The sequence below is a fragment of the Lithobates pipiens genome, unplaced genomic scaffold (assembly GCF_037356315.1).
Source record: "Lithobates pipiens isolate NorthernLeopardFrog02 unplaced genomic scaffold, aLitPip1_a1.2 Scaffold_25, whole genome shotgun sequence".
NCBI classification, from domain to species: domain Eukaryota; kingdom Metazoa; phylum Chordata; class Amphibia; order Anura; family Ranidae; genus Lithobates; species Lithobates pipiens.
The window spans coordinates 167,326,172-167,398,260 of record NW_027507787.1 but is presented as its reverse complement, the minus strand read 5'-3'; the positions used below and the strand labels follow the sequence as shown (position 1 = coordinate 167,398,260).

General features: G+C 42.1%; 1 gene segment (V, D, J or C); it reads right to left on the bottom strand.

The window, feature by feature from the left end:
• Window positions 1-18,541: 18,541 nt before the first annotated feature.
• On the bottom strand, window positions 18,542-70,601 carry LOC143930638 (T-cell receptor beta-1 chain C region-like). The segment is given in 5 exon segments: window positions 18,542-18,821; window positions 21,402-21,508; window positions 23,588-23,605; window positions 25,322-25,651; window positions 70,565-70,601. Coding segments are annotated over 5 exon segments (498 nt in total).
• Window positions 70,602-72,089: the final 1,488 nt, after the last annotated feature.

The window sequence follows — 72,089 nt, the reverse complement described above, 5'->3', positions numbered from 1 at the left end:
CATTTAAAAAAAAAAATGTATTTAACCAAATTTAGGTTTTAAAGATATACAATACGGTAAATAGGGCATTAAGGCCCCCTCACATGGCGGTTCTTAGATAGATCTAAGTCTGGAAAGCCTTAGATCGTTCATATTTCTTTATTTTTTTATCTCAGGCTTTTCAGCCTTAGATAGATCTAAGCCTGGAAAGCCTTAGATTGTTCATATTTCTTTATTTTTTATCTCAGACTGGAGGAGAGATCTGGGGTCTTATAGACCCCACATATATCCATAAAGAGGACCTGTCACGTACTATTACTATTACAAGGGATGTTTACATGTAATAGGAATAAAAGTGATCAAATTTTTTTTTAAAGGCAAAGTGTAAAAATAAATAAATGTAAATAAAATAAACAAAAAAAAACATTTTTTTAAAGCTCCCCCCGTCCCCATGTGCTCACATACTTAGGTCGCATCCGTCTATGTAAATGACAGTCAAACCACACATGTGAGGTATCACCACGATCCTTAGAGCAAGACCAATAATTCTAGCCCAAGAGCTCCTCTGTAACTTTAATCAGCGTCGCCTATGGAGATTTTTAAGTACCGAAGTTTGATGCCATTCTACGAGTGTGCGCAATTTTAAAGTGTGACATGTGAGGTATCTATTTACTCTGCATAACATCATCTGTCCCATTATACAAAAAAATTGGGCTAATTTGACTTTTTTTTGTTCATGAAAGTGTTTTTTTTTTCCAAAAAAATGCAATGACCACCATTTTATTCCCTAGAGTAGCTGCTAATATATATATATATATATATATATATATATATATATATATATATATATATATATATAGTTTGGGGGGGTCTAAATATTTTTCTAGCAAATAATTATGATTTTTACATGTAGGAGAGGAGTGCTGGAATTCGCCCAGTATGGAAGCGGTTAAATTCTCAATTTTGAATTTAAAAACTTACTGTATCTCCAGCTAATGTTTATTTTTTGGATCAGAAAGGTTTAAATCAGTAGTTGTCAAATTTATTGATAAAGAGGGTCTCAAGTGCTGCCTCCAACAGCAGGACTGCAGATAATTTTCATCTACTATAATGCTACCAAAAGAAATCAGAGACTGCAGCCATGCAACCAGAGCTAATCCAATGACCGGCATGTAGCAGCAGATGATCGTAGACTATGAACGTTTTAGCAGGAGCTCATCTGTGACTGAGAGCATGCTGCAGGAGTTGACTGAAGACTGTGGACAAGTTGCAGGAGGTGAGCGTTATCAGCCTGTCATATGTGCTTTTGATGGACGCAACCAACATTTGCATAGGTACAGTCCACCATTGACAACATCGGGAAGACCAATGCTGGGGCAGGAGCATGTAGATAGAAAGTGTGTGAAAGAGGCTGAAGGAGATCAGTAACATTGAGATGCAAAAAAAGGATGAAAAGAGGATCATATTTTAGGGAGAAAAAAATGTGGGTGGTTGAGGAACACTGTGGGGGCTGAGGGTTCCCAGGGGTCCTGAGAGCACAATGGTTGGTTGAAGAGCATTGTGGGGGGCTGAGGGCTGTCAGGGGTCCTGGGAGGACTGTGGGTGGTTGAAGAGCACTGTGGGGGCTGAGGGTTCCCAGGGGTCCTAGGAACACTGTGAGGGGTTGAGGAGAGCTGTAGGGGCTGAAGGTTCCCAGGGGTCCTGGGAGCACTGTGGGTGGTTGAGGAGCACTGTGGGGGCTAAGGGCTCTCAGGGGGTCTTGGGAGCAATGTGGGAGGTTAAGGGGCATGGTGTACCACAATAGGAGGCTGGGTGGCGCTGTGGGGGCTGAGTACTCTCATGGGTCCTGTGGGCATTGTGGGAGGTTGAGGAGCGCAGTGGACCACTATGGGAGCTGGGAGGCACTGTGGAAATTTAGGGGATCTGCAAGTAGCCAAAGACCTGGGAGGAACGAGGACATGGTCTGGCAGGAGGATTTGCATTTAGACTTGCAGGAAGATACATAGCAAAAAAAATAAAATAATTAATGTGCGGTTTTAGGGCAGTTTCCTTCTTTTTTTTTTTTTAAACACAACAACTGGTTACAACGGCGTCAATTTTAGACTTAAAAGAGGAATTACAACAGTTGATTAGCAGTGATGCTCTGCAAGGCCGTGACAGTCTGCAGGCTTGGTATCTGCAGAGCTCAGCCATGCACACACCTGCACCTTCCGCTCTCTGGCTGGAGCAGTTGTCACCCTATGTGGGTTATGTGGGCGAACATGCTGAGCGTGAGATTTCCGTGCCAGTTATTCTCGATCAGGCTGTGGCTAAAATGAGGTCACGATTTAAAATAAACAACGTTCCCCATTTCCTGTAAGACTGCCGACAGATACCTCAGCCGCCTACTCTCACCAAGCTGTGGAATTGAGTGTTGTCACTAAAGAGCGAATTGATATAAGCTGAATTGTAATATGCAAAAAGTTCCTGCTCTCTAAAGTTGGCTATAATAAAACGTAAAAACATATTTTAATTGCATACATATACATATAAAATATGTTTTCACATTTTATTATACCCAGCTTTAGTAGCGAGCAAGACATTTCTGCATAATATAAATCAGCTTATGTCAATTATTTGGAAATAAAAGTAGCATCAGATGTAAAAATCCTAAAGATGCAAGGTTCTTGATATGTTTTCCCAACTAATAGGATAAATTAAACGAGATGGCTTGAGTTTGACATCTCTCCTATGCCTTTAGTGAATCAACCCCGATTTTGATTAGAAGGCCCTATGCAAACTAGGCATTTATCCTGTGTATATCCAATCCCAGCTTTTTAGTGTGCCCGTAAGGCTTATCAAGGTCTACAGCAGGCTGAAAAAATGCTGTGACTTGATGGGGTTGAATGCTGTACCTGCGTTCCAGGCATATGCCCTTAAACGCATGCTACTCTGTACAGCGTTCAGCCTTGCTGCTGTACCTGTGCTTCCCAGATGCCTTAAAGGCCAAGATTGAACTCACATGGGCTAAACGCCTAGTGTGCAAGGGGCTGAAGGAGCTCCAAATGGACATTCTTGGAGTCCAAATGTGTTTTATTAAACTTTGCTCTGAGTCCTATAAACATTCTGACAAGCGTTAAAGCCCTGATGAAGTTTTTCTTTTTTAGACCCCCAAAGCGCGTTAGTTGCCTACTGTCGTCTCCTGTTGTCAATTGATTTATTAAAACACTTTTAGACTCTAAGAATATTTGTTGGTAGCTCCTTATGATTCAAAAACACAAACCTCTTACTTTGGGTGACCTCTGTCTCTGGGGGGAAAAGCCCTCAAATGCAAACCATCTGGTTTTATTAAGGACTTATAGGGGTTGATTTACTAAAGGCAAATAGAATGCGCACTTTGCAAAATGCAGTGGTCTCTATGAGTGCAATTACTCCAGAGCTTAGTAAATGAGGTAAAGCTTCACTTTGCAAAGAATACCCAGAAAGATCACTTCGCCAGGGAAGGCAAGGACATAAACAGGCAGGAGGCTGGCCAGGACTTGAGACAAGACAGAAGGACATGCGAGTGGAGCTGAATGGGCATGTGCCCGAAACTGAAGACATAGTCCTTCTGCTCCGACCAGTGCATGATCATCAGAAAGGGGCACAGATAATGGAAAAAATAACACCCCCTAAACTAGTAGGAGCAGCAGAGCGGGGGGGGGGGGGGTGAATTTCAGATTTTTATATTTATTATTCTGCATTGGCTGTCTTTGAAATTGCCACAGCCCCTGTTCAAATCCAATCCGGGGACAGACTTGGTCCGGGGACAGACTTGGTCCAGGGACAGTGTCCTCAATTCAGAGTGGGATCTCTGGTCACCCTACATTAGATAGGATCATTATTTGGGTATCCAGGCAGCCATGAATACAATAGCCGGCAGTGGAAATCCCGCCATCCACATTGCTTAGCAAGGATAGTAGCGAGGATTAGTAGGGAATGCACAGTGCAGCGTACAGAATGATGTAAGGTGGAATAGGGAATTCACAGTGCAGAGTACAAAATGAGGCTGTATGGAACAGAGTACAGAATTAAACAGTGTGTAGTAGAGAACATGCGGCACAGAGTATAGAATGATGTGGTGTGGAACAGGGAATGTGCAGGGCAGTACAGAGTATAGAGTAAGGCTATATGGAATAGGGAACAAGCAGCACAGAGTACAGAATGAGCTGGTGTAGAAAAGGGAACGGGCAGCACAGAGTACAGAATGAACTGGTGTAGAAAAGGGAACGGGCAGCACAGAGTACAGAATGAGCTGGTGTAGAAAAGGGAACGAGCAGCACAGAGTACAGAATGAGCTGGTGTAGAAAAGGGAATGGGCAGCACACAGTACAGAATGAGCTGGTGTAGAATAGGGAATGGGCAGCACAGAGTACAGAATTAACTGGTGTAGAATAGGGAACGGGCAGCACAGAGTAAAGAATGAACTGGTGTAGAAAAGGGAACGGGCAGCACAGAGTACAGAATGAGCTGGTGTAGAAAAGGGAACGGGCAGCACAGAGTACAGAATGAGCTGGTGTAGAAAAGGGAACGGGCAGCACAGAGTACAGAATGAGCTGGTGTAGAATAGGGAATGGACAGCACAGAGTACAGAATTAACTGGTGTAGAATAGGGAACGGGCAGCACAGAGTACAGAATGAACTGGTGTAGAAAAGGGAACGGGCAGCACAGAGTACAGAATGAACTGGTGTAGAAAAGGGAACGGGCAGCACAGAGTACAGAATGAGCTGGTGTGGAATAGGGAACATGCAGCACAGAGTACAGAATGAGGTGCTGTGAAATAGGGAACGGGCAGCACAGAGTACAGAATAAGCTAGTGTGGAATAGGGAACTCACAGCACAGAGTACAAAATGCAGTAGGAAACAGGAAATGTGCAGCACAGAGTGAGATGGTGTGAAATAGGTAATGCACAGTGCAGAGTAGAAATAAGGAGGTGTGGAATAAGGAACATACAGCACAGAATACAAAATGAGATGTGGAATAGGGAATGTACAGAGCAGAGTACCGAATGAGGTAGTGTGGAATAGGGAACACACAACACAGCGTAAAGAGTGAGATATTGCGTATTTTGTGTCAAACTTACGATTGAGTTATCTGCTCTCTTCCTCCAGCTTCCATCTACTTTGCCACACGCAGAGTCAAGGAGAAATTACATGTCTTTAACCTCCCTGGCGGTACGATTATTTCGGATTTTAGGTGCTAAAAGCGGTACCATTATTTTGCATGAAAATTTAGCGTTTTATATTGTAGTCCTGTAATTCTTAGGAATAACTCTCTTAAATCTGTCCAAACCAGAGTCTAGCAGACATCCCGGGTATGATAAAGTTTGAAAAATGAAATCATAAATTATAATATAATGAATAACTATAAATAATTGTACCAAATAATAATATAACAATAATAAAATTATTCAATAATGTAAGCAAATCAAAAACACTGAAATTTGCTCAGTTGCAGAATTGTCACTGTCATTACTTTTCAGTATTTGATGACGGATCTCCCCACAAATCGCTATCGCTCAATTCTGCGAGTGATTCCAATTTATTATCGCTGTTTTCTAGTGGTCTAAAATCATTTTTGATGTAAAGGGACAGTTTTGGTTGCTATGGACAATCTCCAGTTTCCAGGCAGAAAGAACAGTTTTTATAATATAAAACTGCATGCAGGACACTGGGCAGAACACTAGGGACAAAGGGGATGTGAAATAATTACATACAGCAATGTAATCTGTAAGATGACATTATACTGTATGTATACTGTGTGTTTCACTTTTTGAATTTGGCGCCGATCTCCGTCCCCGTGCGTCGCAACGCTCGCAGGGAACGGAGATCGGGTCTGTGATAGATCGGGGAGACAACGGGGAGTACAGCGGGGAGACAACGCTGGATCCGAGGGAGAAGGTAAGTAAACCTCCTCCTGGATCCAGCGATGCAGTCCCGAGTCTGGCTCGGGGATACCGCTTTTGGTATAAAAATTCCACCCCGAGCCAGACTCGGGAATACCGTCAGGGGGGTTAACCTGGAAGGATGTACTCAGTCTGCAGGTCTTTCTATCCAAAAACTGTCAGCATCAATAGCACACGTACATTAAAAAAATTGCGTCAGTCATGGCCCATCTCGCTGCTGTTCACTGTCCCCCTCAGCACCCCCCACTGTTATTACACAGCACCAATGTACTGCGCCAATGTACTAGGTATGTAGCAGAATCTCTAACCTCTTCCAGTCTACTGAGAACCTTTGAGGCCACAGATCACTGACATCCTTCAATATGTAGTGGGTTGTGAGGCATAGTGGGTGCAAAGGAGGTAAAAGTCATTGGGCGCTAGACAGGGGCGGACTGACCATTTGGCCACTCGGGCACTGCCCGAGGGCCCCGGGCCACTGGGGGCCCCATCAGGATTGCCAGCCTCAGTAAAACCAGGGACAGTATGTAAAAATCTGTGTTTTTTTTTTATATCTGTCTCTGAAATGTCCCTTACCGACATCCTTTTGGTCTAAAAATCCAAAGATTATAGCTGTCCCACCTCTCCAGTACCTTCTCAGCCAATAGAAACATGTCTGTGTATACTGTGTGATTGTATACTGTGTTTGTGTGTTTGTGTATACTGTGTGGCCCCATAATCTCTGATTGCCTGGGGGTCCCATAATCTCCTATTGCCCGGGGGCCCCATGAGTTGTCAGTCTGCCCCTGGCGCCAGGCACTTCTTGGATGCAAACAAGGTTTTATTAGTTGCAGTTTCAATAGGCAGACTCTGGGGCTTCAATAGGAGGACAGCCATACTGGGAAAGGCCCCAACAAGGTGCAGGTTTGCTGTGCCCTATGGCTGCAGTACTTAACAATTCCTAATTCAAACGTAACCGTTCTTTCAGCTTTACTACAACTTCTACTTGTAGTTCTTCAGCCCCTTGAGCTCCTAGTCTCTCACTAGGCTCTCTGAGTCTGCTTTCCTGCTGGGTCCCTAGCTTGGCACTTCGGATATCTTCAAGCTTTACTCCTGCTGACCGGCTCGGTCCTTAGCTTGACACACAAGGCTGCTCAGCAAGCATCACCTACGCTGATTGGGTCCCTGACTTGATCACCGCCTGACGTTTGCCAGTTCCTCACCATGCCCGTTCGGTGAGAATGCTGCTCCAGTACTTGCTTCAGTTACTCACTGTGGTCCCTGGTAAAGGTGGTTGGTCCCTTAGTGGCGACAGCTTCCCTTCTACCTCCAACCACGTCAGGTTCTCTGGCCGGCAGAATCATCACTTTTGGTTGAACTGCAAGCCGCCGTCCCAACCCTGCACTACTCTCTTACTTCTGGATAGGCCCTCACACAGCCCGGCAGCCAGATGCTAGGCCTAGCTAATCCCTGGCCTAGTGGCTTGGGGCAGACGACACATGTCCATCCAGACGGCAGTCCGGGTGGCACAGAACACAGATTACCTGACTCCACCCAAATATATAAGCTCTCCCAGCAAGCCGAGGGATTCAAGAAAACCCCTGCCCATTGGATGAGATGCCCCATATAGTCATAACCTGACCTTGAGTTGTCCTTCCCATATCTAGTACCACCAAGTGCCCGGCCACCTAGTGGTAGAAGAGAAAAGTATAATGCCAAACTTAGGGAGAAATCAATGAATCTCTAACAATTTAACTACGTTTGTTAACCCTGACAAGTGGACACTATATAATGGAGGGGGGAAGGGGTCAGCGGGCAGTATATAATGGATGGGGGGTCAGTGGGCAGTATATAATGGATGGGGGGGTCAGTGGGCAGTATATAATGGCAAGGTAGAGCAATACATAATGGTAGGAAATCAGAGAGAAGGCAGAACAATCAGTCATTTCCCTCTGGGCAGCTCTCTCTGTCCATCCTCTTTCCCCATCTTCAGATGATGGATCAGCCCCTAGGGTGAGAAGGCGGCCAAGCACAACCACCAACAGCTGCCCTGGGAGAAGTCGCTGAGCAGCACTGGGTGGCGGCCTGTAGGGGACAATATTTCCCAGCCCTGCGCTGCATAATACAGTATCGGAGCCCAGTGCCAGAAAAAGTGATTTCCACTGGATGACTTCATACAAATCTGTGGACAGCTCCACGGAATCCAGGATCCTTGTGATGTATCTTATACTACATTATTTACACCTAATGCAGTGAGGTTTCCAGCAGCTTATTTGTTTCTGCTCCTCAATATCATTATACAGCTTCCCAGGCAGCCCTGCCCTCCAGTGAGCCACCAGGAGAAGGGGTCTGGTGAAAGGCAGGGACTGAAAAGAACACACGTCTTTAAGGGTGATTCCATTCAACAAGTCTCCCATCCCTTTGTGCGTAGCCAGTAATCTCCCTTTATATTAAGTAATATTCATATTTATTTCTGTATTACTCATAACTTACTGTTTCGCTCTTTGTGGGCTGGCAATGCTAGATTACTGTTTTTGAATGCTATTTCCTGCTGGTTGTCTGCCTCCACATCTTCCATTTCCAGTCCTGGTGACACATGCATGTAAGTAGACGCCTCTGCAACTAGGCACCAATGTAAGGGACACAAAGGTAAGGGGTCACAAATGTAAAGGGACACCAAGGTAAAAGGACACAAATGTAAGGGGATACCAAGGTAAGGGGACGCCAAAGTAAGGGGACACCAATGTAAAGGGACACCAAGGTAATGGGACACCAGTGTAAGGGGACACCAATCTAAAGGGACATTAAGGTAAGGGGACACCAATGTATGGGCACACCAATGTTAAGGGACACCAATGTAAATGGACGTTAAGGTAAGGGGACACCAATGTATGGGGACACCAATGTAAAGGGACACAAAGGTAAGGGGACACCAATGTAAGGGGACACCAAGGTAAGGGGACACCAATGTAAGGGAAATTTGAGGAGATGAGAATGTGGGGGCAGTTGCTGATGCTGACCACTACACATGACCACCTATAGTGGTTAATGGACTATCCGGTACTCATACAAGAATCCAATGGTTTATGATAAAAAATCTAATTTTACTACAAATCAGAAAAGAGAATCAACATACAAAAATTATTAGAAAATACACGACAATTAACTAACTACTAACGGGTTCCCCCCGTAGAGCTTCTGTTGAAATGGAGTATACATGGTTTCCTCTACCGGTTTCGGTGTAAACCGCTTCTTCAGGAGGAATGGTCTAGAGAACAAGTAATATATTTAGACAGAGCATAATGTAAGGGACACCAAGGTAAGGGGACACCAATTTAAAGGGACACCAAGGTAAAGGGACACCAATGTCAGGGGACACAAAGGTAAGGCGATACCAATGTAAAGGGACACCAATGTAAGGGAACATCAAAGTAAGGGACTCCAAGGTAAGGGGACACCAATGTAAAGGGGCATCAAAGTAAGGGACACCAAGGTAAGGGGACACCAAGATAAGGGGACACCAAGGTAAGGGGACACCAGTGTAAGAGCACACCAAGGTAAGGGACACCAACATAAGGGGACATCAGTTGTAAGGGACACCAAGGTAAGGGGAAACCAAGGTAAGGGACACCAAGGTAAGGGGACACCAATTCAAAGGGACACCAAGATAAGGGGACACCAAGGTAAGGGGACACCAAGGTAAGAGGCACCAATGTAAGGGACACCAATGAAAAGGGACATCAAAATAAGTGACACCAAGGTAAGGGGACACCAAAGTAAGGGGGGGGTTTCTCCTCTGACCAGAATTAACTTCTTAACACCGACGATCTATTTCAGCCCCGGAAGAATTTACCCCCTTCCTGACCAGAGCACTTTTTGTGATTCGGCACTGTGTCACTTTAAATAACAATTGCATGGTCGCCGTTGCACCCAAACAAAATTGACGTCCTTTTTTTCCCACAAATAGAGCTTTCTTTTGGTGGTATTTGATCGCCTCTGCGGTTTTTATTTTTTGCGCTAAAAAAAGAGAGACAATTTTGAAAAAAAAAAACCATAATATTTTGTACTTTTTGCTATAATAAATATCCCCATTTTAAAAAAAAAGCCAATTGTTGGGGGAGGGGACTGACTAGAGGAAGTGACGGATCGTGGTTCCTAGCTAATAGGAAGGAACACACAATCTGTCACTCCTCTCAGAACAGAACATCGAAGTGTGTGTTTACATACACTCATCCCTGTTCTGTGTCTCCTGCTCATGATCGCTCGTGGCCGGTGGTCATCGTGACCGTCGGCCTCAAGCATTGCCCCCCCCTGCTGTGCAGTGGGCGCGTTCTTGCTATCTCGACCCCGCAAGCTGATGTATAGCTACAACGGTTCACACAGGGGAGCCAACCTGCCACAGTAAAACTGCGGTAGCTGGTCGAGAACCGGTTAAGAGGTTTCTGATATCAGCAGGTGGGGCGGGGTTTCTGATAATGTGAATGGCTTTCACAACGGTCACATGATCAGAAAGCTCCCGATCGCAAGTAGAAATCGCGAGCCTTCTGTTAGCCGCCAGTAATTGTGCACCTATTGGCACAGCTCTGTTTCCATTCTGGTACGCATATATGAATACGCAGAATACTTTAACTGACAATTGCACGGTCGTGCAACGCTGTACCCAAATAAAACTGTCCTTTTTTCTTTTTGGTGGTAAATGACCAACAATTTTGAAAAAAAGCAATAGTTTTTACTTTCTGCTATAAAACACATCTAATAAAAAAAATAAAAAAAAATGTCTTTATCAATTTAGGCCAATATGTATTCTACTACATGTTTTTGGTAAAAAAAAAATCCCAATTTTAATTTATTTTTACTAGTAAAGCTGGCGATCAGTGACTTATAGCGGGACTGCGATATTGTGGCAGACAAGTCGGACACCAAGTCCTTGTACACACGGTCAGACATTCCGACAACAAAATCCGTCGGATTTTGTCCGACGGACTTTGCCTGAAACTTGTGTTGCATAAACACGGTCGGACAAAGTTGTCGGAAAATCCGATTGTATGTAACGTTACGACGTTATTTCATTTCAACGGGACTAGGTTCAGGCTAGTAGCCAATAGCTTTGGTCTAGGAATTTGATCTGAGCATGCGTGGCACTTTGTCCGATCGGAATTCTCTACACACAATCGGACAAAGTCTGATCGGATCATGTTGTCGGAAAGTTTTATAGCCCAGCTCTAAAACTTTGTCCGTCGGATATTCCGACGGAAACAGTCCGATGAAGCCCACACACAGTCGGATTATCCGACAACACGGTCCGATCAGACATTTCCATCGGAATGTCTGACCGTGTGTACAAGGGCTAACAGACTTTTGACACTTTTTTGGGAACCAGTGACACTAATACAATGACCAGTGCTAAAAATATGCACTGTCACTGTACTAATGACACTGCCTGGGAAGGAGGTTAACATCAGGGGAAATCAAAAGGTCAAATGCACGGCCAACATGTGTTACTGTGGGTGCTGTATTTACTAAGCAATGTTCTTTACAGGGAGAAAAAAAAGCACATTGCTGCTGTCAGTTTGGTTACCTACACAGGGCTTTCTTCGGTGATGTCTGGTGCTGATCGTTGGGTGTCGGCGACCAATCAGCAGCCGCCCTGTCGCAGTATAACTGTGGTGGGCAGCCGTTAAGCGGTTAATATTTAGCCTAGGTTCACACTATAGCAATGTGGGAACCAGCATGATTTGAGCTGCGGTTCCCGCATCCCATAGGACTCGCAGGCGGATCACACTGGCCTCTGCGAACTGCTGTGGGTGTCAATACATTGTTAATGACACCCCCAGAATGGTTCACAGATCGCAGTGAGAACTATGGATTCAGACAGGAATCAGAATGCATGCGTGAGAAAATAATTGCAATCCCATTACAGTGCTGGAAAAAAAAAGTCCCTGCAACTTTTTTATGTGAGTCCAGTGCAAGTTCAGCCATACAACTGTATGGCTGAACTCACATTGCACAGACATCGAATGTGATCAGCATCGCAGTGCGGGTGTGAATAACATGCAATGTCTGTGTGTAATATTTTTAGGTAATATGTGCAATGGCATTACAGCCAATAGAGATGACATTTTTTTGTTTTGTTTTTTATATTTTAATGTTGCACTTCTGTTTATCAAAAAGCAATATTTTTGTCTGTTTATGAAATTGGTTTTATTTATAAAGACGTCTTAAGCCCCTTTCACATGGACGATCCGTTCAGGTCCGCCTGTCAGTTTTTTAGGCAGACCTAGAGGTCTATGGAGGAACGGATGCCAGCGGTGACATTTCCGCTGACATCCGACCCACTCCGATCTGAAAAAGTGTGACAGAGGAAAAAACAATTTTTCCATCAGTCTCCGGATCGGATCGGTGACGATGGACTCTACGGTCTATCTTCATCTGATCCCCCATAGGGGAGAGAGGCGCTCTGACAGGTCTGTCTCTGCACAGTGTGCAGAGACAGACCTATCATCTTCCTGCTCAGCGGGGATCGACGGAGCGACCACCCGCTGAGCAGAGTGGGCTCCGTACACGGACACATCTGTGTGAAGGAGCCCTAAATCACAGTGGCTAAATCTGTGTCTGTAGTGCATGATCATACCTTAATACCATAAATAACAATCTGTTATTAGATTTTTACTCCAGGAGTATATAATGAGTTTGGAAATTCTAGGGAAGTGCCTAAAAATGCATTATAATTTAGACTGGGTTCACACTGGTGCGATCAGACATCACATGTGATTCACACCATATTGCTGTGCACATCACATGTGATATTAAAAGGAAACTAAGCCGCGCTGTGGTAATTAGTCTAATAGGTTGCTGCCGTCCCTTTAATTCCCAGCCCCCTTAGGAGACTATGGACTCCAACTGTTATATAAATAAATTTAGGGACCCTGGCGCTACCTCCAAAAGATGTTTTTATAGGTAAAAGCTATACCCTTACTACATAGGATGATCTAAAATATATTAGCTATAGTCAGGGGCGTAACTATAGGGGGTGTAGCAGTCGCGACTGCAACTGGGCCCTGTGATGCATTGGGCCCATGCAGCCCCCTCTACATATGGCCGGCAGCTAGGAGTACCAGTGCACCATGCACACGGGTGGCTGGAGGTGGAGGGTGACTAGCAGAGCTCCACGCTTGACTATCGCACTGGCTGCTCTTTAGTTGTGCATTCCCCGCATGACCTGTGTCCTCGGCCAGCTCCTCAGAGTACCCCTCTCCTGCTCCATGCATTGCCGCTCAGTCCGATGTCTGTTCTCCCCAGCCAGGGACCCCTTCTCACGTGGGGCAGTAACTTCATCTGCCCTGGAGAAAAGGACCTCATCTGTTCTGGGGACAGGGACCCCATCCTGCCTAGGGACAGTCCTCCTATGGGGCACCTAAAAATGTAAAAAAATAAAATAAAATAAAAAAAAACTACTGATACCAGTGGTGGAACTACAGAGCTCAGAAAGATCATACCTGTGACCACGCCCTGGAGTTCCAGCGCCGGACTTGGAGGGAAGGGCCCTAGCTGGGGTTCAGGGGGGCCCTTCATGGTTTATTGCATCTGGGCCCTGAAGGTTCTAGTTACGCCACTGGCTATAGTAGTCTTATATCCAATAAATAAGAAAAAAAAAAGAGAGAAAAGAGTGCCTAATGTAAACGGCAAAAAGAAAACAAGAGGAGAGAGCCGCAGCCTATATAGTCTAGGCCACTGTAAGGATACTCTATGCTTAAACTATGTAGTACCGAACACTGGGTATGTTATCAGCACCCCCCTGCTTTCTGTATATACCAGCTAATTACAGAAGCATGCCATATAGAGAGAGTCAGAGTTGATAAGTATATCACATCATCAAACCATAATCAATCATAAGCAAACAGTGAAAAATGGGTGAAGAAAATAGAAATAAAAGCACAAAAGTAATAAGTTGATGGTTGGCTGATGGCTTTCTGTCACTATATGAAATTTTTACAGTCCTTATTTTGTAAGTACGATAAGCCAATATCCAAAGGTCTCCACCTCAATATCGTAGATGTCCTTATCACATCACCTAGATATTATACAGTCCACACCATATGTGAAAAAATTATTATAAGCCACAAAGGGATAAATAATATGCAAAAGTATAAAAAATTTGCAAAAAAGCATGTGCAAAAAATGTGTAACCGTGCAAAAAAGGCAAAAATGTGCAAACAAATTGCAGAAAATCCCAAAAATATATGTATAATATTTGGCTAAAATATTAAAGTGCTATAGTATAAGTGAACACAAAAGTGCCAAATAAACCGACACACACATTTATTTATGCTGTAATGTGCAAATAGACTGTAAATATCGTATAAAGTCCTTGGAAGAAAAAGTTCTTTAGCAAAGAAATTTCTATGAACAGAAGATCTTCATGCAGGTAGACCATAAGGTGACGTTAGTGCTCATACAAACAAGCCGATGACTTCACCTGCAGACATTTTGTTTATATGTAACTAACCTAAGTAAATAGTCGTGGACCACAACATTGATATTTAAATAGAGGCGACAGAATAGATAGGTATATCATGTCCCCCTGAGGTCATATCTACTATCACTTCTGCTGAATGCTGCCACTGGGGAGGTAAAGGAGCATGCTTGAAAGTTCTGCCCACAACTATATTTATTAAGCCGAACATCAGCCTGTTCTGGAAAGGTAAGCAAATTGGAGGTGGAACCCTTAAAAAAACATGGTGCCACAGCACCCTGAATTTTGGTGCATGTGAACAGTCATTGCGCGGTAAGGATATGCAGTAACCTCTAGGAACCAACCAGTGAGCAGTAATAATGTGCAGTAACCTCTAGCAACCAATTAGTGAGTGATATAGATGCCCAGTAACCTTTAACAATCAATAAGTGAGCAGTATTGATGTACGGTAATCTCTAGCAACCAATCAACAAGCTGAAGTCATGTGCTGTAGCCTCTAGAAAATAGACAGTGAGCCATAATGTGTTCGCTAACCTCTAGCAGCCAGTCAGTGAGCGGTAATGATACACTGTAAACTCTGGCAACCAATCTCAATCGCTAGCCTGATCTGATTCAGTAAACTGATTTTGAGTCTAGCTGCTATTTATTGCATGAATCAGAGTATGTGGAGAGCGAAATTGCATGGAAGAGGGGCCCAAGAAAATGTTTGCTCAGGGTCCAATCAATAATAAAGACAGCCCTGGTGTCATTAACTTTATATTGACACTCCCAGCGGTTCACAGATGTCATTGTGAACCAGTGTGCGATTCAGGTGCGATGCGGAAACAGGGTTTCCTCCATCGCACCAGTGTGAACCGGGAATTAACCACCTCCAGACCGCCCTATAGCAGATTTACTGGATGGGGCCTACTGTGTAGGATCACGTACAGTTGCAAAAGTGTTCAATAAAACATGGTAACATTTAGTTCTTTGTGTGTTATTAGTTTAAGCAGACTGTGATTGTCTATTGTTTTGACTTAGATGAAGATTAGATCACATTTTATGACCAATTTGTGCAGAAATCCATATCATTCCAAAAGGGTTCACATACTTTTTTTGCAACTGGTGTACACATGATAGGGTACTCTTACCGGCTGAGATGGGCACACGTACCATATGGCAGTGGGTAAGAAAATAATAATTATAATAATAATAAGATAATACTTGTAATTCTCCTGTTGTTGTTAATAAGCAGGTCACAATCCCAGGACCATGAAAGTCTGCATAGAACCATTGAAGCAGCAGCCAAAGATGTCCCAGATGGAGCCACGTGGGAATGGACAGGCATGGATCAAGAATGGCAGGATGGAGAATGAAAGGGAAAAAGAGCAAAAAGCTCCATATGGTGCAAGTCAGCCAATAACCATTTATTGGGCTTAAAAAAGTATCACAACGATTTGCAAGATACAAGTTAAAGATATCCAAAATACAATGGAATAAACAAAAAGCAATGTGGGAGTCACAAATGTGCAATTCCGACACGTTTCAACACAAGGGGTCTTCAACTGGGACATCACATTAAAACAAATAAATATAAATGTATACCATAGTTTGTAGACCCTATAACGTTCAGGTAAACCAATCAGTACACGCTTGTTGAGATTTTTTTTTTTATACCAAAGACATGTAGCAGAATACATATTGACCTAAATTTTTTATGAAGAAATTAGATTTTCAACATTTTTTTATTGGATATGTTTTATAGCAGAAAATAAAAAAAAATATAGATTTTTTTTCTAAATTGTCTTCCTTTTTTTGTTTGTAGCGCAAAAACTAAAAAATGGCGAGGTGATCAAATACCACCAAAAGGAATTTTTTGTTGGGAAAAAAAATACATACATGTTATTTCTGTACAGCATTGCATGTCTGCGCAATTCTCAGTTAAAGCAAAGCAGTGCCGTATCGCAAAAAATGGTCTGGTCGGGGGGGAGTCTGTATATGCAGTAAAGCTTGCTTGTTATCAGTGGCGGAACTACCGCCATAGCGACCCATGCGGGCGCTATGGGGCCCGCAGCCGATCTAGGGCCCAGTGAGTGTCGTTGCCAAGCGGGTGCGAGCCGCACCGGGTGACACCCGCCAGCGGGGTGACACACACCAGGTAGCGACAGCCGCACCACTAGCACCTCTGCCTTCTGTGCTCGAGCGCAGGCTGAGGCGGGACTCAGCGGCGCGGACCTAAGCCACCTCCCCTCCTCTCTGTTTACATCCACAGAGAAGGAGGAGCCTGCGCTCGAGCCTCGAGGAACACACACAACGCTGTATGGGGAGACTGTCAGCGCTGTTGTAAGGTATGTAAGGGAGGGTAGGGGGGTCTGCACTACTGAGGGGGAGCCTGCACTACTGGGGGGGGGTCTGCACTACTGAGGGGGGGGGGGGCTGCACTACTGATGGGGGGCCTGCACTACTGAGGGGGAGCCTGCACTACTGAGGGGGAGCCTGCACTACTGAGGGAGGGTCTGCACTACTGAGGGGGGGGGGTCTGCACTACTGAGGGGGGGGGGGGCTGCACTACTGAGGGGGGGGCTGCACTACTGATGGGGGGCCTGCACTACTGAGGGGGAGCCTGCACTACTGAGGGAGGGTCTGCACTACTGAGGGGGGGGGTCTGCACTACTGAGGGAGGGTCTACACTACTGAGGGGGGTCTGCACTGAGGGGGTCCTGCACTGAGGGGGGTCTGCACTGCACTACTGAGGGGGGTCTGCTCTGCACTACTGAGGGGTCTGCACTACTGAGGGGGGTCTACACTACTGAGGGGGGGGCCTGCACTACTGAGGGGGGGCTGCACTACTGAGGGGGGGCCTGCACTACTGAGGGGGGGCCTGCACTACTGAGGGAGGGTCTGCACTGAGGGGGTCCTGCACTGAGGGGGGTCTGCTCTGCACTACTGAGGTGGAGCCTGCACTACTGAGGGGGGGGCCTGCACTACTGAGGGGGAGCCTGAACTACTGAGGGGGGTCTGCTCTGCACTACTAAGGGGTCTGCACTACTGAGGGGGGCCTGCACTACTGAGGGGGAGCCTGCACTACTGAGGGGGGGGGGTCTGCACTACTGAGGGGGAGTCTGCACTACTGAGGTGGAGTCTGCACTACTGAGGGAGGGCCTGTACTGCTGGGTGATCTACACTACTGAGGGGGAGTCTGTACTGAGGGGGTCCTGCACTGAGGGGATTGTCTGCAAAGCTGGGGGGGTCCTGCACTGAGGGGGGTCTATAATGGTGGTGTGGGTACTAAGGGGGATGTCTGCATTGCTTGGGGGGTCTGCACTGAGGTGGGGGGTGTCTGTACTGATGGGGGTCTGCACTTGGGTGGGGGGTCTGCACTTGGGTGGGGGGTCTGCACTTGGGTGGGGGGTCTGTACTGCTGGGGGGGTCTGTACTGCTGGGGGGGGCTGCACTGAGGTGGGGGGTGTCTGTACTGATGGGGGGTCTGCACTAAGTGGGGTGTATGTACTAAGGGGGTGTCTGCACTGCTGAGGGGTCGGTACTACTGAGGGGGTCTGCACTGAGAAAGGTGGGTCTGCACTGCTGGGGGTGTCCTGCACTGAGGGTGGTGTCTGCACTGAGGGGGGCCTGTACTGATGGGGATATGCATGTGTGTCCTTCAGGGGCTGCATACGGTATACTGCATACTTTGTTGGTTGAAATTAATATAAGCTTTTGCCTGGGTACTGTGCTACATGAGTGTGGTAATCTGTTGTTCACTGGCATTCGTTCATTTTTTTTTTTTTGTGGGGGGGGGGGCCCATACAACATTTTGCTATGGGGCCCTGTGATTTCTAGTTACGCCCCTGCTTGTTATACTCTCATTGTGGAACCTAAGGGGTTAAGCACTGTCCAGACAGAGGGTCAGGGGTCATGCAGCCTCATAGGACAGTGAGAGGAGAATGAATACTCCTCCTACAAGCTTTAACCAGACACTGATAGAAGTCACAAGACTGCTATATACTGCTGACAAGAAAAGGTATTTAGCAATTTATATTTACTAAAATAATTGCATTTCCACATTGTGTGTACTGTGGGAGACCAGATATAGTGAATGCAGGGTCCTGGGTTTAGTAACACTTTAAGGGTTCCTCTGGGGTCCAAAAGTTAAGAAAGGCAGCTCTAACCTCTTGGCACGTACAATAGATATTTAAAACCAATAGACAATTATTATGCAGAAGACTCTTATTTATTGACAAGTAAATATTGCACACCAATAAATAGCACAGACGACAAGAAGAATTGCACAGCTGTTTAGCCCCAGGGGTTTTCAATGTTGGATCTGCCATTGTGTCTTCTAGGTCATAGGCATCTTTCTGGATCTGCTGACCTCCACTCCCTTGCAAGGCTGAACGTATATACTTTGCATGTGAAGCGTGCATTGTGCATTGAAGCTGCATCAAAATTGTATCCTCAGGGTGATCCTCTAGCAAGATCCTGAGAGAACCTAGAGTAGGAAGCATAAACACAAGTCAATATACCATCTCTGTTGCACAAAAAAATAAATAAAAAAAATTTAACTCAACATTTCTGAAGTTCCAGTCTGGGGTTTGAGCAGAACCATCCTACAATGATGTTACAAGCATCCCCATCCCTTTGTTTTTCTTGTAGCTACGTTGTGGGGAATCCCCTTCATGCAGGTGATTGGCCCAGTACTGACAGTTTCCTTACTGGTTCAGACCAAACCCAAGTTCATCCCTAGTCACCAGTTGGTTATGCAAAGCTGGATAACTCTTAAAGTGATAATAAAGTCTTGCTTTTTAGATTTTTTTAAATAATAAACATGTCATATTTACCTGCTCTGTGCAGTGGTTTTGCACAGGGCAGCTCAGATCCTCCTCTTCAGTGCTCTTGGCCACTCCCTCCTGCTGAGTGCCCTCACATAAAGCAGCTTGCTGTAGGGGCACCCAAGCCAAGCAGCTGCTCTGTGTGTCTATTCAGACAGGGAGCCATGCCTCAGCCCCGCCCCTACTCCCTCCTCATTGGCTTACTGACTCTGATTGACAGCAGCATGAGCCAATGGCGCCCTGCTGCTGTCTCAGCCAATGAAGAGGGAGAGTCCTGGACAGCCAAGACTCTCGTGCAACATCACTGGTTTGAGATGGGGCTCAGGTAAATATTAGACCCCTTTCACAATGGGGCACTTTGCAGGCGCTACAGCGCTAAAAATAGCGTCTGCAAAGCGCCATGAAAGAGCTGCTCCTGTCTCTCCAATGTGAAACCCCCGAGGGCTTTCACACTGGAGCGGTGCGATGGCAGGACGCTAAAAAAAGTCCTGCTAGCAGCATCTTTGGAGCGGTGATGGAGTGGTTTGTATACCGCTCCTCCACCACTCCTGCCCATTGAAATCACTGGGCAGCGTGGCTATACCGCCGGCAAAGCGCCGCTGCAGCAGGGTGGTTTTAACCCTTTCTCAGCTGGTTTTAACCCTTTCTCTGACCCACCGTCAAGATAAAAAACCTTCTGACTTTAGAACCACTTTAAGTTGTACAACTAGGCGGGGGAAAAAAAAGTTTATCATATATCAGTAAGGTGAAAAAAAAAAAACCTTAATAAAATAAAATCACTTTCAGGGTGTCTGGGTGCGTTTTTTTTAAATGCCTTAACCGCTTAAAAACGCACGTTCATGCTATAGGTGCATGGATTAGTGTTAGTGTCAGAGTTAGAGTTTTTTGAAAGTGCGAACTTAGCCTAACTTACTTCCTGTTCTAGGATGACAACACTCCGCAACAAGTGAGTGTTGTTACCTAGGGCAGGCCTAAAAAAAAGAAAATGAACGCAGTCACCACATTATGGACTTGTATGCTACAATATATATTTACACTTTAAAACGGAACTTCACCCTAAAGGGGAAGTTCCATTTCATGCCCCCTCCCTTCTACTTTTTCCACTTGTTGGGAGAAATGGGAAATCAGAGGAGTTCCTGGCTGCACTGTGTGAAGTCTAGTTTTGGCAAGTACCCACTCCCACTTTGGCCGTAGCAATCAACCAGCAGTTCTCCCTCCCCCTGAAACCTTCTGGGACATGTCACAGGTCCCAGAAGGCTGCGAGACCATTCACAAAGCGCAGCGTGGCTCATGCATACACAGTGGGTAGCAATCTGTTAAGCCGCAAGGAGTCACAGCTGGCTGCCCACAGTAAACATGCTGATGCCGAGGTCCCGAAGACCGGCAAAAAAGTGGTTCGGGTGAACATGGCCCTTGATCCCTGGACAGGTAAGTGTACTTTTATTAAAAGTCAGCAGTTACAGTATTTATACAGAATTTTTTTTTTATTTTTTCCTAAAATAATGAAGAACTGTTTTAAAGAACATCTGTAGGCCCCTTTTACATGGAGCGGATCTGTCCAAGTGGAATCCACCTGCTTGGCTGGGGATCTCTCTGCTGATCCCCGATGTGCAGGCGGATGACATGTCTGTGTCTGCTCCTATATGCAGAGCGGACATGGACACAGCCCGCTGTTCTCTATGGGGTGGTTGGATGGAAAGGGACTGCATGCTCATTTCCATCTGATTGTGATCCAATCCGCTGGATGTATGTATCGCCATACGTCTGATTTCAGCGGATTCACCGGTGGGTGTCAGCAGATACATGTCCGCTGACATCCGCCTCCCCATCAAGAACAATGGGTGGTCTGATCAGGTCCACCTGAAAAACTGACAGGTGGACCCAATCAGTCTGCTTGTGCGAAAGGGGCCATACTAAGAAAAATAGTACAGCTATAACACAACTCTTTCAACAGATCAAAAGGGAACAAATAAGAGAAGAGTTTTCATACACTGTAAGGAGAACTGCGTACAGTGAGACATGATGCCAAACATACTGAAAATTAGATTTTCGGCTGTACATGCACTTTCATTTCCATGGCTTCTTCTAGAGAACAGGCAGCGGTAACATAGAATTGTTATTATCTCATGAGATGGTTTTATTTTGACTCATCGGCAAGACAAATCATTCTCCTTTCCAGACAATGGTGATTCACAAGTCCCGCACACTTATCAGAACCCCGTCATCTCCCCAACACTCACCTTCCTCCTCCAGATGATAGCCAGGACGATCAGAGCATACAGACCACTCTTGAACAGAACCATGATATAGGAAATCTTCCCCTGGTTTATGTACATGGCGTAAGTCTCTGGAAAGAAAAGAAAACATTGGAAGGCTTTTCTTTAACCCCGGTTGTGATTTAAAGTAAAAAAAAAAGTGTATTACCATTACCAATTGGGTCCTATACCTCTAAGCCCACCTGCCATATTAATACGTCCACCTTTTTCATACATGTGCATATTACTATGGCACCTCTAGGGAGATTACAAGTTGTTGTTATTGGTAATGACTTTCTATGAAACCCATTGGCATTTGCACATAACTCATCTCCAACCTAATCTCCTAGTTCTGCCTTGAGAGCAGGCAATGGGGGCACATAGTAAGACCTCCAGATTATAGTAATGCTTTTATCATTTGGAGAACCAAGTTAGGGGTCTACCTGTCAACATCACTATGTTAATATTCTGTGTCCCTGATAGGGACTCTATTCTCTATTTGACATCTGGTAGACAGTCCCATTGCTGTCAATTGGCATGGACACATCTGCTGCTCCCAATGTGTCTGCTTTAGGCCTGCCCCCTTTCTGCCTACCATGCCTTTTTATTGGTCCATTAATTTCGATGACCATCCTCAAAGACCAATAGAGCTGCTGGCTTTCCGAGGGGCCAACTTTGTGTTTGGGGGGTTCAAGAAGAAATTTTGAGGTACATACAGTATGGCAATAACATCATTTTTGACCTTTTCTGTTAAATTCCACTTTAATAACTTGCATATTATATAACAGATCCAGCACCTTGGGTATTTGCATTTTATTTCTAAGTTTATCTTGAATAGGGTAGGGGCAGTTTTTTTTTCACATCAACATATTTTTTTGCTGGATATCCCAAGGTGCTGGATCTGTTATATAATATGCAAGTTATTAAAGTGGAATTTAACAGAAAAGGTCAAAAATGATGTTATTGGCAGTTTGCTGAAAGATGTTGCCGCGATTTTACCACAATTTTCATGTGCTTATGGCATGTTTTTTATAGGTCACGTGACTCAAAAGCCTCATTAAAAACGTAACACGGGTGCGTTATTGATGCGTTATTGCTACGCTATTGCTGCGTTTTCAATAATTTTAACGGGAAGGTGCGTTTTTGTTTTTTTAACTGACTAAATGTAGCAAGCAGGATTTTTAACACCACAGTGAAGCGCAAGGAACGTGTGAAGACATACACAGAATTTAAAGGGATACTTTCTTCTTGAGCTTTTCTTGCGCTAAAGGTCCCAATAATGACTGACAATAAATTCATATTCATTTACATTTGTGATATTAATTAAAAAGTTGAATATAATACAATTATATTTCAAAATAAATAGATTTTTTTTAAATCTGTCATTTTTGGGTTTGGGCCAAGTGCATTCTGCATTTTCGGTTTCAGCACCAAAATTTATATTCTGTGCACCTCTAGAATTTAACTCTAAACACCTTTCCCCCACAAGCCAAACTTAGCTTTTTTTTCTGAACTGGTTCTTTCTTTAAATATTGTTTATTGAACCTGCCACCACCTTGGCCCATGACATATACCTTGTCCTGGATCCTCCTGGGATACTTGCCTCACATCTCCCAGGAGGCTGCATGATTGGGCTCACTGGCTGGGCTGGGAGGCAGGTGTGTTAGAGGGCAGCCTGAGTAGCTGGGTACCTGCACCCTGAAGAGGCAACCAGCTGTAGAGGCCCAAGATGGTGGTGGGGGACCCAGTGTGTGTCACGCGAAAAGCAGATTGCTGTGGGGCAACGCTGGAGTCACTGTAATTGTGAGTATGTGTTTTGAAAAGAAAGCAGCAGTAGAGATAACAGGGGATCAAAAAGCAACACGGAGGAGGGAGTACTACTTGACTCTGGGCCAAATATACATTGAGCTTTGGATGGTGTGGGGAAAGGTTAGATTGGCTAGGTTAGATTGGCTAGGTTAGGTGGTTATCTGTATCCCTAATGGGGAGATTTTCCCTGATGACCAACCTGGGATAGGAACCAGAGATAGGAAATCTTCCAATGAGGACAAAGACAGTAATGAAATACAGATGGGATGACAATTTATCAAACTAAATATTGGACTTCAGTCCAACTTACAAAAGAATTCATTTTTTGTACTCTAGAAGAAATTCAATAAAAAATCACATACCTTTAGAAACACCACAATCTGCAACGAAAAGAACAGAGAGTAAATTACTATCAGCAATGTATAGGTAACCTAAAGCAGTATTAACCAAATCATATTTTATGCATCAGTGTTATATTTGAATTATGATCACATTTTTACACATCTAGGGGAGACTTTTGAAGGCTGGTATGCTCATCTCCCTTTCAATCTACTCTCTCCTTCTATCAGCATATTCCTAAAAGAACATATAGCGCAACTTGACTTTGTACTGCTTCTTCCTTCCCTGAGTCTGAGCTGTGTTGTACAGGGACTGCAAGATGCTGACACCAAGTCAAATTAGGGTACTTACATTTAAAAATTGATTCTTGCTATAACAGATGCATATAAATTAATATTTTTCAAATGCAAGTGCTAGGTACCTGAGACTTACCAGGGCTCCCACTCTGCAGAGCGCTGCTCAGTCACCTAATTTGCACTTCGAATGCTCAGAAATGTCCCCTCTTTGCACTTCCTGGAAGGCATCCCCAGGATGGATCCATCTGCCTAGCCTCTACTGCATTGATTGCTTATGTCCATACATCCCCTCCTTTGACTTCTCCCCCCAATTGGCAGTGGCACTCTCTTTGAGCATTGCAAGCCTGGGGTTCTGAGCTTGTAATGCTACCTGGCTCCCTACTCTGTCTTGCCTCATTGTCCCTGCCCATTAAGCCTTGTCACTGGACTCCTCTTTTTGACCCCTACCTGGTAATAGGACTACTCTCTTGGATTGCCTTGACCACATACTATTTTCTGCATTAGTCTTACCTGCCACCTGCCCTGACCACGGAACCATTTCTGGACCACAGTTTTCTCTGCCTGCCTTGACCTCAGCACTCAGGATAATGTTTTTAATTATTGCCTGCTTAGACCACCACAAACCTCTGGACGTTCACATGGATGCTGCCCTGCACCTCTACAACCTATACCTGATCTGCCTCAAGACTACAGATATCCTTTTCTGTTATCTTTGCTAAGTTCCCATGGCACCAGTCCAGAAACTATAGAAGTGTGTACTAAAACCTGGGTGCAACCAAGTAGTGGTAGGCCTTGTTGCCTTAACGGAACAGAGGCTGCTATTAGTAGAAGAAACGCTTACCAGTTCCTGATTGTGGTGAGCATGACAGAAAGCAATATCAGTACCTGAATTTGACTTGGTATCAGTTTTTCCCTGCATGGAGCCCTGACCTTAACCATACTGAACATCTTTTGAAAGATTGAACATCAATTGCAAGCCAGTTATTCTTGTTCAGCGTTAGTACCTGATTATTTTGGCTAACTGGGGACAAACTCCCACAGACACCTTCAAAAATGTAATGAAAAGTCTTCCCAGAATAGTGAAGGCTGTTATAACCTTAGAGGAAAGGGGGCAACTCCATATCAATGGCCATGGTTTTGGAATGGGATGACCAACAAGCTGATATAGGCGTGATGGTAAGGCATTCATTCACAGTCTTATGGAAAGTCTTCCCAGAAGAGATGAGGCTGTTATACCCTTAAAAGAATGGGGGCAACTCCATGGTAATGGCCATGATTTTGCAATGGAATGACCAACAAGCCCACATAGGTGTGAGGGTCAGGCATTCACAAACCTTTTAGCCATGTATTGTAGCTGCTCAAAGGCATGGAGCCTTCACTATTACACTTTTGTTTTGTTTTTGGCCAAGCATACATTTTATGATTGCTAAAATCATTTGTTTCTGTGCCAGTTTTACATACCTGATTCTCCCCTAATCTCTTGAGAGTCATCACTGCTGTTTCCAATAAAGCCTGCCTCACATTTGAAGGTGTTTTCTGTGTTGAAATATTCAGATCTTGTCAGAGTGAGGCGTTTGCTGGTGTAAAAAGTGTTGCTAATGTTGTTGAAGCTCGCCACATTTTTGTACAGGTCATTTCTTGTTTTGTCATTAACAGACCAACGTAACCATACATGTTCTGGGTAGAAACCACTTGCCACACAGACCAGTGAAATGAGGTCGTGATCTTTGAGCTCTTGTTTGTTTGGAGGAAAGATTTTGACTTTGGGGGGAAGCTGTTCCGTATTATTTCCTTTGAAGAAAAGCAGAAAATATAGGAATTCACTATGGCTATCTTGTAAGAGCAGAGATAGAACATACAGATATGTTAAACTGTATACATTGCCATTACTTTTGAATGGAGTGTGAAAGGATTAGAGCTTATATTGCTGTCTGGTTCCTCGCTAGTGAGAATCTCCCTCTCTATTAGTCCTAGTGACCATTGTTACAGAAATTAATGGGAGATCCAACATTTTATAGTTGTCACTGGATTAGAAGGTGAGGGAAATCATCCAATGGGGATGCCTTTTCTGGGTACAAAAGTCTAAGAAGTGATTTTCCCTAACTTAGGAGAGAGCCCCTGTCACTGCTTATTGTGTCTCTAGGGCAGAATCCAAAGGAAATCCCAAATGTTGCAGTTGTGACAACTGTCCAAGAGGGGATCTCCCCTCACTTTTCAACATTTACTCTCTCTTCCTGCTGTTTCTCCAAGTCAGGAAATGAGGGGAAACCCAACATTTTACAGTTGTCACTGGGGGGGCACCTATTCTGGTCACAACTGTTCCAAGAGGGGTTTTTCCCTCTCTCTTCACCATTTTTTTACTCTCCTCCTGTTGTATCCCCAAAACAGGAAATCAGGAGAAATCCAACATGTTACACTTGTCTCCAGAACAAGAGGTGAGGTGACACAATGTCTGTTATTTCTTCTCACTTTTTACATTTTATCCTGTTATATTTTCCAAGACAGGAAACTGAGCTAAGCCACATTTCTTTCCTCCTGTTGTACCTCCACAACAGGAAATGGGAGGAATCCACATTTTCACAGTTTTCACCAGAACAAGAGGTGAGGGGTCACCTGCTCCAGTAACAACAGTCTAAAGCCCCATACACACTATCAGATTTTCTGCTGATTTTTGTCTTCAGATTTCCCAAAACCATATAATATGAGGTCAAACCTTAGGAGTTTCAATTTGTAAGCAATCAGGCAGGCCCTTACACTGCATGGTTTTGGTAAATCTGAAGACAAAAAACAGCAGAAAATCTGATAGTGTGTATGGGGCTTTAGAGGACATTTCCCTTCACTTTTCAGAATTTTCTCTCCCTTCCTGACGTATGTCCAAGACAGGAAATGAGGAGAAATCCAAAATTCTACAGCTATCGCCAGTACAAGAGGGAAGGGAACACATGTTTTGCTCACAACTGTCTATGAGAGGACTTCCCCCCAATATTCACAATTTTTATCCATATTTTGGCAGTATATCCAAGACAGGAAATGGGGGGGAAATCCACATTTTTACAGTTGTCACCAGAACAATAGGTGAGGGGACAAGTTTTCTGGTCACGACTGTCCCAAGAGGAGATTTGTACACCCTTTTTGCCATTTCCTGTTGCATCTCCAAGACAGTAAACAAGAGGAAATCTACATTTTTACAATTGGTGCATGTTTTACAATAGGTACAGGGAACCTGTTCCGGTCACAACTGTCTAGGATAGGATTTCCCCTCACTTTTCACAATTTTTTTTCTCTTAAGCCCCGTACACACGAGAGGACTTATGTCCGACAGACCTCCAAAGGAGTTCCGCCGGAGTTCCGACGGAGTTCTGGCGGAGTTCTGGCGGACTTTTCGACCGAACGGACTTGGACACACACCATCACACCAAACTCCGACGGAGTCGAACGTGATGACGTACGACTGGATTCGAATAAGGAAGTTCATAGCCAGTAGCCAATAGCTGCCCTAGCGTCGGTTTTAGTCCGTCGGAGTAGCATACACACGAGCGGATTTTTCGAAGGGGACCGGGTCCGGCGGAGTTCCGTCGGGAAAATTTGAAGCATGCTTCATTTCTAAAGTCCGTCAGACTTTTGCGAAGCTAAAGTCCGTTGCAGCCCACACACGATCGGATAGTCTGACGGACTCGGTCTGACGGACTTTGGATGTTGAAAAGTCCGCTCGTGTGTACGGGGCTTTACTGGTGTATTTTCAAGCCAGAAAATAAGGGGAAATCCATTTTTTTTTTACAATTGCCACCAGAACAAAAGTTGAGAGGATACCTGTTCTGGTCATGACTATGTAAAAGTGGATTTCCCTTCACTCTTCACCTTTTTTCTCTCTTTTCAAGATGGAAAACAAGTGGAAGTCCAGATTTTAAACCACCAGAACAAGAGGTGCAGGGACCTGATCCAGTAATAACTGTCTAAGAGGAGATTTCCACTCACTTTTTAACATTTTCTCTCACTTCCTGCTGTGTCTCCAACAAAGAAAACAATGAAAAATCTGAAAGAGGGGATTGCACCTCATTTTAAAGCAATTTACTCTAACGTCCTGCTATGTGGGGAAATCTCTGTAATGGGCCAGAGAGCTAAAATCAACAGAAAGTAGTTACAGAGACAATTTTTTTTGGGGATAAAGGTTTTACATAAATGAATAAATAAACGTCAGTGGTTTATCTTAACCCTTTAAGTGCCAGTTTTGCTGGACAGCTTAGATGGTTAAAAATTATTTCTGGCCAGATTTCCAGTTGAAAATAAAGGGAAAAAAGGCTAAAATAAACTAACACAGCCACCACATTTAAGGTTAGGTAAGCTGCAATTTATAAAATTTTTGCTTTTGGGTTTAGATACACTTTGGGGGATATACTAAAACTGGTGCAAACAGAATCTGGTGCAGCTGTACATTGTAACCAATTAACTTCTAACTTCAGCTTGTTCAATTAGCCCGGGTTCACACTGCCGCAACGTCTGCATGACTTTGAAGCCCAATCCCAAAGCGACTTTGGCATGACTTGCATGTGACTTCTTTAACAGAAGTCAATGCAAGTCATTCCAAAGTTGGACCAAAAGTAGTGCAGGTACATTTATTTAAGCTGGAGTGACTTGAGTCGCACAGATTAGAACAGTTCCATTGCACTGAATGGGGTGCAACTGCTGATGTGACATGTGCTCCAAACTTGGAGCGCTTATCGCATCAGTGTGAACTTGGCCTTAAAGTGGTTCTAAAGGCTGAATGTTTTTTACCTTCATGAAATCTATTCATGAAGGTAAAAAACCTTCAGTATGCAGCACCCCCTTAGCCCCCCTTAATACCTACCTGAGCCTGATCAAGCATTGTGCACGAGAGCCTTGGCTCTTCTGGGTCTCTCTCTCCTCATTGGCTGAGACATAGCAGTGGGAGCCATTGGCTCCTGCTGCTATCAATCACATTCCTTGAGGAGGGAGCTGGGGGTGGGGCTGAACTGCACCCTGTATGTCTTATGAACATACAAGGCTGGCTTGGGAGCGAGCACACATAAGTGCCCCCAGAGCAAGCAGCTTGCTCTGGGGGAGCTTGGCAGGGGAGAGGGCCAGGAGTGCCAGCAGGGAACCTGAGAGGAGGAGGGTTGGGGCTGCTCTGTGCAAAACCATTGTACAGAGCAAGTAAGTATGACATGTTTGTTATTTTAATTAAAAAAAGAATACACAAAATAGAGCATTACAATCACTTTAAGCTTTGACAATAAAATCTGGAAGCTGATTGGATTCTATGCAGAGCTGCACCAGATTCTGTGTGCACCAGTTTTAGTAAATCCCCCTTTAAGTTATTAGAGATGCAAGCTTATGGGCGTGCTTGATCCCTTCTTTGGGCCTCATACCAGTGGTGGTCAACTATCTTGGTATGAGGAGCCTCAAGTGCAGCCCTCTACATCACCAAAAGAGCCACAATCAAAATTCAGTGAGTATTCAATGTCAGAGACAGCAGACACACAACAGAATATATTCAAACGGGCATGATAGAGAAGATTGTCATAGACTTTGGACATAATACAGAAGATGGTCAGAGAGTGCAGACACAATACAGAAGATGGTCAGAGAGTGCAGACATAATACAGAAGATGGTCAGAGGCTGCAGACATAATAAAGGAGGTGGTCAGAAACTATGGACATAATACAACAGGTGGTAGAGACTGTGGACATAATATGAGAGATGGTAGAGACCGCAGACATAATACAGGAGGTAGTCAGAGACTGTTGACATAATACAAGAGATAGTCAGAGAATGTAGCAGATGGTCAAGGACTGTGGACATATTACAGGGGATGCTCAGAGACTTTGGCCATAATACAGGAGATGGTAAGAGACTGCAATCATGGGATGAGATGGTTAGAGACTGCGGACATGATGCAGGAGACTTTCAGAGAGTTTGAACACGCTATAGAACTTGTTGGTGACTGGGGACATGCTTCTGGGGACAGTCATAGACAGGAATAAATTACTTGAGACTGTTAGGAATCATTGTTATAATAGGGCAATAGGGAAAAACAGATAAGTATCCGCAGGCCAAAAAGCAAAAATGTAATACATCATAGCTTACCAGTTAGCCAATAAATGTTATCAATTAAACTTCAAACCTGCTGCATTAATTAAAGACTTGCAGTACTCTACTACTACTCTACTATTTTGAAGCTACATTTACAGAAAACAGCCTTCTGAATATCATGTACAGGTTACTCATAACAGTGTTTTTTTAATGACAAACCTTTCATTTTTCTAAACATAAGGCTTATGCTACATCTGAATAAGATCAATATATAAATAAATGTATAAATATCAAATACAGAAAATGTTAACAAAATAACACATATTACATAGTTTTAAAATCATAATTATATTAATAACATTATTAGTAATATTCAAATTATATAGCACCATCATATATAATAACAGAATGTAACCTTTATTTTTTATTTTACTCACCAAGCACTGAAAGCACAATGCCACCCCCAAATTCTAATTTATTCCCAGAGCTCACAGCTTAGAGCTCAGCATATAAAAACTCTTAAAAAAGATGATGTTTTTCCAAAAATGAAGCGTACAACAGAGTGAAATCTTCAGACTTACCCAGCACATGGAGAACAGTGCCACTTCCAAAAATGACAGCGGAGCTAGCCACAGTGAGGGGCCATTGGTGGTAAACCTCAGAACGGCATTATGGCGGGAGAAAGGATTTTTATAAAACTTTTGGGCCTGTAGATGATAGAGGACCACAAGTCCTCACATGCCCTGCTAGACTGAATGGATGGGTTTGCTGAGACTTGCAGTTTCTTGGCAAATGCAGGAATGGAATTTTACAAAGTTTGCTGAAACCATGCCTTAACAGCTTAGGGTCAACCGTGAGCATACTCTGTGCTCCTCCATTAACTCCTTAGCATTGGTGTACCTATAGTGGCCTCTGTCTTGCAACATTCAAACCTTAAACATATCAATATTGTTAACTGACAGATGGGTCGATTTTTGTAAAGGCCCTGCTATTTTTTATAATACAGTGCTCCCCCAGTCCTCACCATAATACACAAAGCTACAAAAACAGCTTCACCCAGACATGCTAAAAAGTGCCTAGCTTTTCATAAACCAAGCTACCCTGAAAGCTGTAATGGAGTTTCTCTGCTAAACATTTGAAATCTGTATAACTATGCATATATATATATAATAAAACAATCCTGGGTAAGTGGAGGTTTAAGATATTAGAAGGCATAAAAATAATATTTAAAAAATCTATTTTACTCTACAGCCTGTCCAGGTTTATGGGTAAATCCACTAAACACGGTCACTCAATGACATCTCATGAGAGTCCATGAGATGCTATTGAGTAACTATGTTTTGGTGGATTCACATGAGATACTATTGGGTGACCATGTTTATGTGGATTCACATTAAATGCCATGAAGAGACCATGTTTAGGCAGATTCACATGAGATGCCATTGGGTGAATATGTTTAGGTGGATTCACATTAGATGCCTTTGGGTGACCATGCTTAGGTGGATTCGCATGAGATACATTGGGTGACCATGAGTTGTCTTCTGATTTATCAGTTATACCCAACTGCTCTGCCAGTTATGAAGTGATTATATTCTATTTTTTTTTTAACTATTCTATTCTGCAATAGAAATAACAGCAGGAGGAGTGAGACTCCGATGGAGTGGCCTGAATCAAGAGCTTTTACTAAGAGAATTTGCAAGTTAGTTGGTATTAGGGCCCGCTACCATTGATGCAAAAGTGCAATATCAGTTTTAGAAGGCTAAAAGCTTTACAAAAGAAAAACAACACTTTTCTTGTCTTTTGTAAGTCTGGTAAGATTTCTGAGACCATCAAGGCATGACTTCATCTCTAACCCATGCACTGGGGTGTATTTATAAAGCAGTCAAACATTCACTAGTGGTGAATGAATCACTGTCATTTAAAACACATACACTAGTAAAATTCACCTGCAGTGAATGTTTGGTGAATGCCAGATTCACGATCTAATAAATATGCAACTAGATGAACCATGTGTAAAAATCACACAGCATGCACAAAGCATTAGACACATTTATATAATGACTTAGGACAAAGCACTAAGCCTACATGCTAAATAAAATAACCTCTAACAGTCACATGTTCGCTTCCAGGTTCGCTTGTCCATTAAATCTTTTTTTAAAGAGTTTTCTACACTTTGGATATGATCTGTCCGCTGGCCTATTATTGAATCTGTTCACAAGAAAAGAGCACTTGGATGAGAGTTTCACCAATAATATAAAACATTATGGGGGAGATTTACAAAAAATTACGCATTCACAATCTGGTGTAGCTGTGTATGGTAGCCAATCAGCTTTTAATTTCAGATTGTTCAATTAAATTATTTTGGTTTCAGACATTATTCACAATTATCCCAAGCATCCAGGCAGAGAGTGTTACCCTGAGTTCTTGCCTTTTTACTATAGAATCCAAGATTTTAACAGAAGGTGCCACCACTTGGCAATGACAACCTGAATTTAAAAACCTAAAATTGATTTTTACATTTAAAAAAAAAATCTGCTCTAATCTGAAAAATGTAAATCTGTTTTAATCTGCTCTCCATATGTGTTATCCAATTTTATATACAATACATTTGCTTTAGAGCCATGGTATATCAATAATTTATTAAATTGCTTTAAATAAGCTCAGTCCGGCTTATAACCCCTTAAAGGGATTATAGAAATTGGCAACAGTATTATCACTTACCGAGAACAGTCAGGATGGTGCCAATTCCAAAATACTGTCTTTCGTTAGTCACAGCTGCAAATGGCCATACTAAATCCAGATGGCACTAATTTCTTTAAGATTTCCTTGGCTTGCTCCCAAAGGAAAAAAAAATCTCTTGAGATCTCTGAATAAAATACTCACTGGTTTCCTTTGTAAGCTAGTATACAGTTTGTTAGTTATATAACAGCTAAGTTATCTGTAACGTATCTATTATCTAACTGCAGTCATTTGAGATCATTTCAGATCTGCCTAAGCCCCACCATGACTCATTTGTTATAACTATCAATAAACCTATTAAACTAAGATGAGATCTCTACAAACTTCGGGATTGCCCATGTCCTCTAGACCTCTATACAGCCCAAGCCATCAAGGTAGACACGATTACTGTGGCAAGAAGCTTAATCTATTATGGTCAAAGAAAATCTAAATCCATTGGAAGTCCTACAAAGACCAAGGTGGACATCACTAACTTATTAATGTATAGTAAAGAGGCATGATATTTTTTTGAACTTACCAAGGACTGAGATAATTGTACCACCTCCAAAATCTTGTTTATTGGCAGCATTCACAGTTGTACATTGGTGTATAAAAACTTCCCATTTCACATGATTACCCAAAACACAGACAATGGTGCCACTTACCCAGGATAGAGAGTAATGTCCCCCCTCCAAACTCTAGCTTAGCTCCGGTATTCACAGCTATAAATTGGCGTATAAAAACCTAACCTAATGGTCATGTCACACTAGCAGCACTGTAGCAGTAATATGTAGCAGTTATGGACATCTTTTGCTTGTTTTCTCTTAGATATAGTTACTGCTTTAGCTGGCCACAATGCTTCTCAATGAAACTTCAAGTTGCTGGTGTGTCATGGTCATCTGCATTTGATAACATGAGTAGTTATTGAATCTGAGCCGTAAAATCACTTGTGAAGAGGACATACACAAAACAAAGATATTGTGGCCACTTACCAAGGACAGAAAGGATTGTTCCCCCTCCAAATTCTTGCTTTGCAGCATTACTCACAGCTACACATTGGTGTTATATAACCTCAATCCTTACTACACTTACCCAGAACGTTGACAATGGTGCCACCACCAAAGTACTGTGTGGAGGATCCAGTACACAGTGGGATAGCACCAGCCAAAAACTTCCCAAAATGTGACCTTATATATCATTTTTTGTATAAATTCCTAACTAATACAGTACAACATAGATTAGAAGAGTTTATCATTGTATAATGGTAACTAATTATCCATATAATGAACTATCCAGTATTTGGAAAAGATAAAGATAGTGGTTAGTGAAGAATTTGTTCACAGGCAGTTGATCAAAGCCAGGACGTTGCCCACTTGCTCATAAGCACATCCTTAGCTGTATTGGTTCCAAATTGGATAGCTAAAACTTCAAGTCACTGTATTCTCAACAAATCTTTAGACTTTTTATAATTTTCTTTAAATTTGTGTTAAGATCCTGTTGAATAAGCACCTGCTTGATAAGACCCAAGGATGATGTGATTGTTCTTTTTGACATTGAAGACTTGAAAGCATTATTATAAAAAGCTGTGGGCCATCTTGACCTTCTTTAGCCTCACAACATTAGACTATACGTCACCACTGGGGTTATTGTAAAGGGCTTACATTCGTTTTTATCATGGTGCTACCGCTGCTCACAATGTTACGCACTGCTACAAAAAGGGTGTTTTCTAGCTTTTGCAAGCATGGAGTGGTTTGATTCTTCACTCTAAAAGTCTCTCCTGTGTCCACAGCTGTTATTTTAAAAAACACTTATACAGATGAAGTATAGAGGCTACTGTTGTTGGCCTCTTCTGAAAAGGCTTATTGCCTGGCTAATCGATGGCACTTTTTGAGTAAGTGACCTTGAACAAGCAGGCATGTTAGGAGTTGCGACTTCATTAGAACGTTCCTGGTCTGCATACTTGTTCTAGGCCACTGATTTAGGGAGTATTATGGCCAAAGAAACCCACGCAGCTGTAATTTTTCGAAACAAGGCCAGCAATGCCCCATGCCCCAAACCCAATATTTATCCACGCATAGGTTGCATTTAATACTTATTTTAAAATCCAATGTATATTATGTTATCATTCCTAGAGCTGCGTTAACCATCATTTTCTCACTAATTAAGTTATCAATGATATGTAAAGTGTAGAGAGGAAATTAAGGTGCATATAATAAAATCATCTATGGGGGTCAGATAATTTAGTAATGGGTGTTTAAGATGACTAATATGTTTATATGGCACAGCAAAGTATGCAATCATTTATATCAGAATATTCATACCACTCCTTATCCTTGAAGAAACTTACCCTTTTAAACTTAGCTTAACCTTTAATGTCCCCACCATAGTCACAAACATAAACAACACATTTTAGGTTTTAATAATTAAGACAATTACGGTATCCCATTTAAGGATTTTGGGTTGTCAAAGGATCCCAGACACAATCCTCAGCCCTAGTAACCAACAAAGAAGAGACCTTGTATCTCAAGTGTAGCTAAACCTCAAGGGCCTTTCACTCTTAAGCAGTCTATTTTTATTAATTTCATGTAATCATACAGTGTACTTATTGATGTGTGGAGGTTTATATAACAACTTACCCAGTACAATGATGATTGCTCCAGCCCTAAAATATTGTGTTTCAGTCCTGCTCACAGTCACAGGCTCTATTCTAAATCCCATATAGTGCAGTAAGTACCAGCACAGGAGCCACACTACCCAGTCACATAGAGCCAGGATGGCTGAATATTTTAAGGGGAGATAATTAGTGTTAATTAGCACATGCCACCATTGCAATAACACAAGTTAGAATGATGAGATTTTCATGTATCTTTTTTAGTAAAGCTGTCCTCCTACCCATTTGGCATTTGTGAATTGAATATACTAATCAAATCATTCACACCATCATTGATTAATTTCGTTTTGGGAAAGAGAACACTGCAACAGACTGGCTTATTGTACAAGCTAATAAATACATGAACTAAGTTTTCCTTGCAGATCTAGAAGACTTGTGTATGATTGAATTTGTTGGAGTTAATGACATAACTTACCTATGACAGAGAGAATGGTTCCTGCTCCAAAATATTGTGTGTTGTATCCGCTCACAGCCACAGTGCTCTGTACTAAATCCCACTAACCACAATCATTAGCATAGTTGGTTGCCCATGCTACCCAATTGCATGTTCTAGTGAAAATGTGAGAAGTTAGGGTTGAGCAAGTCTTAAGACTCACATATCAGCATGGTTAAAAACGTTATACCTATTTCACAGATACACTATATGTTCAAATGTTCATGAACAACTGACCATCACACCTTTATGAGCTTGACGGACATCCTTCTAAAACAACCAACATTAAAATGGAGTTAGTGAACATAGTAGCCTGCACACCATGGTTCAACAATCACCATCCAAAGATTTTTATTGCAGAGAGATCACATCACAAAGACAAGTGCAATATTTCGGAGTCACGCAGGACCCCTTCGTCAGGCATGTGACCCCTTCCTCATCACATGCCTGACAAAGTGGTTGTGCACGATTCCGAAACATTGCGCTTATCTTTGTGATGTGATCTGTTGGCAATAGAAACCTTTGGATGGTTTTGGAAGAGCACAAATGTCTACAGTACCTTTCGCTGGAAACACCTGAACTATTGGATTTGGAGAGGAGCGGTGTCCTCATACGTTTGGCCTATTAGTTGTGATGTTCAGCTGTCAACAAACTTTTGGTCATATAGTATATATGGCATCTCGATTCTCAGATGCAGCAGCCTTTGATATTTTTGTCTCTAGCCTAATTACATGGTATACCTCCTTATAACTTTGTTTATACAGAGAATCCTTCATGTCACATAATTTAGGCATCATCTAAATCACCAATTCTGGTTTGAGTTTGGCTATCCTCTGATCTTGTTCTTGTGACTCTGGATACATTTGCATCCAAAGCTTTCAGAAAAAAGTTCCTAGCGGGGAAAAAAATTCCTAGCGGGATAATGCAGTCAGCCATCATAGGAAAACCACAGCAGATATAGAATTATTGTACAAGTCAACCAGTTACCTTAATTTTCCTGTGCTGCATTGCGAATTATAGTGGAATTTTGAACCTGCATGTGTTTTTCAGCATTGACATCAGCATAGGAATTAATAGAAACATGATAGACTGCAAATGTAATGTGTTCTACTGAGAAATATTGTAGTTCTACATATACCCAGCTAACAGATTATTATTTTAAAAAACATGCAAAAAAGGTAGCCAATTGCTACTGATGAATAGTTAGCTCCAAAAAAAATATTTTGTTAATTTTTTGTGATTTAAACCTTTATTTGTGCAGCAGCTTAATTTCTGTTTGTATCCACTGTAGAAAACTCCAAAAAAGCCAGCTTAGTCTAATATGAACTTTAAGGGATTAAAGAAAAAGGGAAATTGTATTACTTACCCAAAACTGACAGGATGGTACCACTTCCAAAATACTGCCTCTCGGCATTCACAGTTGCAAACTGCCATACTAAATCCTTTTGGGTTTATCGTGGCCCCAAGCCCATTATTATTGCCATCTTGGCAGTAACTAAAGATATGCCTAAAGAAAATACTATAAGATATATTCAGAAAACTATTATGATGGCTAGTTACCCATACTAACAGACAGTTTATCTTTATTTAACTGGCTGCAATATCATGGCCTCCTGAGTACAATCAACAATATTATGTGCTAAGAAAATTTCTAAAACCGTAAATAAGATTCAACTAAGACTTGATCCTGACAATTTGGGGTAGATACAGCTATTTTGCTAAGGGAAAAAGACCTTAAATAATCCTTTGTGATCTGTGTGATCAAGTAATACTTATGCTGCGTACACATGACCGGACTTTCCGGCAGAAAAGGTCAGACGGAATGATTCCATCGGACATTACTATCGTGTGTGGGCTTCATCTGACTTTTTTCTTCAAAAATTCAGATGGACCTAGAAATAGAACATGTTTCAAATCTGTCCGACGGAATCAATTCCTATCGGGAAAACCTTTCATCTGTATTCTGGTCTGATGGACCAAATATGACGCTAGGGCAGCTATTGGCTACAGGCTATTGAACTTCCTTGTCTAGTCCCGTTGTATGTCATCATGTTCAAAACAAACGGACTTTGGTCTGTTCATGTGTGGGCAAGTCCTTCGGTCATAAGTCCATCGTAACGCTGTTAAAAGTCCGTCGGAACTCCGTCGGGGAGACCGTTTGACCTTTTCTGCCAGAAAGTCCGGTCGTGTATACGCTGCATTAGGGTTGTTGGAAGGTCAAGGTCTTCAAAGACCAAATTGGACAGCACTCATATAGACAGAGACTTTCTCAACCATGGTTCAGAGGAACCTTGGGGTTCCCCCAGAGGTTGCTAGGGGTTCCTTGAGGAGAAAGCAGTGGCAGGTTGACCTCCTGCCTTCAATGACCACTAAGTAAGGGGCACGTCTTCACCAGTGTAAAGGATCTCTATTTTTTGTATTGTCTGTTTCTTTCCTGGCTATTGTTATTTGTTCCATTTCATGATTATTGATAAAGATAATATTGTCAAAGAGTGGGGATGTTAAGCACACGCTATTCTTTATTCTTTCATATAAAACTGCCTACAACCTTTCGAACATGCTAATGTATCATGAGGTGTAGATATATTTTTGTGAGGTTTGCTGAGACCTGACAGCTATTACAAGGCTTCCTCTATGGTAGAAATGTTGAGAAAGGTTGCATTAACGCATAATAAAAGGACACATAATGCCTTTAAACTTACCAAGCACTGACAGGATTGTTCCTTCTCCAAAATCTAGTTTAGAGGCAGTATTCACAGCTATACATTGGTGTATAAAAACCTAAAGGTTGATGGACTTACCCAAAACGCTAACAATAGTACCACTGCCGAAATAGGCTGCAGTGGCTCCAGAACACAGTGGCTTGGTTCCAGCCAAAAACTTCCACAGAGTTTGACTTACACATGTCCATATTTTGAAATATTGAGGAGATTTTGGAAACCTTGGGATCACCTTTGGCTTTATGGAATTTCACTTGTGTTTTAGCAACCAGAAGTTTTTTTCGTTTTTAGAATGTCATATGATTATTGTGATTTTGGAATTCCTAGTTGACTCACGAAAGATCGATGATCCTTTTATGTCATTAGAGCTTTGCTACAAGCCCTCCAAGGTTGTTACAGGCTGTACAAAGTCTTTGATGTGCTTTCATCACATGTAAGACATCATATGTCTCCACTGGGGTTAATGTAAAGGGCTTCCATTACATTTTATCATGGTGCTACTAGTACCCACAATGTTACGCACTGCTACAAGAAGTGGATTTTCTAGTTCTCGCAGGCATGCCTCCTCTATGGTTTATGTTAAGATGTGTTTGTGTCCACAATTATGCTTTTAATCCCAAAGGTGATTTTGTATTAAAATACAGTACTGCAAGTGTAAGTTAAGCATTTGGTTCACAGTTCTGGCACATTCCATTGTAAGTTTTGATAGACAGTGCTACCTTTCATTCTCTGTAAGCCAAATTGAAATTTCCATAACTGCAAAGCAAAGCATTGGGGGGGATTTACTAAAACTGGTGCACACAGAATCTGATGCAGCTCTGCATAGTAACCAATCAGCTTGTATTGTCAAAGCATAAATGAACAAGCTGACGTTAGAAGTTGATTGGTTACTATGCACTGCTGCGCCAGATTCTATGTATTCCAGTTTCTGCACCAGATTCTGTGTGCTCCAGTTTTATCAAATCTCCCTCAATGCTTTCCTTTACAGTTGCTGAAATTTCAATTTGGCCTACAGAGTTTGAAAGGCGGCACTTGTTTAATTTAGGTGGAAGGCTGGGGGGCAGGGGGAAGGGGGACGGGAGGCAAAATTACAGCTCAGCCGCCTGTTTTTACTGTCCCCAAGCCATTTTTAATAAAGAGTCCTTGGAGTTTTTTTTGTATTGTCATTTTTACAGGAATTGACTTATACTTATATTATACAAGAGGCTTCTTTTTTTCTATACTAACATATGTTTACAGCATTTTCCACGGTTTATCAAACTAGCTACATTATCCTATCCCCAACACAGCTTTTAGCCTCAGATGTCCACACATCTGTCAAGATTACACAAATTATGGGTACTGCAGGTACAAGCCAAACCAATTGACTTTTGGCTTGTAGAGAAAAACCTATGTCTACGCATGAACGTACAAAGTCAAAGCACATATTATCCCTGGTAAGCACTGAGCTCAGGTCTTCAATACTGCAAGGCAAGTATGCCATTGCATATCATGCTCTATAAAATCTAACATATTACCGGAAATGGTAAAGCAACCCTAAAGCCTTGTACACATGATAAGAATATCGGACGAATGATAGTCCATCTTTTTTTTGCATGCTAGTCTCATATCAAAAACCAAGAGGGTACTTAAGTTACAAAAATTCTCATATAACAGAATACAACTTTGGAAGTGATGCAATGTTTTGTATTGTATTGTTTTTCATTTCTTCAGGTCTTGGTTGCACCATTTTTTTCATACAAATACATAATTACACAAAAATCATTTGTTCCGTTATCGTATATGAAAATTTTTCATGTGACCCATTCGGTTAATTTCGCATGAACTGTCGTTATCAGCTCTCAAAAGCTGTGTACTAATGATCAAATTATTGGACGATCGCTCCGACAGAGGTATTTTTCGTACAATTTTCTCATTGTGTATACTAGGCATCAGTATAAGTTATTGCTTTCACACATAAAGGGAAACTGTTCTGAGACCAGTGCTTTCAACTCCCATCTAAAAGTAGTAGATACTTAGATGTCATTCGAATCCCCTGGCTTCACTACTTAACAAGCCACTGATTTTAGAACAAGTATGCAAGCTTGTTTTAAATCATGGTATGACATTCATCATTTGAAAGGCTTTAATTTTAAATAGTATTACAAAATAAATGAATGTCATTTGTTAATAAAATAATGGATTTCATTTGATCTTGCAGCGCTAAGCTGTGCAATTATGAAAATGTCAATGTAACGACTTACCCAACACAGAGAGAATGGTGCCTTGTCCAAAATATTGTCTTTGATTGCTACTCACAGATGCAGATCTCTATACTAAATGTCACCATAAAAGTGTCCATACAACCCAACAGCGCCCACAATGTGTTTTGGGGGGTATGGTTTTTAAGCAAGCAAAAGTCCTTACTTTGCTAGGGGAACACTCTTTTCTCCTTTAGTGAATCAACGCGATTGGTTAAATTTGGGAGCAAAATTGGAATGGAAACTGAGAGATTGATTTACTAGAACTGGAGCACGCAAAATCTGGTGCAGTTCTGCACAGAAACCAAACAGCTTCCATTTTTTTTTTTTTTTTAGGTCAAAGCTCAATTGAATAAGCTGAAGTCTGCTGAAGTCAGTTTTAGTAAATCAACACCAGTGTGTTTATATCAACAGATGTAGTAAAATATTCCCATGGCACACGTTCCTGGAGGTGGCTTAAAAAAAAAAGGGTGAAGCATGTATCGCCATCACACAGTGGATCAGCAAATAGCACCCAAAAAAGCAATGTCTCAGGGCCATGCATGACCCTTTCATCAGGCATATCATGAAAAAGGGGTCTTGCATAGCCCCGAAACATTGCAGCCTTTTGGTCTGATGTGATTTCTTTAATACACTTTTTGCACTCTATTTGATGATCTGTGGTCTGCAAGTGCTATATGCTTTACCATATCTACAGATGGGAACCTTTTTACTCTCTGACCAATAATAAAAATGCAATGCCTGCAAGATTTTCTTACCATTTACCTCCTAAACCTTACATGGTATAATGGTTCACCTTGTCTCTATCAACCTGTCTATAGCCAATCTAGAAAGCAAAATTCTTGCACTTGTAGACTTAGCATGCAACCATAAAGGTCTAAATATTTCACTTACCCAGCACATAAATAGTAGTTCCTTCTCCAAAATACTGAACACTGCCGGAGCTCACAGCCAACCAGTATCGTATGAAATTCCTCAATGTCCTAGCAGGTGCTCAGACACTGATAACATCTAACTGACTCTGTGGCTTTACAGTAAAAGTACTTGGTGTTAACATAGCTGGGATAAATCTATTTTAAAATAACGCTGACCACATTGACTTTTTAGGTCTTTGTCTAGGCTTGTCTGTACCAAACTTTTCCTATGTTGCCTGTATTATCACTAATGGCATCTGATTTTTTAAAATACACCTAGAGCACTCAGTGCTGAAAACTTTGCTTGTGTTGATTGTCAGAGTGAACTTTTCTTGGCTGTGAGAGCAGACTCAAAAATTGTCCATCTTTAAACCATCATCAAAATGCAAATTGTAGTTGTAATATAATTATTGTTATTCTTTCATCGGTATTCCTAATCTATATTTTGTCTGTATCAAACCTTTCATGGAGACTAAAGCAACTATGTTGCCTGCATTATCACTGTTGGAATTCTATTTTAGAATATACAACTAGAGCAACCAATTTCAACCAGGGAGCACAGGCACGCTCGGTTATCCTCAGGTTTCTTCAGGAGTGCCTTGGGTGCCTGCACAGCATCCTTATTTGCCCCTTCCTCTCAGAACTGGGGTCACAATAGCTGAGTGAGGGAGAGAAACTGAGGGAGAAGAGAAACATTGAAATACTAGTCAGTACCAGTGTGCAAAGGTGTATTTGCTTTGGAAGAATAAATTATGTTGGGTGTCCTATGTGCGTGAATGTTGCCACATTATGTAAAACTATTACTTTTGTTATTTACATTTTAGAATGGGGTGCCTCGAAATTATACTGAAAGGGTGCCATGTCTGAAAAAAAGTTGAGAAACACTGGCCTAGAGCACTCTTCCTGGATCCAAAAATGAACCATATATACCATATGTATAACAAAAACTCTTGTTAGTAGGAGTAGGAAAGAGTTAAACTCACTGACAGGTTTCTGATGTCTATGCAGTATTGGTGACATTTCTGTTCCATTTTGGTTCCAGTCCTCCAAACAACTATTAGTCACTAGTAGATTTTCCAACATCTGTTCGGACAAATGTTCTTTGCACATTTGATGCACATTCGATGACTGGACACGTGTTGTTTGCAAGTATTTCAAAATTACGTTTGCCTTTAACAATCAGTTTTGTAATGAATGGAGTTTACAAATGAATTTTCCAAATGGGTCTGTCCGTGTCTGCTTTGCATAAACTGACTGGACATGGACCTGTCATCCCCGCACTCTGCTCTGATCATCAGGGGATTAGCGGACACATCCCCTGCTGATCAACAGAGTCTGCCCTGTGTGAAAGGAGTCTAATAGAAATTCATTTGTTGTCCATCCTGCTCTTTTGAATTTTGTCATCACTGTAGTTGAAAAGAAATGTCGACTTGACCCAGCTAATGATTAAAAAATCTAATAAACTTTCCTAAAGGATAAGTTCACCTTTCGTAACATGTTACACCCTCCCCCCCCTGCTAGCTGTCACAGTTTAAAAAAAAAACACAGCAGAGCAGGGCTCCGCCCACCTGGCTGTGTCACTCATTTACAGTCCTCTGCGAATGGAAAACTACAAGGTCCAGTAGCCTTATCGGCGGCACCTACAATATTGGCGGCACCTACTGTACCATGGTGCTGTGGTAGTTCATTTAGTCTTCCTGTCAGATTGTATCTGCTTGCCTGTACATTGTAGGAGCACACAGATACATTGACAGGTCCGCAGGAGACCTGCATGGCACCCACCATGCTTTAACCTCCCTCGCGCTATGATTCAGTCTGGTTTTAGGTGCTGAAAGCGGTACAATTATTTTGCATAGAAATTTGGCATTTTATATTGTAGTCCTGTAACTCTTAAGAATAACTCTCTTAAATCTGTTCAAACCAGAGTCTAGCAGACATCCCAGGTATGATAAAGTTTATAATATAATAAATAATAATAAAAATTATTCAATAATGTAATGAAATCCTAAAATACTGAAAAAGGGACACTTTCTGGTTGCTATGGGCAATCTCCAAATTCCAGCCATAAAAAACAGTATTTATAATATAAAAGTGCATGCAGGGTACTGCACTGACCACTAGTGACAAAGGGGGTGTGTATTTTTTTAATACAGTACTGTAATCTGTAAGATTACAGTGCTGTGTGTGTTTTGTGTCTTTTTACTTTTTTGAATTTGCCGCCGTTCTCCGCTCCCGTGCGCCATAACGTCGCAGGGAATGGAGCTCGGCGTCTTTTGCCACTGTGAATCGAGCGGAGGACAACTCGATCACACAGCGCGGAGGACATCGCTGGATCCAGGGGACAAGGTAAGTAACTCTCCCTGTGTCCTCCCCTGCATCCAGCGATGTGATCCTGAGTCTGGCTCGGGGTTACCGCTCTTGCTAGTAAAATCCCAACCCGAGCCAGACTCGAGATTACCGCCAGGGAGAATAAAGGCTCCAGAAACAAAAAAATAAAAAATAAATGCACAGTTTTTACCTGCAAAAAAGATGTTAATTTATTACTTTTTGGTAATATTGCCCTTAATATTTGAACAAAATATTACTAGTGTATGGACACTTTAGACAATTGTCTATGAAACAGGGGTCGTTTTTTGAAAGATTTTCCCTTACCTCTTTTCCCAGAGACAACTCTAAAATTTTGGATTTCCCATCACTTTCTTTCTCAGTGACAATAGTCACCTGTACAGATAGAGTGTGTATCTCCTCAATGATGGCAGAGACACCAATGAAAACTTGGAAGAGGGTCTAACCTTCCCCAACTCTATCCAAAACTAAAAGAAATTATAGGTTTTGCCTAGAGATACACTATCATTTTGGCTTACTTTATATACTTCGAGGCTGGTTTACTAAAGGAGTTGAGAATGTTCACACAATAAATTGTGTGAATATTCACTACTTTGCTGCAGTTGTTAACAATGGCATGACCTGCCTTCTGAAACTATTCCAAGCATTAATCCATAGATATGCCTGGTATCATTTGAGTCCACTTAGGACAGTCACGATTTCTAAGCCCTAATGATGTGGGTCTGTTTTCTGCTGTGAACAATTTCATCAATAAAACCTTTAAACTCTTGGACATTTGCTTAAAGAGGAAGTAAACCCTGATGGGTTTACTTCCTCTTTTTTTCCCTGCAAAGGTAAAGCATAATGGACTACTATGCATCGCATAGTAGCTCATTATGTGTCACTTACCTGACACAGGAGCCAGCGAAGTCGCCGCTGTCCCCTGTAGTCCGCCGCATCCATGTTGCTTGTGGCGTCTCGCAGCTCCGACGAATCACAGCGGCGCAACCGCGATGACGTCACTCCCGCGCATGCGCACGGGAGTCGACAAATTAGGCAAATCCATTCTTGGATTTGCCGCATTTAGTGCGCCTGCGCGCCGCTGTCTACGGCGCATGCGCCGTAGACAGCGGTGCCCATTTTCGGGCAAATATCTCCTAAACCATATAGGTTTAGGAGATATTGCTTGGACCTACAGGTAAGCCTTAGTCTAAGCTTACCTATAGGTCCAAGTTGTTTGGAAGGGTTTACTTCCTCTTTAATTCTCTCATTGGGCTGCATATAGCAATGAAAACTTCACAGGGGGTCTAATCCATGACAACTCTAGCCAAGACAAATGAAAGGATTTGCCTAAAGATATACTTTAATTTGGGCTTACTCTATATGTATTTTAAGGCCATTTTACAAAGGGAGTTGTGAATATTCAATTATCCAATCATGTGCAGAAGAATTAAGTAAACATGAATTTGTATTTGACATGATTGGATAGTTGAAGTTAATATTCATGTTGTTTATTATGTAAAAATTTCAACTCTTTTAGTAAATAAGCTTCCTTGATATAAATTATTTTGATATGAGTGCTGCATGTGCTGAGTTTAGTAAATAAGATACAGTTTTTTTTTTATTTCGCTCACACATCATTGGGTATTCAAAGTGTACACATGTACATCTTATTTACCAAACATTAATTTTGCAAAAAGCCTCTACTCCTTTAGTAAATCAACACCATGCTGTAGAACAGCTTTTCTCAAGCAGGGTTCTGTGGAACCCTGGGGTTCCTCCAAAGGCTTAGAGGGGTTCTTTGAGCAATGGGCCATTTTGACTTTCAAATAGGTAACCATTGACATTGGTGATATGTTTAACCTCCCTAGCGGTGATCCCGAGGCTCGGGTTGGGATTTTAGTTCCACAAGCGGTAACCCCAAGCCAGACTCAGGATCGCATCGCTGCATACAGGGAGGACACAGGGAGAGTTACTTACCTTGTCCCCTGGATCCAGCAATGTCCTCTGCGCTGTGTGATCGAGCTGTCCTCCGCTCGATTCACAGTGCTCGAATGCCGCCGAGCTCCGTTCCCTGCGACGTTACGGCGCACGGGAGTGGAGATCGGCGCCAAATTCAAAAAAGTAAAAAGACACAAAACACACACAGTACTGTAATCTTACAGATTACAGTACTGTATAAAAAAATTACACACCCCCATTTGACCCTAGTGGTCTGTGCAGTGCCCTGCATGCACTTTTATATTATAAATACTGTTTTTTCTGCCTGCAATTTGGAGATTGTCCATAGCAACCAGAAAGTGTCCCTTTTTCAGTGTTTTAGGATTTGATTACATTATTGAATAATTTTTATTATTCTTTATTATATTATAAACTTTATCATACCCGGGATGTCTGCTAGACTCTGGTTTGAACAGATTTAAAGTGGTTGTAAACCCTTACAACACACTTTGACCTACAGATAAGCCTAGATTAAGGCATACCTTTAGGTCCAAGAAATATCTCCTAAACCTATACGGTTTAGGAGATATTTGCCCGAAGACGGGCACCGCTGTCTACGGCGCATGCGCCGTAGACAGCGGTGCGCAGGCGCACTGAGTGCGGCATTTCCAACGACGGAGCTGGTGCGCGTGTCGGCTCCCGTGCGCATGCGCGGGAGTGACGTCATCGCGGCTTCGCCAAATGACAGTGACGGAGCTGCGAGACCCCACGAGAAGATGGATGGGCCGGACTACAGGGGACAGCGGTGACTTCGCTGGCTCCTGTGTCACGTAAGTGACACATAATGGACTACTATGCGATGCATAGTAGTCCATTATGCTTTGCCTTTGCAGGGAATGAAAGAGGAAGTAAACTCATCAGGGTTTACTTCCTCTTTAAGAAAGTTATTCCTAAGAATTACAGGACTGCAATATTAAACGCCAAATGTCCATGCTTTCAGCACCTAAAACCAGAATGAATCATACCACCAGGGAGGTTAATGCATAGAATGCATCAAGATAAAAAAAACTTTTGATTTTACAACCACTTTAAGTCACTATCTGTCAGTGGTTGCTTTTAGTAGCAAGTTATCTAAAAGTATATTATTTGCAGGATTATTTTTCCTTTATTTTAACTGGTGATCCTGCCAGCAACACACTTCCCATCTTAGGCCCCTTTCACACTGTCGGACTATTCAGGTCCACCTGTCAGTTTTGACGGTGGACCTGAACGGGCGCTCCATGTTAGTCTATGAAGCGACAGATGTCAGTGGTGAAATGTCCACTGACATCCAACCCGGTCCGATCCGCTAAAAGCAGACAGATGGCCCTACGTTCGCATCCATCTCTGGTGGATCGCTTCGGGTGAGATCTGATGACCGGTTTCATCCGATCTCTACGTAGAAACCAGCGGCGATCGACAAGCCCCTCCCTGCTCAGTGAGTAGAGAGGGATCTGTCATCCGCCGGCTCAGTGGAGATCAACGGAGAGATCTCCCACTGAGCTTGTGGACTGCGTGGAAGCGGATCCGCCTCGTGGGAATGAGGCATTAGAGTGACAACACTCTCCTTTCCTTATGTATTAATAAAGGATGTGCATTGTTTGCCTAGGGCAGAACAGCTTCCCCTCTTCATAACACAAGGAAGGTGTTTTGCAGTATATGGAGATAATTGGTAATACTGGGGTTGATTCACTAAAACTGGAGAGTGGAAAATCTGGTGCATCTGTGCGTAGTAGCCCATACCTCCCAACTTTTTGAGATAGGAACGAGGGACACCTATTAGCAAAAGTACATAGGCATAGGACCCACCACCAGAAAAAGATTGTTTAAAACAAGTGCTTTTTTTTTTTTTTTACCACAACTATTCCTTAACCTCCCTAGCGGTAATCCCGAGTCTGGCTCGGGTTGGGATTTTAGCAACATAAGTGGTAACCCCCAGCCAGACTCGGGATCGCATCGCTGGATACAGGGAGGACACAGGGAGAAGTTACTTACCTTGTCCCCTGGATCCAGCGATGTCCTCTGCGCTGTGTGGTCGAGCCGTCCTCCCCTCGATTCACACAGTGCCCGAGTGCCGCCGAGCTCTGTTCCCTGCGACGTTACGGCGCAAGGGAGCGGAGATCGGCGCCAAATTCAAAAAAGTAAAAATACACAAAACACACACAGTACTGTAATTTTACAGATTACAGTACTGTATAAAAATAAATACACACCCCCTTTGTCCCTAGTGGTCTGTGTAATGCCCTGCATGCATTTTTATATTATAAATACTGTTTTTTCTGCCTGGAATTTGAAGATTGTACATAGCAACCAAAAAGTGTCCCTTTATGTCAAAAGGGATTTTAGACCAACTAGAAAACAGCGATAATAAATTATAATCACTTGCAGAATTGAGCGATAGCGATTCCTGGGGAAATTCGTCCTCAACACTAAATCTAATGACAGCAACAATTCTGCAAATGAGCAAATTTCAGTAGAAATTATTTGGTCCAAACTTCCCAGTGACACCTTAATACTGTAGGCACCTCATCCCCTAATAAATCTAGAAATAGCATATATGAAAGGGAAGGGAGGGGGAATGAAACAGGGGATTTTTCAACGGTGCAGCTTATAAGAAAGTGATAGCAAAGATATATTAAAAATTCATATAGTTTTATTTCAATGTAATAAAAATAGATTATATAAACATTAATAACAGATACAACAATGTACAGAGGTCACTATAGCCCCCTTCCCTTTCATATATGCTATTTCTAGAGCAAATTTCTGTGTTTTTGGATTTGATTACATTATTGAATAATTTTTATTATTATTTATTATATTATAAACTTTATCATACCCGGGATGTCTGCTAGACTCTGGTTTGAACAGATTTAAGAGAGTTATTCCTAAGAATTACAGGACTACAATATAAAACGCCAAATTTCCATGCAAAATAATTGTACCGCTTTCAGCACCTAAAATCAGAAATAATCGTCCTGCCAGGGAGGTTAATATTGGCTTTTGAAATTTACAAATGCAGCAATTTAGAAATTGGATGAAAGGTACAGGCATACCCCACTTTTAAGTACACAATGGGGTTTATTTACTAAAACTGGAAAGTGCAAAATCAGGCTCACTTCTACATAGAAACCAACAAGCTTCTAACCTCAGCTTGTTCAATTAAGCTTTGGTAATAAAACCTGGACACTGATTGGTTTCTATGCAGAAGTGAGCCTGACTTTGCACTTTCCAGTTTTAGTAAATAAACCCCATTGTGTACTTAAAAGTGGGGTATGCCTGTATAGCGCTGGGAAACACCTTTTGAAAAATAAAAAGTGCATTTTATATGCAATATATACATCGGAACAAAATGAGGGACAAATGAGGAGGAAAGAGGGACAGGGGGACATCGCTCCAAGTCAGGAACAGTCACTCGAAATCAGGGACAGTTGGGAACTATGCTGTACCCCTCTGCATAAAGCCAGCTCCATAAAGGCATGGTCTAATTCATGGTAATAATAATAATATAATAATGGTATGTTCCAAATCAGGGACAGTTGGAGGCTATGGAAGCCAATCAGCTTCTAATTTCAGCTTGTTCAATTAGGCTTTGACTTTAAAACCTGGAAGCTGATTGGTTTCTATGCAGTGCTGCACCAGATTTACACTCTCCAGTTTTAGTAAAACAACCGCAATGCAACATAAATAAAGTGTACAGAAAGTAACCAGCTGACAAGATTTCTGGCAGGTTCAACATGTTTCTTTGTACTTATTGAACAGTAAAAACAAAGTGTTTTCAATAGTAACTATATATAACAGATCAGAAGGGAGCAAATAAGAAGTTTATTGTTAGGTTTAGTGTACACTTTAATATCACTCACATGGCTTAGACCAGTGTTTCTCAGGCTCTCCATTATTTTGCACAGGTGATTTGATCAGTTTCACTGCATTTCTGCTGGGAAATCCTGAAAACATGACCTGTTGGGGCGCCTTGAGGACTGGAGTTGAGAAACACTGGCTTAGACTTATCAGTCTGAGGTCATTACAAAGGGCAAGGGGGCACTCCTTACATCTGGAGGAAAAAAAAGACATTTGACCTCCAAATACGAAAAGGCTTCTTCACAGTAAGAGCTGTGAAAATATGAAATAAACGTCCTCAAGAGTTAGTTCTGGCCAGCTCAGTAGATTGTTTAAAAAAAAAAAAGGGCTGGATGCATTCCTAAGCCCTGGTTCATACCAGTGCGACATGTCATGTGACTGTACAGTTCAAAGTAACATGAAAAGTTGCATCCCATTTGCGGCAATAGAACCGTTCAAATTGCTGCGACTCAAGTTTCCTGCACTATTTCTGTGTGATTTCAGTGCGACTTACATTGACATCTGTTAAATGAAATTGCACAGATGTCAGCAAGATGCATATGAACTTGCATGGATAGTAAGCTTTGAAGTCACGCTGAAGTAGCACAATTTCAAAGCCACACTGATGTGAACCAGGTCTAAATCTACAAAATATAACAAAATATTAACATTTATAGGTAATGGCACCAGAGGTTGTTGATCCAGGGAATATCTTAAAAGAAACACCAATCTAAATGGGCATTACTTTACTGACCACCAGCAAAGGGGAGCATTTCAATGGTCACCATGGGACATTTCTCCACTAATCACCAATGTAGAATGGCTTTAAACCATTGGCCATCAATGTGAGGGAACATTACAATTTTTAATGGCTGTTATTTTTTTCTTTTTTTTTCTGGTCATTATTGTTATCATTACACATTTTATTTAATTTAATTACTACTAAAATCGCTACTACTGAATTTTTTCCTGGTCATTATTATTGTTATTACACAATTCATTTCAATACTACTGAAAATAAGTTTGTCCTATAGCGCGATTCTGGAAGTCAAATACACCAAGTATGCCATGTTCCCTTATTTTTTTCATATTTAACTTACAGGTCCACTAATGCACCATGAGCTATAGATATCATAGTTATTAACAGGGTTCCCTTGATACTTGAAATAACTTTCAAAGGTTATTAAAACTCTTTATTTTAAGGGATCCTCCATGTTAAAAATGTTGAGAAAGGCTGCTTTACAATTACTGTGGAAACAGCATACAGAAATTTACCAGCATGTTCCATGTTTTCCATGATAAACTCTTCTAAGTGTTTCCATCCTTAAGCCGACCATAGACAGTTTGGTCCCTGCTGAACCGGCTGAGATTCAAACCATGTATGGGCGGGCTGATTATACCCAAGTTTATCAATCGATCCATGGTTATAGGAAAGAAAATCGCTCCATCTATGGCCAACTTTAGATACTTTATCTTGTCCACCTCTTGATCCATTCTAGCCATGCTCTTATCTAATACACTTGCAAAAATACTGTAGTATATATCCAAATTTAGTTACATTTTCATTATATTAATATTAATTCTTGCTATGTTAATGAAATAATCACAAAGCTTTTAGAATTTGTTGACATACATCTTTCATGAAACATCTGTTAATACCAAGTTGCTAAGGTCTACTAAGTCATAACAGCAGTGTTATATTAGACTGAAGATCAAATTCTGTCAAATTCCCATAATTCCAATATGTCACCCATTTAAATGAGATTTCTTAGATTAATTAACTGTGACTTACCAGATACATGCAGCACGGTGCCTTCACCAAAGTACTGAACAATGTTGTAACACAGTGAGATACCAAGGCACCAAAATTTCAACCTTGTTGTTGGTGTATCAAGCTGGAATCACAACAAAGGATCCCGTCCAGTCTTTGTATTTGTAACCCCTGTATTTTATACCATAACTGTCATCTTTTGAAGATTTTTGGCAAATATGGAAACAGGCCAGTAACAATGTCAACAGCTGCAATCGGAACTATTCAATATATAAAATATTTTCAACTGGACACAAAATCTGCCCTGTACATGCCTATGTTGGTCTGCTTGGCATGTACAGGGCAGGTTTTGAAAATATTTTATATATTGAATAGTTCCGATTGCAGCTGTTGAGAGTTGTTTGCAGATTGCTTGTTTTTATTGGTAGACATATTGGAACTTTTCCATTTCTAAATCTGACACAGAACGCAGCAGAATTGACATCTCTAGATACAGATCTCTGTCTGGATTTTGCAAATTAATTATTTAAAATGTAAAACCTGACCATACTTTGTACTAAATTATGACATTAATCCAGACACCAACGGATTTACCTGAACATAGCATTTCTGGCTAATAAACTGCTGAATACAGTCTTTGCTCTTGGAGAAAGACCCCCTATTCAACAATCTTTTGTAGCTTACTCCATTTCTTTCATCTCTTTGGCACTCAGTGACTACTCCTTACTATTAACAGCTAGTGATTTTAGTAGTATCATTGAAACGTATCTAAACCCAAGAATAATTATTAATTAAATATTAATAGCATAGCAGCTAACTGGTCCTTAGATGTGGTGGCTGTGTTAACCTCCCTGGTGGTACGATTATTTCGGATTTTAGGTGCTAAAAGCGGTACAATTATTTTGCATGAAAATTTGGCGTTTTATATTGTAGTCCTGTAATTCTTAGGAATAACTCTCTTAAATCTGTCCAAACCAGAGTCTAGCAGACATCCCGGGTATAATAAAGTTTGAAAAATTAAATCATAAATTATAATATAATAAATAATTATACCAAATAATAATATAACAATAATAAAAATTATTCAATAATGTAATCAAATCAAAAACACTGAAATTTGCTCAGTTGTAGAATTGTCACTGTCATTACTTTTCAATATTTGATGACGGATCTCCCCACAAATCCCTGTCGCTCAATTCTGCGAGTGATTCCAATTTATTATCGCTATTTTCTAGCTGGTCTAAAACCATTTTTGATGTAAAGGGACAGTTTTGGTTGCTATGGACAATCTCCAGTTTCCAGGCATAAAGAACAGTTTTTATAATATAAAACTACATGCAGGACACTGGACAAACCACTAGGGACAAAGGGGGTGTGAAATAATTACATACAGCAATGTATTCTGTAAGATTACATTATACTGTATGTATACTGTGTGTTTCACTTTTTGAATTTGGCGCCGATCTCCGTCCCCGTGCGTCGCAACGCTCGCAGGGAACGGAGATCAGCTCCGTGATAGATCGAGCGCGACACGGCTCGCTCGTACAGCGGGGAGACAACGCTGGATCCGAGGGAGAAGGTAAGTAAGCGTCCTCCTGGATCCAGCGATGCAGTCCCGAATCTGGCTCGGGGTTACCGCTAATGGTACAAAAATTCCACCCCGAGCCAGACTCGGGAATACCGTCAGGGGGGTTAAGCAAGCCATAGATTATACAATGATCTTTCCTTGTACCATGGGTGGAAGGAAAGAGAATCACTCAACTGTGTTGATGGGAGAATACCTCCCACGGTGCTATTGTGTTCTGCCAGCGGGGAGCCTTCCCTTCCGGCAAAAAATGTTCACTGCCGGCTGCTGTAGGCGCCGGAACTGACTGCATGAAAAAAATCCAACAGGCTGATTGTACTGAAGTTGATGGATGGACCATGCACAGCTGTTGAAGATTTTGCACTCTTCAGTTTTAGTAAATCAACCCCATAGTTTTTTTTAAAGTGGTAGTAAACTGCAGCAAAGTTTAAAAAAACAAAAAACAAAACACCTGTAAGACAATGGCATAATGGGCTATTGTGCATCACATATTAGCACATTCTGAAATACTTTTCTTAGAACTAAGCCTTCTGGCGGCATGCTGTCACAGCTGAGAGGGCTAACATTTTCCCCCTTTCTTCCTGGAGTTCGTGGGCTTCGGTGCTGTGAGTGGCTGGAGCTGTGATGATGTCATTCCCACGTGTCTGGCGCGGTATGCTGGACCCTCAGAGTGCATGCACTGGTGAAGTCACTGGCTCCATCCAGGGTGAATATCTCCTAAATGGTGCACATTTAGGAGATACAGGCATACCCCACTTTTAAGTACACAATGGGGTTTATTTACTAATACTGGAAAGTGCAAAATCAAGCTCCCTTCTGCATAGAAACCAATGAACTTCTAACTTCAGCTTGTTCAATAAAGCTTTGGTAATAAAACCTGGAAGCTGATTGGTTTCTATGCAGAAGTGAGCCTGATTTTACACTTTACCACTTTAGTAAATAAACCCATTGTGTACTTAAAAGTGGGGTATGCCTGTATTCATTCTACCTACAGGTAAGTATTTTTACAGGCTTACCTGTAGGTAAAAATCTCAAAGCAGGCTTTGCTACTGCTCTAAGTGGCAGATACTATTATAAGTATTAATTAATATATAGAGTGCTCCTGTTTTAGTAAAATCACAAAATGAAAGCGATTGTAAAGTCTCGTTTTCTTTCTCTAAAATAACAAACATGTTATACTTATCTGTTCTGTTGCAGTAGATTTGCACAGAGCAGCCCTGATCCTCCTTTTCTCAAATTTATCATACCTGGGATGTCTGCTAGATTCTGGTTTGAACAGATTTAAGAGAGTTATTCCTAAGAATTACAGGACTACAATATAAAATGCCAAATTTCCATGCAAAATAATTGTACCGCTTTCATCACCTAAAACCAGAATGAATCATACCGCCAGGGAGGTTAATGCATAGAATGCATCAAGATAAAAAACCTTTTGATTTTACAACCACTTTAAGTCACTATCTGTCAGTGGTTGCTTTTAGTAGCAAGTTATCTAAAAGTATATTATTTGCAGGATTATTTTTCCTTTATTTTAACTGGTGATCCTGCCAGCAACACACTTCCCATCTTAGGCCCCTTTCACACTGTCGGACTATTCAGGTCCACCTGTCAGTTTTGACGGTGGACCTGAACGGGCACTCCACGTTAGTCTATGAAGCGACAGATGTCAGTGGTGAAATGTCCGCTGACATCCAACCCGGTCCGATCCGCTAAAAGCAGACGGATGGCCCTACGTTCGCATCCATCTCTGGTGGATCACTTCGGGTGAGATCTGATGACTGTTTTCATCCGATCTCTATGTAGAAACCAGCGGCGATCGACAAGCCCCGGGCGTGCGGCCCCCCCACCCCAAAGCACCTTGTCCCCATGTTGATGAGGACAAGGGCCTCTTCCCGACAACCCTGGCCGTTGGTTGTCGGGGTCTGCGGGCGGGGGCTTATCGGAATCCGGGAGCCCCCTTTAATAAGGGGGCCCCGGATACCGGCCCCCCCACCCTATGTGAATGAGTATGGGGTACAATGTACCCCTACCCATTCACCTGTGAAAAAAAGTACAAAAAAAAACACAACACAGGGTTAAAATATTTTATTGCACAGCTCCGGGGGTCTTCCGTCTTCGGGGGTCTTCTCGCCGGACTCCTCCGCTATCTTCTTGTAGCTCTTTTGCTAGCGGAGGAGCCCGGCTTTCTTCCTCGCCGCCGGCCTCTTCTTCCGACTTCGGGGGTCTTGTCCCCCTCTTCGGTTCTTCTGCCGGGCCACCGCGCCTTCTTATAGCTCTTTTACAGGCGGTGGCCCGGTCTTCTATCGCCGCCGCCGCCGCCGCCCGTTCTTCTTCTTCTTCTTCTTCTTCTCCTTCTTCTCCAGGAGATGTTGCCTCGACGATCTCCCTGGCCGGAATGCCAGGGACGCGCTGCGCTGCCACTTATATAGGGACAATGGGGCGGTGTCACATGGGTTGATGTCACATGGGTTGGTCACATGGGTTGATGTCACAGTCACCATGTGACATCAACCCATGTGACCAACCCATGTGACATCAACCCATGTGACACCGCCCCATTGTCCCTATATAAGTGGCAGCGCAGCGCGTCCCTGGCATTCCGGCCAGGGAGATCGTCGAGGCAACATCTCCTGGAGAAGAAGGAGAAGAAGAAGAAGAAGAAGAACGGGCGGCGGCGGCAACAGAAGACCGGGCCACCGCCTGTAAAAGAGCTATAAGAAGGCGCGGTGGCCCGGCAGAAGAACCGAAGAGGGGGACAAGACCCCCGAAGTCGGGAGAAGAGGCCGGCGGCGAGGAAGAAAGCCGGGCTCCTCCACTAGCAAAAGAGCTACAAGAAGATAGCGGAGGAGTCCGGCGAGAAGACCCCCGAAGACGGAAGACCCCCGGAGCTGTGCAATAAAATATTTTAACCCTGTGTTGTGTTTTTTTTGTACTTTTTTTTCACAGGTGAATGGGTAGGGGTATATTGTACCCCATACTCATTCACATAGGGTGGGGGGCCGGTATCCGGGGCCCCCTTATTAAAGGGGGCTCCCGGATTCCGATAAGCCCCCCGCCCGCAGACCCCGACAACCAACGGCCAGGGTTGTCGGGAAGACGCCCTTGTCCTCATCAACATGGGGACAAGGTGCTTTGGGGTGGGGGGGCCGCACGCCCCCCCTCCCCCAAGGCACCCCCCCATGTTGAGGGCACACGGCCTGGTACGGCTCAGGAGGGGGGGGGGCGCCCGCTCGTCCCCACCCCCTTTCCTGGCCGGCTGGGTAGCGCACTCGGATAAGGGTCTGGTGTGGATCTGGGGGGACCCCCACGCCGTTTTTTCAGCGTGGGGGTTCCCCTTGGAATCCATACCAGACCTAAGGGCCTGGTATGCCCTCGGAGGGGGGAACCCAAGCCAAATTTTTTTTCAGATTACATAAGGGGCGTGTTTTATGAGAAGTGGGAGGGGCCAAAATGATGGGCGGGGTCATGATGGGCGGGGTCTGGCGCCCCCCCATCCAAAAACTTCACCAGCCGCCACTGGTAATCTGTATAAAAAAATGACACACCCCTTTGTCCCTAGGGGTCTGTGTAATGCCCTGCATGCACTTTTATATTATAAATACTGTTTTTTTCTGCCTGAAATTTGGAGACTGCCCATAGCAACCAGAAAGTGTCCCTTTATGTCAAAAGTGATTTTAGACCAACTAGAAAACAGCGATAATAAATTAGAATCACTTGCAGAATTGAGCGATAGCGATTTGTGGGGAAATTCGTCATCAAACACTAAATCTAATGACAGCGACAATTCTGCAAATGAGCACATTTCAGTGTTTTTGGATTTGATTACATTATTGAATAATTTTTATTATTATTTATTATATTATAAACTTTATCATACCCGGGGTGTCTGCTAGACTCTGGTTTGAACAGATTTAAGAGAGTTATTCCTAAGAATTACAGGACTACAATATAAAATGCCAAATTTCCATGCAAAATAATTGTACCGCTTTCAGCACCTAAAATCAGAAATAATCATACCACCAGGGAGGTTAATATTGGCTTTTGAAATTTACAAATGCAGCAATTTAGAAATTGAAAGAAACATGTTGAACCTGCCAGAAATCTTGTAAGCTGGTTACTTTCTGTACACTTTATTTATGTTGCATTGCGGTTGTTTTACTAAAACTGGAGAGTGTAAATCCAGTGCAGCACTGCATAGAAACCAATCAGCTTCCAGGTTTTACTGTCAAAGCCTAATTGAACAAGCTGAAATTAGAAGCTGATTGGCTACCATAGCCTCCAACTGTCCCTGATTTGGAACATACCATTATTATATTATTATTATTACCATGAATTAGACCATGCCTTTATGGAGCTGGCTTTATGCAGAGGGGTACAGCATAGTTCCCAACTGTCCCTGATTCCGAGTGACTGTCCCTGATTTGGAGCAATGTCCCTCTTTCCTCCTCATTTGTCCCTCATTTTGTTCCGATGTATATATTGCATATAAAATGCACTTTTTATTTTTCAAAAGGTGTTTCCCAGCGCTATACAGGCATACCCCACTTTTAAGTACACAATGGGGTTTATTTACTAAAAATGGAAAGTGCAAAATTAGACTCACTTCTGCATAGACCTGTTGGGGCGCCTTGAGGACTGGAGTTGAGAAACACTGGCTTAGACTTAGCAGTCTGAGGTCATTACAAAGGGCAAGGGGGCACTCCTTACATCTGGAGGAAAAAAAAGACATTTGACCTCCACATACGAAAAGGCTTCTTCACAGTAAGAGCTGTGAAAATATGAAATAAACTTCCTCAAGAGTTAGTTCTGGCCAGCTCAGTAGATTGTTTAAAAAAAAAAAAAAAGGCTGGATGCATTCCTAAGCCCTGGTTCATACCAGTGCGACATGTCATGTGACTGTACAGTTCAAAGTAGCATGATAAGTTGCATTGCATTTGCAGCAATAGAACCATTCAAATTGCTGCGACTCAAGTTTCCTGCACTATTTCTGTGTGATTTCAGTGCGACTTACATTGACATCTGTTAAATGAAGTTGCACAGATGTCAGCAAGATGCATATGAACTTGCATGGATAGTAAGCTTTGAAGTCACGCTGAAGTAGCACAATTTCAAAGCCACACTGATGTGAACCAGGTCTAAATCTACAAAATATAACTAAATATTAACATTTATAGGTAATGGCACCGGAGATTGTTGATCCAGGGAATATCTGAGTGCCTTCTGGGCGATCAGAATGGTATTTTTTTTACCCGCTGGATATAATTGGATTATGCTTTACTGGTGTTTTTTTGCCTTCCTATTTACCTAAACTTAATATATATCTATCTATTTATATATTTATATATATGTGTATGTATATATATAGATATATATAGATATATATAGATATATATAGATATATATATTACCTAATATATATATATATATATATATATATATATATATATATAGAGAGAGAGAGAGAGAGAGATATTTTTTTTTTCTGTAGATGGAACTATATGGACTTATGTCTTTTCTCAACCTGACTAACTACCGTTTTGTGTAACTTATTAGACTGCCAGTACATTTTAGAATCTCAGATCTGTTTGATCCCTATAGCCCTATTCAACAATATGCAAGTCTTAAAATAACATTTCCCATTAGCCTTAATGGTGATTTTTATACAAAACTTTTATAAATCCCAAATGCCATTAAGAACAAAAATCTCACATCAGTTTTTAATTTATCTGTTACTTACCCAAAACATGCAGCACGGTGCCTCCTCCGAAATACTGAACATTGCCAGAGCACACTGAGAGATCGGAGCACCAAAACATCCAGCCAACCCAATCCACCAAATCTACAGCTCATCTACATGACTCAATTCTACTAACAAGTAACAGGCTTAGTCCTCACCTCCCATAGGAAGGTTAAACTAATTAGTCAATGCAATACTGCTCTTCATTCCCAAATTCCATGTAAAGTCGGTCAGTAAGATAAGTTACCTAAATTCCAACATTTGACCATCTATCATCAAATTAGTATTGTTTGTATAGATTTTCATAGATTAAAGTAAAAAGTCTATACACATTACACCATTGCTGTATTTATCACTTACCCAACACAGAGAGAATTGTTCCCTCTCCAAAATACTGCCTGTCTCTGTTGGCACACAAGCTGACTGCTGCTGTAAAACTCCATGGCACATTATTGCCACATAGTGTATTCGTTAGGGGCATTAATAATATAAATATATAAATGTAACTTAATTATTATATATATAAAAAAAATATATATATATATATATATATATATATATATATATATATATATATATATATATATATATATATAGATATATATAGATATATATATATATATAGATATATATATAGATATAGATATATATCTATATCTATCTATCTATCTATCTATCTATCTATCTATCTATCTATCTATCTATCTATCTATCTATCTATCTATATTATAATAATTAAGTTTAATTTATGAAATTAAACTTAATTATTATAAAAAAATATATATTTATTTAGGGATGGTTCACACCACAAAAACGCACCCCAGATCTGTTCCAGATGCGTTTTTTGCATGCATGTTTTTAACGTATTTTTAGCACATTCTTGATGTGTTTTTGGATGCATTCCAGGTGATTTTTTTTCTTCTTTTTTATTGTTTATTTTTCAGTGTATGGGGTTCGGTGCATTTGTGATGCTTTTTTGATGCATTTCAGTGCATTCTGGTGTGTTTTTGATGCATTTTATTGCTATCCAGTACAGTCCACCTGCAGTCCAGTACTTTTTTTTCTGGAACTGGAACACCCTAGAACTGACTGTACTGGTGTGAATTATGCCATTGGAAACCATATTACCTACTTACGTTTTTGATGCAGAAAAAAAAGTATTGGACTGCAGGTGGTGTGACCTGGCCCATATATATATATATATATATATATATATATATATATATATATATATATATATATATATATATATATATATATATATATATATATATATATATATATATATATATATATATATATATATATATATATATATATATATATATATATGTGTGTGTGTATAAATTAATTAATAATAGTATCTGCCACTTAAGAATTGATATGACTGCATTATAACAGGGAAGTCATGAAATGCATAGATCACATTTGAATTTTTAAGCTGGATACACACTATACAATTTTCTTCAGATTTTTTCATTTAGATTTACCAAAACCAGAGGCCGCTTTAGGTTTTGTGAGGCCTTAGGCATAACTTAGACATGAGGCCCCACTCACGTCCATAAGGGAAAAAATACCAGTAATTCAAGCAATAAAAATGAATTGTGTATATTAAAGTGGAGGGCTGCCCTGAAAAAAAAAATACGGTAAAATTTAGAAAAAAAATCTGAAAAAAAAAAGATTTTTTTTTTAACTTACCAGAAATGCCTGTTGCTAGGCACATCGTCCTAATCTGCCTCTTCCTCCTCCGCGGTGATCTTCTGTCTTCTCTCCTCCGTGTGGCGTCTTCTGGGTAATGGGTCGCGCTGTGTTCTGGGAACTGTGTGTCCCAGAACACAGCGCGCCCCATTCACAAAGCGCTGCGTGACTCGGGCATGCGCAGTAGGAAACGGGCAGTGAAGCTGCAAGGCTCCACTGCCTGTTTCCCTTAGCCAAAATGGCGGCGCCGGGACCCGAGAGTCGAGGGACGGGTCAGTCTTGGGCGGCCGACATCGCGGACGCCCTGGACAGGTAAGTGTGCTTATTAAAAGTCAGCAGCTACAGTGTTTGTAGCTGCTGACTTTAAAACATTTTTTTTTTTAAACCGGGCCTCCTCTTTAAGATTACTGGTGTCCGTGTCCTCTATTTAAAAACTGGGGTCAGTGCTGGCATGCTCTCTGTGCTGGTGTCGGGGCACTATGGGGATTATTTACGAAAGGCAAATCCACTTTGCACTACAAGTGCATTGCAGGTGCACTTGGAAGTGCAGTCACTGTAGATCTGAGGGGAAGATCTGAAATGAGGGGAAGCTCAGCTGATTTTATCATCCAATCGTGTGCAAGCTAAAATGCTGTTTTTTATTTTGCTTGCATGTCCCCCTTGGATCTACAGCGACTGCACTTCCAAGTGCACTGCAAGTGAACTTTCAAGTACACTTGCAGTGCACTTGTAGTGCAATGTGGATTTGCTTTTAGTAAATAACCCCCTTTATCTCAGTGCTGGTGTCAGTGCTTTGTCTCTCTCAGTGCTATACTCACATATAGCTCCTTGAACTCGGCCTCATAGAAGAGAAGGGGCTGTCCGAAATGTCACCATCTTAGAGGTCACATCATGCCTGTTGGGCAGCAGTAGGTCCCCTCAGACCCCCCATAGTGGAAGAGCTCTTGGTGGGACATAGCTGCAGAGAAGCTGATTATGATTATTTTGCCCACCATGGCTGAGAATCTGCACTGGACTGAGCTGGGACCTCTTGACCACTGCAGTGGAGCCCTGGGTGGCCAGGAATGAGGGTGGAGAGGAGTCAGGTCAGGGGGGCCCGGGCTGTTAATTACAGGCGGGCATACTGGCAGAGGACCAAGCAGACCTGACTGTAAACACAAGGCACATGCACAACCCCCCCGCAGGCACATGCACAACCCCCGCAGGCACATGCACATATACCCCTCAGTCACATGCACACCCCTCAGGTTGCATGCACCCCCCAGTCGCATGTACACCCCCCAAGTTGCATGCACACACCCCTAGTCACATGTACACCCCCCCAGTCACATGTACATCCCCACAGTCACATGCACACCCCCCCACAGTCACATGCACACCTCCCAGTCACATGCACATCCCCCAGTCACATGCACACCCCCCCAGTCACATGCAGACCCCCCCAGTCACATGCACACTCCCCAGCCACATGTACCCCCACCCAGCCACATGCACCCTCCCAGTGACATGTACCCCAAAGTCACATGTATCCCCACCCAGTCACATGCACACCCCCCCAGTCATATGTACACCCCCCATTCACATGCACACCCCTGGTCACATGTACCCCCCAGTCACATGTATGCCCCCCCAGTCACATGCACACCCCCCCAGCCACATGAACACCCCCCAGTCACATGCACACCCCCCAGTCACATGTACCTCCCCAGTCACATGCACCCCCCCAGTCACATGCACACTCCCTCAGTCACATTCACACCCCCCAGTCACATGTACCCCCCACCATGTAGCATGCACCCCCCCAGTCACATGAAAACCCCCCCCCCCCCCAGTTATGCAATCAGGCTGGGCCTTGCACTACATAGTTAAAGGTAAATCTAAAGGAAATCGAACAACAAAAGTTGTATAGTGTATATCCAGCTTTACACATGTGCTCTCAATGCTGAGCAAACTGCAATGCAATATCCAGAAGGTTTTGATATCTTGGGGTTGATTTACTAACTGGAGAGTGCAAAATCTAGTGCAGCGCTGCATAGAAACCAATCAGCTTCCAGGTTTTATTGTCAAAGCTAAATTGAACAAACTGAAGTTAGAAGCTGATTGGCTACCATGCACAGCTGCACCAGATTTTGCACTCTCCGGGTTTTAGTAAATCAACCCCCTTCTGGGCTGCATAGAATTGAAGCTCTGGACACTGTCCTGTATCTGCACATTATAATTTAATTTAAAATGTAAACTGAATTGATTGTTACATTTCAAAATTCATCTCTACACAGATGACATCTGTATCCAGTTGGCAAACTGCAGTATATGCCAGTGCTTCTCTTCCAGACAGCATATTTATTATTAAAACACATAATTTTTTTTTCTAGGTTTAACCTTCCTAGCGGTAATCCCGAGTCTGGCTCGGGTTGGGATTTTCATTACAGGAGCGGTAACCCCGAGCCAGACTCGGGATCGCACCGCTCGATGCAGGGGAGGACACAGGGAGAGTTACTCACCTTGTCCCCTGGATCCAGCGATGTCCCCCGTGCTGTGTGATCGAGCCGTCCTGCGCTCGATTCACAGTGCCGAATGCCACCGAGCTCCGTTCCCTGCGACGTTACGACGCAGGGGAGCGGAGAACGGCGGCAAATTCAAAAAAGTAAAAACACACAAAACACACACAGCACTGTAATCTTACAGATTACAGTGCTGTATTAAAAAATACACACCCCCTTTGTCCCTAGTGGTCTGTGCAATGCCCTGCATGCACTTTTATATTATAAATACTGTTTTTTTCTGCCTGGAATTTGGAGATTGTCCATAGCAACCAAAACATGTCCCTTTTTCAGTTTTTTTTGGATTTGATTACATTATTGAATAATTTTTATTATTCTTTATTATATTATAAACTTTATCATACCCGGGATGTCCGCTAGACTCTGGTTTGAAGAGAGTTCAGAGCGTTATTCCTAAGAATTACAGGACTACAAAATAAAAGCCAAATTTCCATGCAAAATAATTGTACCGCTTTCAGCACCTTATTCCAGACTGAATCATACCGCCAGGGAGGTTAAGTATGATTTTTAGAAATAAAATGTAATATTAAAATGTAATTTTTCCTTTTAGTGACTTACCCATTACAGAGAGCACTGTTCCTTGGCCAAAATACAGTCTTTCGCTACCGGCACACAAATAAATGGTAAGTGTAAAACTTCCTTGGATGAGATCAGCACAGTCATGGCCTTGTGCTCGTATGTAACTGATACTTTACAGATATTAGCTATGGCATCATTTGTATTACTTATATTACTGCTTTAACTAAATTATTACATTATTATTATTACTATTATTATTACTATTATTATGATGATTATGATGATGATGCTTAAAAATAATAATAATAATAATAATAATAATAATAATAATAATAATATAGACAATAATATTTATTTGAATATCATTATTTATAAAAATAATAATAAAAAAAAAAACTGAATATCCAGGAAAGTGTTAAAATGTGTCCACTAACTAGAGGGGAGGAGCTCTTTATACCCCTCCGCTCTTTAACTTCAATAAAGTCTTTGTGTTCAGAGCTCTTATCTAAATTTAGCTGAATTAAAGCTGAACCCTGGGATTTCAAAACAAAAATATTCTTACAGTGGAGTTGACTGACTGAAGAAGTACAGATTGTCTATTTTATGTTCACTTTGGAAACTGCAGTCTAGTGCACTTGGACTGAATTGTGCAAAGAATAGTTACAAGCCAGCTACAAGGTTTTATCTATCCCCCAGTAAGGGTCCAGCAAAATACCCCAGCTGACTGGCAGTGGATGCTCTGGTCTGTGTATCATAATATGGAAACTGGCACATTCACTGCCAGTCAGTTAGCCATGACTTTTCTCCACATGGATGTAAGGAGGCACTCTGCTGGGCACAGAATAGTGCAAGGAGGGTCTCTGCTGGATGCACATGGTTGAAAAGAGGGGCTTTGATGGGCACATATGGATGTAAGAGAGGGGGACAACTCTGCTGGGCACACATGAATGTAAGGGAGATCTCTGCTAGTCACACGTGGATGTAAGTGGGAACTTTGCTGGGCAGCACACATGGATGTAAAGGGCAGTACACATGGATGTGAAGGCAGGGGCTCTGATGGCCACACATGAATGTAATGGAGAACTCTTCTGGGCTGCACACATGGATGTAAGGGGGATGGGGCTCTGTTGGGCACACATGGATGTAAAGGGGAACTCTGTTGGGCTGCACACATGGATGTAAGGGGGGGGGGGCTCTGCTGAGCACACATGGATGTAAGGAAGGGGGCTCTGCTGGTCATACATAGATTTAAGGAGGGGGGCTGTGCTTGACATACATAGATGTAAGGAGGGTGGCTCTGCTGGCCACACATAGATGTAAGGAGGAGGGCTCTGCTGGGCACACATAGATGTAAGGAGGGGGGATCTGCTGGCCACACATAGATGTAAGGAGGGGGGCTCTGCTGGGCACACATAGATGTAAGGAGGGGGGCTCTGCTGGCCACCCATAGATGTAAGGAGGGTGGCTCTGCAGGCCACGCATAGATGTAAGGAGGGTGACTCTGCAAGCCACACATAGATGTAAGGAGGGTGGCTCTGCTGGCCACACATAGATGTACGGAGGGGGGCTCTGCTGGGCACACATAGATGTAAGAAGGGTAGCTCTGCTGCCTACACAGAGATGTAAGGAGGGGGGCTATGCTAGGCACACATAGATGTAAGGAGGGGGACTCTGCTGGCCACACATAGATGTAAGGAGGGGGGCTCTGCTGGGCACACATAGATGTAAGGAGGGTGGCTCTGCTGGCCACACAGAGATTTAAGGAGGGGGGCTCTGCTGGGCACACATAGATGTAAGAAGGGGGGCTCTGCTGGCCACACATAGATGTAAGGAGGGTGGCTCTGCAGGCCACACATAGATGTAAAGAGGGGGGCTCTGCTGGGCACACATAGATGTAAGGAGGTTGGCTCTGTTGGCCACACATGGATGTAAGGAGGGTGGCTCTGCAAGCCACACATAGATGTAAGGAGGGTGGCACTGCTGGCCACACATAGATGTACGGAGGGGGGCACTGCTGGGCACACATAGATGTAAGAAGGGTGGCTCTGCTGCCCACACAGAGATGTAAGGAGGGGTGCTCTGCTAGGCACACATAGATGTAAGGAGGGGGACTCTGCTGGCCACACATAGATTTAAGGAGGGGGGCTCTGCTGGGCACACATAGATGTAAGGAGGTTGGCTCTGCTGGCCACACAGAGATTTAAGGAGGGGGGCTCTGCTGGGCACACATAGATGTAAGAAGGGGGGCTCTGCTGGCCACACATAGATGTAAGGAGGGTGGCTCTGCAGGCCACACATAGATGTAAGGAGGGGGGCTCTGCTGGGCACACATAGATGTAAGGAGGGTGGCTCTGTTGGCCACACATGGATGTAAGGAAGGGGGTTCTGCTGGGCACTCCTGGATTTAAGGGAGAATTTTTTACAAATGATTTTTTCAGCCCACAAATATTTGTACAATATACAATGTGCCCTCATTCTAAAAAGTTTAGAAAGGTTGTTTTGTGGCCCATAAATGCATGTTGATGGGTTAACTTATTAAAAATAAAAGAGAAATGCTCATGGAGGCACTGAAAATCCATGTAGATAAAGTCGGATACCAGGTGATAATGAATAAAATGTCTCTTTTTTTTTTCATCCAAGGAGTACACTGTCTACTTGGTGTATCCAGCCAGGATCTGGTTGGTACGCATGGGGCTTGCACATTTTAAAGTCAGCAATGGAATCTCAATTTCACAATAACCATTAATGCCTCACTTACTAACATAGAATGGTTTATGGCCGACCTTCTATTCATTTTACTAATACGCCCTACTATGTTGGACAAATATAGGAACGTTGACTGATCACCCACTGTAGTCATGGAACTGGGTCTTTCACAAACTCAGTCATATCATAGAATTGTTCAATTTTATGTAATCAGACTGAAATATTGAGGAATCACAAATCTATTAAATTGCTACAATTCCAAATATTTGCTTTATACATAGACATATTTCTGCACCAAAGAGTCTTTAGGTGTAGCATACAGCCACAGCCAGCAGACTGTAAATATCAATGACAGGTTGTCAGATGCTGTGGCCTGAATGCAAACTGTCAATGTCCAGGGCCATTTATCCTCCCCTGTACACATGTAACCACTCAGATGCATGGTTACAGAAGTACAGTCTTGGTGTCTGGCAACCTTTCATTGATTTTTAGAAGCTATATGCCTCACCTGTGGGCTCCTAAACAAGGACATATGCTGTAGTCTGGCACTATATGGCTAAACACGTCCATATGCAGAAACCTCTAGTCTCTAGATATCGAAAAGAAAACAAAGATTTTCTTTAGTTGTGACTTACCCAGTACATGCAGCACAGTACCTCCACCGAAATACTGAGCATAGCCGGAGCACATCAACAAACCTATGTACCAAATCTACAGCATATCATAGTCACCCATTAAAGGATTGTTTTGTGATACTGCAAATACAAATTATAGTACAATACACAATCACAAAAAAAAAAAGAACCCACAAATTTAAAATAAGGGGAGCAGGCTAGATGGACTTGGTGGGATATATTTCTGTTACTTTAAGCCAGCCTTACCCAACCTTTTTACCCCTGGTGATCTCCCAATGTAATTTTTAGGTCGTAGGGAACGTCTACTAAAACCAATTCTATTTTCCCGATTTTCAGTGGAGAGAAATACCTCTTACATTGGTGGTCATCGGTAAGAATGCAACCTGTATAGTGGTGATCAGAATGCCACCCTTGCAGACATCTAAAATAATTATTGGTGTCATACTTTTGGTTTTGCCAAGTGATTTTGGTTTTAGATGAAAGCACCATCAAATGGGAGGTCAATCAGCCACAGCTCAAGGAATCCCCTACAAATATCTGGAGGAATCCTGGTTGTGAATGGCTGCTTTAAACTAAGGAAACTACTTGAATGAGGAGTGTAACTTATTCAACAATTTAACAATTAAGTCAAGGAGAATGTGACCAACTCCTACTATCTACTACAGCCCAAGGGCAAGATTTTATCTGACCTGCAGCAACTATCTAGCAAAATATCCCAGCTGGCTGTCAATAGATGCTCTTGTCTCTGCATCTTTATACAGAAACTGGTGCATCTACTGACCCTTCTGCACATGGAAGTAAAGGGGATTATAATGGGCATGCATGGATGTAAGGAGGATTATAATGGTCGTGGATGGATGTAAGGAGAACTCTGTTGGACACACATGGATGTAAAGTGGGATTCTGCTGGATACATATCGAACTAATGGGGAAATTTGCTGGATACACATGGATGTAAGGAGGAACTCTGTTGGGCACTCCTGGATATATGGAGGGGATTCTGATAGGCACTCCTGGATGTAATACGGGACTTTTATAAATTCAATTTTTTTGGCCCATAAATATTTGTAAAATACATAATGTAGCCATCCAAAAAAGTTTGGAGACCCTTGACCTACACATGACCTGGTCGAAAGCGAACCTTCAAAAATGTGTAAAAAAAGTGTCCCTGTAAGAACCCTGTGACAGTGTTATTGTTTGTCTTAACTTTTGTCACTGCCCTTTCTACTGGACAGCTTGATCTGCAGGCACATGTCTAGAAAATTATAAATAAAAGCATGTGACTGAAATAAAAAGGAATTTTCCTTCCAAATACTAACATTACATTTATAAACCACATATACCAGAATACACAATTTATTTTTTTAACTAATGTGGTCAAGTGTATGAAAATTCAAAGCTGTTTTTTTTTTTCTTTCTCTGGATAGACTGGTGAGGGGTTAGCCCACCATCACATTTCTGGGGAGATAAACCCAACTCTACTTGCTGACCATTTATACCAAGAGAGAAAGTGATGGGAAATGCAAAAATTTTGAGTTGTCACGAAAGCAAGGGGTAAAGGGAAATCTTCCATTGAGGACACCTGTTCCAGGAACAACTGTCTAAGATGTGAATTCTTCTCATTTTGGGAGATTTACTCTCATTCACTGCTATGCCTTTCAGGCAGGAAACAAAAGGGAGTGCTTCCCAATAGGATGCAGACTGTAAAAAATAATCTGATCAGGGTTTTGACTTTTCTTATCTAAATAAGAATCATATCTAAAAATATTTTTGGCTATGCATAGACTTCAATAAGTTTTGTCTTATTTAACTCTGAGTATTTAGATCAGGGTTTCTCAGCCTGGGTTCCATACAATCAACATTGTGACCTCTTAGATAAGTTGCTACTAACACCATTGATCTTTTTAGCTATCTGTAAGGGGGTGATTCTTCCCAATGACCACACATGTAAGGAGCATTCTTCCCATTCATCACAAATGTAAGGAGCATTCTTCCCACTGACCATCACACTAATGTATCATGAATTTTAGATATAGTAATTGTTAACGGGGGTTCCCTGAGCCCATAAAGTTATTTCAAGTGTTCTTCCATGTTGAAAAAGTTGATAAAGGCTGATTTAGAGTAACACTTTGCTCACATTTGTGGCAAATTGTACATAATAGGCATATGAATGATATAGTTAATACCAACACTGCGCTAGATATCTACTAAAAATAGAATATACAGTACTGTGTTTTCATGAACAAGGTCAGAAATAAAGAACATATCAAAAGTGGATATTTGCTCAGTTGCTCAGTTAATGACTTACCCAGGATGGATAGTATTGTCCCCTGTCCAAAATACTGTCTGTCGTTACCGACACACAAGTTGACTGCCAGTGTAAAACTCCATTGCCAGTCAATGCAATATTTTCATTATTAAGATTTTTTTGTACTTAAAGGAATTTTCCATCTGAGAAGACTAGTAAAGTAGTTAAGGGCAGTTTAGGGATTGCTATTGATTCTATTAGTCTTACATTTAAATCTTTGATTCTCTATCAGAAAAGCTGCATGGCATTGGGATGTCACAATGAGTCTGGCTATTGGGGATGAAGATAATAATGCACAATGAAAGACATCAAAGTGAATTTAGAACTAATATAGGACATTAATTTTGGAACTAATAGACTCAGCAGAGACATTTCACTAACTAAATAGTGAGCTTTTGCATGCCTAACTGATTTTTTATTGCCCAAACAAATTCTCCTTAAAGACATTCACCCCTTATATGAACAGTATTTCAACGTTACCTATATTATTATTATTAACATATTTTCAAAAATGAAATTTGGAAGTAAAGTACAATCCAAACCACCTTAGAATAGACAATTAACTTCTTACTTACCCAACACGGACAGCACTGTTCCCTGACCAAAATACTGTCTTTCAGTACTGACACACAAGCAGTGTGCAAGTAAAAAACCCCCTTGGGGTTGTAAGAATGCTGTGTGTTAATATCATTGATACCTAATATCAGTTACTGGCACCATTGTGGTATTATTTAAAGTGATTACCCAGAAAAGAGATACAGTCTGCCCACTTACTCCTACAAGGTGGCTGTTCAGTGATCTAGTCTACAGCTCATTAACTTACATAGAAGAGCAGTAACAAGGAAAGGGTATGAGTGCCACACACGTTACCCAAGAAGTAGCAGTTGGACATGTCTGCCTTGGCACATAAGCTTTTATATACTTACTGACAGTAGCCTAAATTATGATAAATACACAAACCTACATAATAAGAGACACATTCTTGGCTCAGCCTTACCTAATACAGAAAGGACAGTCCCCAGGCCGAACTCAAGCTTCTGTGTGCTCACAGCATGCTACAGCTGCATAAAAACTATACCTGAAATTAATACATTTTGAGGAAAATTTGGAGATTTTGAACTCACCCAGAACTGAGAGAATTGTTCCAGCCCCGAAGTAAGCTGCAGTGTTTGTCACAGAGGGAAACCCCTCGCAGAAAACTGTCTTCTCTCTAGCAGAAGTTTTTCTTTGAGCTTAATTATACTCTCAATGTGATACACATATAATATATTAATGATGATGTTTAACTGACCTCTTTCTCCGTTGCTTGCCATCACCTATTTTATCTGATTTCTATTAATTATAAGATCAGATATTAGATTAGATAAGTAGGTAAAAAAAATAAAAAATTATTATTTGATTGCCGTGCTTTATAATTCTCAGCATTGCCGGAAAGGTGGAGTGCAGTTATCCACATAGAGGGATCAATCATTTACTAGCCTGGTAGACCATCTTCCTCTTTTGATACTTTGATACAATTTTTTTACTTAGTCAATAGTTGACTAAGTAGCCACAGTCATCCATGTTGAACAATCTTCCTTTGTACTTGGAGAAGTTTGGTTAGGTCTGGTGGATGCTGGAGAGTTAAACTATCTGACCATTCCTTATCTCTTTAGAAGTCTCTTGGTGAGATCTCTGAATTGAGTTCCCAATTATTTCTGTGTCCCTTATGAGGGGTTCCCACTATCCCCGATTTGAGCTCCTGTGTCTGCACACCTTCTGTGCCCACTATAAGTGGGTTCCCACCATTCCTGTGCTGGTTTCCAGGTCTGCACACTTGCTGTACCCATTATGAGGGGCTCCCAACAGCCCCTACTAAATTATTATTTATATTATCTGTAGATCTGGTGTGACCATTATAAGGGGTTCCCACCATCCCTGCTCTGGGGTCCTGGGTCTGCACACCTGCTGTGCCGATTATGAGTTCCCAGGTCTGTACAGGGAAAATGTCACAAGAGTAGCTGAATCACACAAAGATGGATGGAAACACTCAAAATGCCCAGATGGACAGGAACAAAGCTGGAAATTATGGCAGAGAGATCTCATTGCTGACATAACATAATAATGACAAAACATATAATAACCCGGGGCTGTCTCAGCTCAAAAGGGTTCCAGTTTTTCAAATAAAATATTAGTTTCGGCTGTACTTTTCCTTTTATACAATATATGTTATAAAAAAAAAGTAAGAAAAAAGAACATTTAGTAGAATTGATAAATTTGTTCCAGTTGTTCCTGTTGGGTACAGGCGCCTAGTTACAAACATCCGACTTACAAATGACTCCTACATTTCAAAATCCAATTGTCATTGGGACAGAAAGTGAGGTGAACTCTTCTGAACAGGGGCACAGACAGCAAAGCAAACATTACAGGGTTGTTAACCCTTCCCTATGCTATCCAAAAAGCTTAAAAATAGTTTTTTTTCGGCTGGAGCTACACTTAAACAACGTACCTGCTCCGACTTACAAACAGATTCAACTTAAGAACAAACCCTATCTTTTTTGTAACCCGGGGACCTCCTGTATATAGTCTTGGACACTCAAGGGGAAAAAAAGGTCAATAGCTGTGATGACATGGCGAAACAGGAGAGCAGGGACAGAACAACCCACCACTAGTGAACCTTGGTGAGTGACCTGGCTGTAATAGCCATTATAGTTGGCAGCCCATCACTCCTCACACAGAAGGCAGACACAGAAATAATTAGGACAACATGGAAAAATTGGTCATTGCCGATCCGGACCTGGCTGGGACAGAGCATAAAATTGGTGTACTGTTCACCA